We start from the raw sequence: 72,089 nt of genomic DNA on the forward strand, positions 1-72,089 counted from the left end.
ATATCCGATGGGCACGATACTTTGCACACACCTTCAACTAGGTGGAATTGACTTACATGCAAAGTGGCATTCCCATTGCATAAGTGCTTGATCAGATAACACACCTAGCAGCGTGTTTTTTTACGGATGTGCATGGCACTAAGGCAAAAATGGTATTTAATGCTCGATCGACCATGAAAAGCATATCCGATGGGCATAATACTTTTCATATACCTCAACCTAGTTGTTATTAAAATGTTGTCAAAGAGGCACATCCATCCGATAAGTACTTGGTCAGATAACATACCCAAGGGCGTGTTTTTTGCGGATGTGCATACCACTAGGGAAAAAACGGTGTATAATGCGTGATCGACCATGCAAATCATATCCGATGGTGACAATACTTTGCACGCACCTCAATGTAGTTAAAACGGACTTGCGTGCAAAGTGGAGCCCCCATCTGATAAGTACTTATTTGAATAACACACCTATGGCCGTGTTTTTATATGGTTGTGCATGACACTAAGGCAAAAACGGTGTGTTATGCTTGATCAACCATGCAAATCATATCCGAAGGTGACAATACTTTGCACACACCTCAACCTAGTTGAAACGGACTTGCGTGCAAACTATAGCCCCCATCCGATAAGTACTAGTTTGAATAACACATCTAGGACTGCGTTTTTTTACGAATGTGCATGACACTAAGATAAAAACGGTGTTTTATGCTTGATCGACAATGCAAAGCATATCCGATGGGCACAATACTTTGCACACACCTTCAACTAGGTAGAATTGACTTACATGCAAAGTGGCATGCCCATCCCATAAGTGCTTGATCCTATAACATACCTAGAAACGTGTTTTTTGACGGATGTGCATGACACTAGAGTAAAAATAGTATTTAATGCTCGATCGACCATGCAAAGGATATCCGATGGGCACAAAACTTTTCATACGCCTCAACCTAGGTGGTATTGAAATGTTCTCAATGAGGCACACCCATCCGATAAGTACTTGGTCAGATAACACACCTAATGGCGTGTTTTTTTGCGAATGTGCATGTCATTAGGAAAAAAATGATGTATAATGCGTGATCGACCATGCAAATCATATCCGATGGTGACAATACTTTGCACGCACCTCAATGTAGTTAAAATGGACTTGCGTGCAAAGTGGAGCCCCCATATGATAAATATTTATTTGAGTAACACACCTATGGCCGTGTTTTTATATGGTTGTGCATGACACTAAGGCAAAAACGGTGTGTTATGCTTGATCAACCATGCAAATCATATCCGAAGGTGACAATACTTTGCACACACCTCAAACTAGTTGAAACGGACTTGCGTGCAAACTAGAGCCCCCATCCGATAAGTACTAGTTTGAATAACACATCTAGGACTGCGTTTTTTTACGAATGTGCATGACACTAAGATAAAAACGGTGTTTTATGCTTGATCGACAATGCAAAGCATATCCGATGGGCACAATACTTTGCACACACCTTCAACTAGGTAGAATCGACTTACATGCAAAGTGGCATGCCCATCCCATAAGTGCTTGATCCTATAACATACCTAGAAACGTGTTTTTGACGGATGTGCATGACACTAGAGTAAAAATAGTATTTAATGCTCGATCGACCATGCAAAGGATATCCGATGGGCACAAAACTTTTCGTACGCCTCAACCTAGGTGGTATTGAAATGTTCTCAATGAGGCACACCCATCCGATAAGTACTTGGTCAGATAACACCTAATGGCGTGTTTTTTTGCGAATGTGCATATCATTAGGGAAAAAATGATGTATAATGCGTGATCGACCATGTAAATCATATCCGATGGTGACAATACTTTGCACGCACCTCAATGTAGTTAAAACGGACTTGCGTGCAAAGTGGAGGCCCCATCTGATAAGTATTTATTTGAATAACACACCTATGGCCGTGTTTTTATACGGTTGTGCATGACATTAAGGCAAAAACAGTGTGTTATGCTTGATCGACAATGCAAAGCATATCCGATGGGCACAATACTTTGCACACACCTTCAACTAGGTGGAATTAACTTACATGCAAAGTGGCACGCCCATCGCATAAGTGCTTGATCAGATAACACACCTAGCAGCGTGTTTTTTTACAGATGTGCATGGCACTAAGGCAAAAATGGTATTTAATGCTCGATCAACTATGTAAAGCATATCCGATGGGCACAATACTTTGCACATACCTTTAACTAGGTGGAATTGACTTACATGCAAAGTGGCACGCCCATCGCATAAGTGCTTGATCAGATAACACACCTAGCAGCGTGTTTTTTTACGGATGTGCATGGCACTAAGGCAAAAATGGAATTTAATGCTCGATCGACCATGCAAAGCATATCTGATGGGCACGATACTTTGCACACACCTTCAACTAAGTGGAATTGACTTACATGCAAAGTGGCATTCCCATCGCATAAGTGCTTGATCGGATAACACACCTAGCAGCGTGTTTTTTTACGGATGTGCATGGCACTAAGGCAAAAATTGTATTTAATGCTCGATCGACCATGCAAAGCATATCCGATGGGCATAATACTTTACCTATACCTCAACTTAGGTTGTATTAAAATGTTGTCAAAGAGGCACACCCATCCGATAAGTACCAAGTGGTCAGATAACATACCTAAGGGCATGTTTTTTTGCGAATGTGCATACCACTAGGGAAAAAACGGTGTATAATGCGTGATCGACCATGTAAATCATATCCGATGGTGACAATACTTTGTAGCAGAAGGTGAAGTATTGGGATTTGAACAAGTGGAGCAATGGTCATTTGCGCAGATGAGGATTCTAAAAGTCACTGATGATGGTATGGTTGATAACATAACATCCTTATGTGATCCCTACTATGAGGTAGGCAAGAATATGAGATGGAGCATGCAATTTTTAAACATGAGAAAGAGGCACGTGGTTTTCAATGATAAAGACAACGCATACTACAATATCAAAGGACCTAAAAAGCGTGCCCATGTGCCAGGCTCTATCACTTCAAATGTGGATGATTTCAATATACTCAATTATAGAAGTGACATCTTATCTGGAGTGGATGAGTTCATTGGTTCCAAGAAACAAAATGATTTTAGAAGCGAAGCCTGATCTGGGGTGGATGAATTCTTGCACAGTGAGAAGGGCAAAGGTTTCAATAGCGATGTCTTGTCAAGTGTGGATGAGTTCATGCATATTAACAAACCTGGTGTCAATCAAGGTTGTGGATTTGTGAAAGCCATGCAAGATGTCCCAATGAGTGATGTTCTCTCAGGAGTGGAAGAGTTTCAAGGTTCTCAATACTCTCGTAGAATATTGAATTCATTGAATGGTCCTAAGAGTATGTTAAAAATGAGGATGAGATCAACAGAGGATTATTCAGTATTTAACTTTGATTGTGATATGAACAAGGATGCAACGACCAATCATGGATGCTTGGTTACAAACAAATGTGAGGAGAAGAAGTGCATAAATACAGATAACAATGTGTACGAGGAACGAAAACGGTCATACATATGCATGAAGAGAAAGAGAATCCAGGCAGATCCACAAAAGCAACCAAAGAGGAAGAGAGTAATGAAGGAGGAGAACATGTTAAATGCATTGGGATATCTATGTTGCAAGCGAAGATGTATGCGCTTCATTGATCTTGCAGACATCAGGGAATGTAGAGGACACGTGTGGCAAAGAAGGGGAAGCGAAAGAAATGAATACCTTCTCACAAGTCTCTCTTGCTTTTTTCAGAATGGCAATAAAAGGCTAAGTTCAAGACAAAAGGTAAAACCTCTCGTAAATGGAAAAAGGATTTGCAATAAGGCATATCGCAATATTACTGGATTATCCCATGGTACATATTGGGATTTAGTCACCAAGGCAAAGGGCGGCAACAAATTTAGCATTCACGGTAATAGAGGAAGGTCCAAATCAAGAATCTCAACTGTCAGGGCAGCAGCAATTTTACAAGACTTCATACATGAAAATGCTTTGCCTCAACCCCATATATCTACCAAACTCCCTAACGGTGACGCGATCACTGAAATGCACCTTCCAATGGGCTTGACAAAGCTCGAAGTATTTGACTCTATTGCAGAAAAGCAAAGGCAAAGAGGGGATGCTGTAGCTTCTTCTCATACTTTGTATACTCTTTGGAAGAAGAACTTTGGATATGTTAAAATCCCAAGGAGGCAAAAAATGTCAAAGTGCAATGTCTGTGATGATTTAAAGCGAGCGATTGAGAGTGCAACATGTCCAAATCAAAGGGAATTATACAAAAAAAACCGAAAATCTCATCATGACCTTATTCGACATTCCAGACAAAAATATGCATTTTGGAAGGAGCAAGCTATTTCGCATCCTGATGACTACATGTGTCTTATTGTAGATGGCATGGATCAGAATACAACAACATTGCCTCGTTTTGTTGCCACTCCACCTAAATTACAAGGAAAGCACTTTCTAAAGACACATCTATGTGGAGTGTTAGTGCATGGAATTAAGTTCTTTGCAGATATATGGATTGATTCCTTGCATCTACATGATAGCAATCAAGTTGTAACATCTATTATGAAGGCAATTCGCAATGTACATGCAGAAAAAGGTCGCCTGCCACCGACTTTGAGAGTACAAGCTGATAATTGCTGGCGAGAAAATAAGAATGTACTTATGTTTGCCTTCTGCTCCATGCTAGTTGCTCATCGAATCTTCAATGAGGTCGAATGTGGATTTTTGTATGTTGGGCATACACATGAGGATATCGATCAGGTTTTTAGCACAGTCTCAAGGGAGCTTAAATGCAAGGATGTGGAGACAATAGATGACTTGGTAAGAAGATGTGGCAGGCAAGTTGGTGGTCGTAAGGAAAGTACAGTATGTGAGAGGCTCGAAAGAATGTATGATTGGAAGAGCTTCATTCTACCTTTCATACAAACGGGTGGTGATGCATTGACAGGTCATACCAATCCACACTACTTTCATTTTTTTTTTTAAGATGAAAAACCCGTAATGCAATGGCAACAGTATTCTCATGATACAAAATGGGAACCTGAAGAACCTTACAGTCTCTTAACTTCAATTCCCAGCAAGGAAAGGTATCCAACATGGGCTCCTATACAAGAATTTAATGAGAGGTCTAATTGTGAAATAGATGGATTAAAAGCATTTATTACATACAAAGAGGAAATGCTCCAGAGATATCCTGATTTGAAGCCTATTTGGAGAGAACACACTACCACTGTAATTAACAAGACACGAAATTTAATAAAGGACCTTGAGAGAATGCGAGGCTCAAAGGATGTCAAGGAAGAATGCAATATGTTTTGGCCAAATGTTCATAACGATTTGCGCCCAGCTCCAGTCTTTGAAAATGATTTTGTATCATTACTCCCACGTCCATATTGTGGACCGAAGAAGAGAGACTTTATGCCACAAGTAGATATAGAGGTTGATTGTTTTGTTGTGGTTCGGCCATCGGATGATGAATATGAGAATGTGAAGTTTTGGGTTGCAAAAGTAGTTGATGTGCAAAGAGATGACCAAGGGAGAGCTACAACATTTACAGCGGTATGGTATGAGCCAAAGGGCAGGAAGGAGAATATGGATAACAACACATTATATACTAATTGTATAATGAAGGAGTGGGTCCCAAATGATGAAGCAGTCTCTCAAGTTTCGACGGAGACAATCATAGTGTCTTGGCATTCAAGGGCAAAGAAATCAAAGAAGCACATGGGATATGAGGTAGAAGGAAAAATAAAAATACCACAGCAAACTATTTTGCATATACACGAATTTTTAAGGATGCTCGCCATGGAGGAAGTAGAAGGAGATAGCGCAAATGAAGAATGTCCATGATTAAAGCTTTGTATTGAAGTCCATTGATTCAGAAGGATTTTATTTGGGTACTAGGCAAGGAGCCAATCCAAGACAATTATAATCAGAGTCATCACCTCGTATGTCAAATGAGAGTCAAAATATGCACTGGATGTCACCCAAGGGTCAAGGCTTGCCAAGACAATAGGGAGTTAATGCAGATGGCACCTGGCAAGGGACTATCACATTGAGCAATAAGACAATGGGGAGTCAATGCACCCAAGGGGCAAGGCTTGGCAAGATAACTTGTGGGAGTTAATGCAGATGGCACCTGTATTTTGCACTGGATGTCACCCAAGGGTCAAGGCTTGGCAAGACAACAGGGAGTTAATGCAGATGGCACCTGGCAAGGGACTATCGCATTGAGCAATAAGACAATGGGGAGTCAATGCACCCAAGGGGCAAGGCTTGGCAAGACAAGCCTAGGTCAAATTATGCAGATGGCAACTGGCAAGGGACTGTCGTGACATTGAGCAATAAGACAATGGGGTGTCAAATTATGCAGATGGCACAAATTGAGGCTCTTTAAGAGCAACAATTTAAATTGTAAACATATGTTCAATCTATATCATTTTGGATATAAAGACTCTAGCTAAGAGCAACGTCTCTCAATGTAATCATATACATAAAGCTACAATTGCTATTATCCCTCTTTGGTCTTATGGCATCATGTCTTCTTTCTATTTATTAAAAGTTTTGTTAAATTTTGTGCATATTGCCGAGTGACAATGTTATTTTCATGAAATATTTAAGTCTCCTTTCATGGATTTATAAATTTATCACGTCAACGAAAAACGTCAAGGAAAAATATTTAAAATAATTAAATTAACAAATAACTTAGATATAGCTAGAATTTCTAATATAGGATTATTTCAAATTCTTGCATGTTGGTGCAAAAGTATAGATTGAAAAAACAATATTTGTATGTGAATATGATAGAGCCACAAAGTGAACTTTTGATTTGGGAAGGAAAAACGTCAAGGAAAAATATTAAAAATAATTAAATTAACAAATAACTTAGATATAGCTAGAATTTCTAATATAGGATTATTTCAAATTCTTGCATGTTGGTGCAAAAGTATAGATTGAAAAAACAATATTTTTATGTGAATATGACAGTGCCACAAAGTGAACTTTTGATTTGGGAAGAAACTTTTTAGAAAGTAAAATTTTGATTTGGAAAGGATATTTTCATAAAGTAAAGTTTTCATTTGGGAAGGATTTTTGGGCGTCGTCCAAAAACAACACAAAAAGTCCAAAATTAATGAAATAGGTGTTATTCGGCTATCTCACGGCATCGTGCACATCATTTCAGCCTTGTAAAGCCTCTTGGCTATTCTCGGCATCATTGCCACAGGCCTTGTAATACAGATCAGATTTTATATACTGTAGTTCTATCTTCACCGACGGTTCAAAGATTTCACTTGGCATATTTAGTGTATTTGCAATTGATTCATACAGAGATCTTCACGACACTTTTGAGTACATTTCTTGCACCATGTCGACTAGCAACCTCAATCTGGAGGCATCTGCTAAGTTAGACAACTCCAATTATGGTACATGGAAATACCAAATGGAGACCATTCTTGTGCTTTAGGACAAATGGGAGAATGTCGATGGGTCTACACCTAGACCATTGGTCGATCCAGCCACCAGTAGCTCTACTCCATATGTTGTCACAGCACCAGCAACAGAATCTACATCTACACAAACAGTTTCCGCGCCAGTAGTAGATCCTGCCATTGCCCGAGCTCAAGAAGAATGGGATAAGAAAGACATGTATGCCTATCACCTGATCAAGCAGAATGTGCAAGATGTCATGCTAGGACAACTCAACACAGTCAAAACATCAAAAGAAGCATGGGATATGTTTGCATCTCTCTACGAGTCCAAGAACACATCCAGGATTCTCACCCTGAGAAACCAGATCAACCAGAGTTTCCGCAACAACAGTGAAACCGGTCATGCTTATGTACTCTGCATAAAAGACTACAACAATTAACTTGCAGTAGCAAGAGAGACTATGAACCCTGAAGAAATGGTTCAAGTCATCCTGAATGGACTAGGAGAAGGATACGAGAATCTAGTCTAGAGTATTGCCATCCAATGGCAAATTCTGACACTAGAAGAACTTCAATCGGTCCTACTTGGTGAAGAACTCAGGACTCAGGCCATTCAAGCACGTAAAGGTCATTCTAATGATCAGGCATTCACAGCTTCACATAGAAGCAGAGGCAAAGGCAGAGGCAGAGGTAGATCATACCAGAAAAGTGGTCATCAGCAACAAAATCAAAATTAGAATCAGCATCAGCATCATCCTCAGCAACATCAGAATTAGCAAAGAGGAAATCATTCCAATCGAGGAAGATTCCAAGGACGAGGGAATGCATCCACCAATGTGTCAAACATTCAATGCAACTACTGTCACAAGTTTGGACACTATGAAAGAGATTGCGGCAAGAAGCAATACGACCAAGGCGGTCAATCCAACAGCAATCGAGGAAATTCCCGAGGTAGAGGAAATCATTGTGGTGGACATTCTAGTCATAGTCATTTTGCAAATGAACATGAAAATATGTTTCTTGCAAGCGAGGGATTGCATCAGACTGATACAATGCACCTAGACACTGATTTCAATCCCAAAGAGGATTTCAGCTATCAAGTCGACCAAGTGGAACAAGATCCTTGGTACATCGATAGCGGTGCATCATCTCATATGACAAATCATCAAGAATGGTTCATAGAAATGAAGCCATTAGAAGGACAGAAAAATGTCATCTACACAGCAGACAATACACTAAATCCAGTTCAAGGGACACGTGTTATCCCTATGGACAATTTCACTGGTACGAAAGGATTGGTCAAAGATGTGCTCTATGTTCTGAAGCTCAGCAAGAACCTTTTGTCAGTACGTCAAATGACAGAACACAATTACAAAGTCATCTTCGACGGTGGTGAATGCACTATCAGAGACAAATCCAAAAGATGTCAGCTAGTAGCAAAAGGTGTCAAGGAAGGATGCTTATATAGAATGCTAGCTACAGTACCAGATAAGCATGCCATGTCAGCTCAAATGCAACAGATGCCACTATCTGCAAAATGGCACAAGAGATATGGTCATGTCAACTTCAAGTACTTGTTAGATCTCAGGAATCAGAATATGGCAATTGAGATTCCGAAGCTATAGTTTCTTGGAAAGGTTTGCGAAGCATGCTGCTTCAGTAAACAAAAGCGAACCAACTTTGTCATAAGTACCTCTCGTGCATGAGGTATTCTTGATTTGATACATACAGATGTATGGGGTTATGCCCAGACCCGCAGCATCAATGGTTCACTTTATTACTTGACCTTCATCGACAACTACAGTAGATATTGTTGGGTCTATTTTTTGAAAGAGAAATCTGAAGTGTTTTCCAAATTTCAAGAATTCAAAGCCATGGTAGAAAACCAGACAGGCAGAAAGATCAAGGTCATGAGATCAGATAGAGGAGGTGAATACATGTCTTCAGCATTCATGAATTTTTGCAGAAATCACAGCATACGAAGATAATTCACATGTGCAGATACTCCTCAGCAGAATGCAAGAGCTGAAAGGAAGAATGGGACTTTAGTAGACAGTGCTAGAGCAATGCTTAGTGAAAAGCATCTTCCAAATCAGTATTGGGCAGAAGCAATAGCTACAGCTAACTACTTGCTTAATCAGCTTCCTACCGAACCTATACAAGGTATGACTCCTTATGAAGCATTCATTGGAGACAAGCCATGCATTGGGCATCTTTGGATGCGAAGTCATGCAAATGCATCATGGTTGCCTACAGTGAAGAAAGCAAAGCATACAAATTGTATGATCCCATCAATCACAAGGTCATTATCTCCAGAGATGTAATCTTTGATGAGAAATCAGAATGGAAAACCTCACCTACACAGGAGATAGAAGCATCGACTTCACAGTCATCTACAGAACAGGTTGATGAAGAAGAGCAAGAATTGCTAGCAACACCCCAAGCAGAGCCACAACAGCTCAGACGGTCTACTAGGGAAAGCAGACCACCAGCTAGATTGACATATGCTCAGAAAGGCAAAGCAATTCAGGTGGAAACCACCAACGATGCTCTTATGACTACCATCATGGCTACAGAAGAGCCAGTGTACTTCGAAGACGCAGTAGACAAGCCAGAATGGCAAACTGCTATGAATGAAGAAATGGATGCTTTGTATAAAAATAACACTTGGGAATTATGCAACCTTCCACTAGGAAAGAAGGCCATAGCCAACAAATGGGTATACAAAGTGAAGCACAATCCAGATGGCAGTATTCAGAGATATTAAGCCAGATTAGTTGCAAAAGGATTTACACAACAATATGGTCAAGACTATGATGAGACTTATGCTCTAGTAGCAAAGATGGATTCCACACAGTTCTTGATATCACTAGCAACACTCGGCAAATGGAATGTGTATTAGCTTAATGTCAAGAATGCATTTCTCAATGGTTATCTAGACGAGGAAGTCTACATGCAACAACCAGTAGGTTATGTTGAACCAGGAAAGGAGAAAAAGTTTTGCCATCTCAAGAAAAGTCTCTACAGCTTAAAACAAGCACCCAGAAGTTGGTACAACAGAATTGACAAGTATTTTGCTGATCTGGGATACATGAAGTCCAATGCAGATCATGCTCTCTACTACGAAGTTCAAGGGGAAGACATTACTATTGCATTTTTGTATGTAGATGATCTGATTGTGACAGGAAGCAAGGATAGCTTCATCAGAAAATTGAAACAAGACTTATCTACAGAGTTCGACATGAAAGATCTTGGACTTATGCACTATTGTCTTGGAATTGAGTTCTGGAGAGATTCAGATAGCACATTCATGAGTCAGCTCAAGTATGTTGATAGTCTCCTGAAGAAGTTTCATATGGTAGATTGCAAGATTGCAGCCACTCCCATGGAACAGAGTTTGAAACTTACTAAAGATTCAGAAAAGCCTACAGTCAATGACAGATACTACAGGCAACTCATCGGATCTCTTATATATCTGACAATCACATGGCCAGATATTTGTTATGCAGTAAGCTCACTAGCACAGTTTATGGCAAATCCAAAACAATCTCACTAGAATGCAGCCAAAAGAGTCTTGAGATACATCAGAGGTGTTCTCTTTCTCCTCCCTTGCCTTTCTCTGCTCTTCTTTGTTTGTTTTTGTAGGTGCCTCCTTAGTTTCCCTTGCTACATTTCTACGTGTGTGAGACGGACAATCTCTAATCAAATGACCCCTAATCCATACAAAAACATGAGTTCAAGATGTTCTTTAAGAACACCTTTTGGATGAACTCACAACCATCTCCATCTACTATTTTGATCACCGGGGGGGATCTATAGCTAAGTCCATTAGCACACACGCTTGCGGGTTGCCTAGCGGATTAATAAATTTCTCAGTTTCTATCCCCAACTGACCCAGTGGGAGCCCCCAGTGGTGTGCATAGCCTCTCCACTTGAGGAAAGAGAGACAGGGAGAGGTCAAGGAGCTCGACCCAAATGGGCGCTTTGGACGGAGGCTTCATATGGGGGGAGAAAGAGGGATTCCACATCTGCATAGATAATGGATGACTTCTAATGGTCCAAGTTCCACTTTCGACCACTGAGCTTGCCATCTCTGGCTTTTCAAATAGGAAAACTATGAATCCATTCCTCAGGAACAGTACATTGGTTACTATAGGCTCTTTCACGACCAAGATCCCTCTAGAAATGCCGCTGGTGGTCTTGGGCCATGGATGTACCTGACAACTATGCAAGAGCTAAGCCATTTTGTCATTTCATTCAGCAGACTGGTGTGGACTTTAACATAGGGGAGCTTACCTGACAAGCTTTCTCCATCTTGTGCATCATTTCCGTGGGCTCCTTGACTTTGCTGTTCGTCTTCGTTTCTTTTCGGGGGGACTTGGAAGATCTTCCTTGCGTTGCTGTCGTGTCTCGGCACTGGGGGCTTTAAAGAATCTTCAATTACTGCTCTAAACTGCTTCGACATAAGACGGTCTGCCTTGCAACTCGCACACGGTTCCCTCCCCTAGAGGTCTTTTGTTGGCATTTGCACTGTTCCATTGCTCTTCTGGGTGTTTGTGCCACTGTTATGGGCTCACGAAGGATGGTTAATTCTTTGCGCCCGGATTGTTTTTGTTGCCTTTGGTACTTTCTTCGTATGTGTGTCGTTTATCTCTGATAGGAACCGTTGTACCGCGATTGCCTCTTTCGACTCGTCCGTCAGGTCTTTTCCTTCGAGGTGTAGTCTAAAGTGGGGAAGGATATGAACTTGTCTACGATGTCTCGATCGTCATCCTCAAAGGTCATTTTAGCGTCTTTTCTGCCACTGGTAGTCCCTTGCATGATTGGGATCATTGGACCTACTGCAATATTCTCTTGCATGCTCTCCACATCTGTCATGTTGCTGTTAGGATCTAGTGGTAGGATGGATTTGGCGGCGATGACAGTGGCGGCAGCCCTAGCTTGGCCATTGCTAGAGGAGGTCATACTCTCCTGAGGACCTTGAAACTCCTTCTGAACCCCAACATTAAGAATGCCAATACTTAGAAATTCATCACATAAAATTGAAAGAATACATATAGATTCTTCCATAGTAAGTGTAAGAACTCAAATTTTACAAATTATAAGTGCAAAACATTCATTCACATGATATTGAAGGAATCAATAGTGAGTGTACAAATGCCAATTATTAAAAAATGTACTTTGAAAATTAACATAAATACATGCAAAAAATACAAATTCACAAACAGAAATTTGAAACTTCAAAAGAGAGTTTCATTAAAAATTTCAAAAATTGAAACAAAGAATTAAAGACACATATAGAGATCTTAGGGACTTAAAAATGAGATCTTAAGAACTCTAACGAATAAGAACACAAAATACAAGTCACACAAGAGAGCTCAAAAGAGAGATCCTTAGAACTCACACAATAAAAATAAATAAATCCATCTTAATTTAGAACTTCAAGATTGCTTGAGCAACCTATGAGGCCATCCTTACTTCTTCGATCTCTTCTGTTTAGCTAGAGAACCAAGCGCAAGAGCCGAGAGCGGCCAACTATGAGCCTATAGGCTATATAGCAGTGGGTATTCATACTAATATTTATATTTGTATGAATATTGTATTTTTACAAATAAGTATTCATACAAATAAGTAGGATTTGTACTCACTCTATTTCCCCAAATTTTTTGAATTAGGAATTCAGATTTTCCCACTTAGATTTCTCTAATGTAATAGATATGTGGTCTAGTGGAGCAAAGACAACTTCAAGATGATACATCTATGGAGACAGTGCAACGTACCTTTCACTATTTATTTTTAACTTTTTTTGCTTTTTCTTCTCTACCAGAAGACGTTTTAGATATATTTTGTGCATACATAAATAATCTATTTATTTTCTACATAGGCTAAATGAAAATGAAAATCTTCAAAGGCCAATCAATTAGGCTTATAAGTGATGACTTTTTCTCACCTTTTTTAAAACAGTGTGAATGCAAATGAATTAGATATATAGCATATGAATGTGTGTAGGTGCGTGTGCTTATGTGTGTGCATGTGCATGCATGTCTATGCGTGTGTGCATGTGCATGCATGCACATGTGCGGACCCTTATTTTATATTTTAACTTATTAACTAAATATAATAATCTCTTGTCTATATTTTAAAAGGCCATATGATGGCAAATTGTGAAATGATTCTTAACTCATGATGAGTTAAGATAACAAAAGGTTGTGATTGTTCTCATATTTTGTTTCTTTGGCTTTTTTTATTTGTTTTAATCATAGTTTCTTTTTACAGTCTAGGCTCTAAATTCTTCTTCTTATGACATAAAGTGTGAAATTATGGGTTGTACTCTTGATGGCTTGCATTGCTACAAATTCGAATTCTTCCAAATTTTATGTTTTTAGTCCTCTTCTATATATCTTTTCATGTGTGTTAACTTATATATTTGATTATGCTTTTAGTACAATTATATAGATGCAAATGTGTTCTTAAAGCTTTGTAAAACTTTTGTGTAGTAGCCTCCTCTCTCTCTCTCTCTCTCACATCTACTTAATTTTGACATTTTTAAAGCACTTTTAAAGACTCTAATTGTTGCCAATACAAAATTTAAATTTATGTTAGTCTTGATGGTAAATGTATTTTCTCATTGCGATAATCTACATTTATAAGTATGAATCATTATAGTTTTCCTTAGTATGAATCCTTGCAATAATCTACATTTATAAGTATGAATCGTTATAGTTTTCTTTAGTAGCTTTAGGTTTATTGAAAAATAAAATAAAAAATAAAAATTAAGAATCTTGGTGTTTTATGGAATCAGTTTATTGTTCTAAATTCAAATCTTAGTCATGTTATATTAAAAGGGAGAAGAGAATTTGCGAAATGAATTGATTCTATCTAGAAGACATATAAATGATCACCTTTGAATCTTCTACTCAAGTTGAGTAAAGTATGTAACATCTTACTTACTTTCATATTTATGCATGTGTAGTCGATGGAATGGTTCAAGAATTTTAGTAAAAGGGATTATAAAGATAAAGAATCAAGATAGAGTAGTTATTATTGGGTGGACTTTTGATTATTGATACATTTGAAAGGAAGGAGTACATAAACATTCAATACCTGAACAATTTAAACAATCTTAAAATGTATGTAATCGATGAGACCAAAAGGCTACTAAGAACTTTTGAAAGTGATACTGGGACGCACCAAAAGGCTCCTTATGGCTTTGGAACCTTGATTTTTTTCGAGCCTTTCGGGTTTAAACCCCCTTTTTTAAATTATTCTAGTATTTTTTGTGGGTCCGACCGACCCTTCATATAAGGTGGTTCGCAAAGTGTCGATTTCTTGAAGAACTCTGAACAACCCTAAAATTAAGGCAAACCTTTTGTAGTAGCCTTTTAATTTCCAATTGGAACCAGCTGAGATAAGGAAATCTTGGCTAGAATAAGAGCTTGTTCACGTGGGAAGGGTGGTTTGCAACTCAGCTTGTCCTATTGGCAATTGGTTGTTGCTGCTTGAGCCCCCTCCTCTTGAGTAGGGGCTAGCAAAAAAACCAGGTTTTTCCTCCATGTGAACCCAAATTCAAATTTTTGGTTTGCAACCTCTCCCTTCGCGTGAACAAGCGCTCTAAGAGTAGCAGCTTTAGTTATGCGAGCATTGAAGAATTTGTAATGATGTGGTTAAACTTTAATCAATGTGCATCAGGTCTTGATGTGGAGGGAAGGACATATAGGTTTCATTGAATTATCTAGCATCCTTCAATGAGGGTATTCCTTAGTGGGTTGCCACAAGCGTGTTCCACTCAAGGGCATATTAAGCGGGGCATTGGCAAAACGGAGCTAACTCGCTAAGCACTACATACATGGGATTCGACCTTCAGCTTTTTGGTTTGCCCCTCAGGGTAGCCTTAGCAACGATGAGATTTTGGCAAAGCAGAAATTAGGCATTTCTTGAATTTTTAAAAGTGCATTTTTCCTATTGGCTCTTCTTCATTGGACTTGAATGAAGACTTTAAAGTGGTTGACTTTGTCTCTCTCTCTTTCCTTCTTTATCTCCTCATGTCTTCTTAGACACGATCTCCACCTTTCTTCTTTCTCTCTCTCTCCCCTTTATCTCCTCTTCCTTCACACCATTTTAGTGGATTCCTTTTTGTTTACTTTTTATCATTCACCTTGTTTTCAAAGTGGCTGTTATGTAACTTCTGAGTGAAGGGACTCTGCTGTGACGTCATAGCACGTTGCGAACCAATGGAATGGAAAGTCCGTACCTCCAAAGTTTGGAAGACAAATTCTGCTGTCACGCCACCCCAAAATGCCTGGCCAGCAAGATCTTTTTCGGGAATCGGGGCACTCAAATGCTGGGTTTGGTCACCGTCATCTTGGGGGCATTACATGGGAATGAGGCGGGTGGTGCAGGCATTTCTGCTGGTTTGGCGACGAGCTCTGAGGATTCTATATACTCGTGTCCAATTCTTCATACAGTTAGGAGGGAGTCCTAACAAAGGCAGCACTTCACGATATGCGTATATAACGCATTACGCTCCGAGCAGCTCAATGGCATGCCGTCAATCCCACAAGTCCCTTGTCACATTTGGGCACTTACCTTGATGATGCCAAAAGGACTAGGATCAATCCATGAAAGAGGCGAGCTGCGTCAGTCAATCCTCTCCCAATTTGTCTCAAAAGAAAACGTGCTGGGCCACTGCTGGCAGTTGCGGAAGCTCCTAACGCTTTCCTCATGACCAAAGATAATTATTCATGGACGGGAAGGGTTGCGTGTTGTCTTCGTCGATAAAGTGGTGGTGCTCACTGCATTACCGTAAGTTCAACGCGGTCTGCCATTCGAGAACCAGCTTTTACAGGATACGATCTAGATAGACTTCGCTTCCACGTTGGGAAACGATGATGTTAACGGCACGGTTGCAGCAATTTGTCAAGGAGGCTTACGAAGGAGCTATGATGTATATATATTACGTCTGTAGCAGGCCTTATCCTGCCTCCTTCCCCCCACTTTTGAGACAGAATTAAGAGTTCTACCACCTAGTGCACTATTGCACATTGCGCTTTATAACGTCCTCCCTCCTGCAGCCAAGGAACTAGTGCCTTACGGCACGCCTCACGCACGCAGCCTCAGAGTTTACACCATGACGGGAAGGTTTCCGAGATTTTATGAGAGCTTTTGTCGAGAGAGATGGAAACTCTTCTTACTTGCAGCTCAGCATCTGCTCCAGTTTGGACATATATGCGGAACCGAAGATGTCTGTGTGCCCACCTCTGTCTCTCTCTTTCTCTCTCTCTCTCGCCCCATCCCTGTCAGGAACGAACGTAATCTGCACCAATAAATCGTTCTAGCAATACTCTAAATTATTTTGGCTTTATGTTCAAGAGTCTGTCAGGCAGCCATGCTAATTAACGCTAGAACGCTCCACTGTCTACTGAAGTTCGTATATCTTAGGACGGATTTGCAATAGAGTGATCCATAAATTGTTTGTTATGCCTGAACTGCTGCTTTGATCTCTTCAGTGGATAAACCATGGAGGTGGACTCCTCAACCACAGGAGTGCTGTAGGATGTGGAGAACGAATCAACGCGTCTTCAGTATCGGGGCTCGCTTTGAGATGGAACTTCTCCACTGGTTTTGATGTGTCTGCAACCCCGTCCGTCGCTGACGAGACCGTCTATTTCCCTGGATGGAATGGTAACCTTTATGCATTGCATGCCAAGAACGGAGACGTCATTTGGGAGAAGAACTTGACAGAACTCGCAGGCGTGCAGACAATTTCAAGAACTACTCCGGTTATCTACAGAGAGTTGCTGCTGGTGGGGTTATATGGTCCATCGGTTGTTCTCGCTCTTGATAGATGTACCGGGGCACTTGTATGGCAAACAGAGCCGCTCGACGACTCCCTGAGAGCAGAAATCACTATATCCGGAACCGTCTTCGAAGGGTGCGTCTACGGTGAAGTTTCTAACTTAATCTTTACGGCCTGTTGGTTGCGATCTTGTGGACTTTCGTACTTACAGAATATGGCCGTATGCAGGTTTTACTTTGTGGGAATTTCTTCTAGCCAGGAGTTCACTGCAGGAGTCTGCTGCACATTTCAAGGAAGTTTTCAAAAGATAAGGCTAAGGGATGGCGTCGTTGTGTGGCGAACTCCTATGCTTCCACCGAATTCTGGATTTTATGGGGTTGCGCTCTGGGGCAGCAGTCCGCCGATCGACACGAAGAGGCGATTAGTCTATATCGGCACAGGTTTAATCCATGATTTGTATCTTTGCATCTCCGTGACTGATTCTTCTTGTGTACTCTTACGATGCCAAAGGCGTGCAAGAGAGCTTTTAGCCCGAGTTCTTTGAACAGTATAATTAGATAGCATATTGATCAGAACCAATCCTTCGTGCAGGAAACAATTACCAAGTGCCTGAATCTGTGTATCAGTGTGAACTTCACCGCCCCAATAACACCCAGCAAAACCTTCCAGATCCGTGCCAAGGACCCGAAGATCATCAGGATTCCTTAATGGCTCTCGACATCGACAATGGATCTATCATCTGGAGCAGACAGTTACAAGGTTATGACGTCTGGACGTTACCCTGTGCTTCACCCGGTGCTACAAACTGCCCTGCAATTCTGGGTCCGGACTACGATTTCGGAGAAGCGCCTATGTTGCTGCATTTCGAGGACGAGGCCGAAGGTGGTCATCGTCATTCGCGTCGCTTAGCATGGGAAAACAATGAGTCGACTATCGGGTGCCTTGTGGTGGCTGGGCAGAAGAGTGGCGTGGTGTGGGCATTGGAATGCGACACTGGAGCTGTTGTGTGGTCTAAGGTAAAGCAAAAAAACGCTCCCTTGTCGTCTAAACGTAATTATGTATTGTTTAGCTTTTGAATTAGTAGCTGCAAATGCTATCTTTTACTGCCACGACTCGACTGTTGAACAAAAATGCGAGACGATAACGTCTATATCATCCTGCTTTTGAATTAATGCAATCCTGTAGTACAAATGAATTAGTAGCTGCAAATGCAATCCTTCAATGCAAAGATTTTTTATTTTTTTTTTGAACACACCCACACCACACTCACGCACCCGTGGTCCTATCGAGGGGCACCTCGCCTTGGACCGGTGGGCAATGGGTCGATAGCTGTGGCACTCACACACACCACACACACGCACCCAACCACAAGCTAGGACTCCATGCCCCAGCCTCCAAGACTTGAACCCATGACCTGAGGGTTGGTAGCCCAACACTCAAACCACTAGGCCAAAGCCTTGGAGTTCAATGCAAAGATTACTACAACTGTTGAACAAGAATGGGAGACAATGTTTGTATATCTTACATTAGTAACGGCTTGTTGATTCGGAATGGTGCTCGCCCATTTTAGCTCAAACTTCCGTAAATCCTTCACTTGGAGCTTGCTTTATGGATTTCATTTTCATTCAACCATCTGCAAGCCTCACATATAAAACTTGATCCGTTCTTTGTGTCACCGCGTCGATCCGTCTTGCAATATACTGAGCCTTAACTGTTCATGTGTACTTGAATGCTGCTGCAATATTTGCAGTTGTTCACCTCTAGATTGACTTTGCCCATCCAAGTTTCAGTTATAGAAGACTCCTTTTATCTCGTGATTGTATTTTTACTCACTTTTAATTCCATACAAATCATCCCAACTTGTGCAATGACCAAAAGAGAAAAAATTACATAAAACTGGTGAACCCCCTCGCCTTACCCCCGGCTTTAACGTAAGTGCCTTTGCATTTTTGTTTAAATTTTTTTGTTTTCTTTTAAGTGGAGGGTGAGTTCCTTGAAGGCTATATAACATTAGATATCTCTTGTGCATCATGGCAGGTAGTAGGGCCAGGAGGTGGTTTAGGAGGGGCATCATGGGGATCATGTACAGATGGGGAGCGGGTGTACACGAACATAGCCAATGACGGGCGACAAAACTTCACACTAGCACCAGGCAAGGGGGTTACAAAAGGAGGGGGTTGGGTGGGAATGGATGCAAGGACAGGAGAAGTGCTATGGACAACAGCGAACCCAAGAGGAGCATGGGCATTTGGGCCAGTGAGTGTGGCAAAAGGGGTGGTATTTGCAGGCTCATTTGCAGAAACAGGGGAGGTGTATGCATTGGATGCTCTCACAGGGGCCATATTATGGAAAAATTCCACTGGGGCAAGTATGTATGGGGGTGTGGCAATAGCAGGGGGTTGCATCTATGGTGGCAATGGCTACACTCACATCCCCTTATTGGGAGGCACACATGGAGTTGCCTTCTTTGCCTTCTGCTTGCCTGACTCAAGTGTGAACAGGATCTAAACATGCACAAACCACTTAACAATCAACATTTGTAGACTCATAAATTTTAATAAACATTAGTCTTTATCATGGATAGTTCTTGTCTATTTTTCCCATTTGAAGGTTTATGATGATTTTATGAGCACAAGATTTAGGAGTTAATATACAAAGATTCAATCTACACAATGCATTCAAGAAATAGTTTAAGGCCCCCACCAAATGATGAAATTTCTACCCCAAGTATTTGAAAGTCTTTCGTCTCTTTAGGAGGTCTTTGATTGAACGAAACTATTGTTCGCTATTTATACATTGTGGTTCCATACTTGTAGGTTGCCATGACCATAGATCAATTTTGGTTAATGCTCACACAATTCAACCCATCCATTTTGATTTTCACCAATCTACTAATGATATTCAAGATACATATGCCTTTTAACCACAATTAAAAAGGTGTGAAGGGACACTAGATCAACATCACACCTTTATGAACATGATGATTGATTGGTATACAACTAACATGTTGTACTAAATGCTATGTTGGGTTCACCTAGAAATATGTAAGTATACCACATGGGTCCAAATCAAAGGGTTTCTTAATTCAAAAGACTTAAGTAATTTATAGAAATCTATATACATTTGAGGCTTTTGATTGAATTTTGAAAAAGCCCCATAAGTTTATATAAAAAAAGGGTCTTTTTATCCATGAAAATTTTATGATACAGGGTTTTTAAGAGCCCCTTGAACATAGTAGCATCTAGGGTTTCGTAATCGTGCAACCCTTGGGTGATAGGTGCTACCAAAGACCTACCATTTTTTTCTTTCTATTAGCTCCTCAATGCAAATATGTCTTGTTTTTAAAAAATCCAACCTATTTGAATTTGGGCTTCTTGTTCTCACATCAAGCCATGTAGAGGCTTGTAAAATGTTTCTAAAAAAAGGGGAAAAAAGAGATATGTGATGATAATGATTGTGGGTTGCTTTTTATAATTGCCCATTCTCTTTAATTTAAAACATTGACATCGCTATAGAAAAGCTTGAGGGCTTTTATAATCAAAAGACTTGCCAAGGGGCTTCCATATTTGGAGTCATATGTCCCATAAGGAAACTTAGCATTAAAACCCTCTAATGGGGTTCCTCTTTGCACCCCTTTCTCAAATGCCTAGGCCTAGAAACCATCCTAGTTCCAAACCCTCAAAGTCCCTACTAATTGCAAGTGTTGTCGAGCCCATTGGCTTCCCACCTCGCTATAACCAAGCCGCAACTTCCATGATTATGGTTGATGTAATATTCCCCTTCCCTTAAGAATGGTTCATTAGGGAAAAAGGGAACTCATTTTGGGGCCCTGTAAGAAATTCACTATTTTTTGATTTATTTCTCTCCTAAAAGACCTCAAAAATAGTAAAATTTGGAAACGTGGCTCAGAACTGTCAGTAAGGACTACAGAACTGTCAATTCAAAAAGGAATAAGATAATCTTTTGTCTGACTAACACGATTTTGCATTAAATATCTCCTTAGATTTTTTTTTGTTTACCAAAGATTCCGCATCTCTTTTGCCGACGTGTGCAGGCCTTTCATAAAGAATCCATCACTGAACTTGGTGATTGCAAGTTTTCAAAATATTCACATGGATACCGCCACACTTCCATGATTCATGTTACAAAATGACTATGAGATTGAAAAACAAACTTCCCAACCTCAGAAGCACAAAAAATGGCCGATACTAGTGAGTCACTATCTCAGAAGAAGCGATTACAACATCTTCACATCGACTTAGAAGAACAATATGCTCCAGCACAAAAAAGACGAAAGGATACGGTGCTGAATGCTCAACAGCGGGAAAATATGAGAAGAGAAGGGCTTCAACATATTGACTTATGGTGCGATGGAAGATATATCCAAAATGTCAAGTAAAAAACTCTACACCTCCATTTGTCAATCCCACCACATTACTGAGGTTTGCCGGCAATGGACAAAATGGACTTCTTGGTTATATTTCAGCGCAGTCTGCATTTGCGGAAACGTATAAAATGATGTACCTACAAGAAAAGGGGGCCAAGATGCAGGAGATAGCCATTCGTGCAAAATTGGAGCAGCAGTTGCAGAATGAAATTGAAGAGCATTCAAAGAGTAAAAAAAAGTTGACAAGAGCAAGAAAGAAGAGAGCCGTGCTTGGAGACAGACTACGTAGCAGGAAGATTAAAAACATTGCAAATTTGAAGGCTGGGACTGGTGGATGCAAGCGACGAATTCAGGAAGCAAGGTTAGATTGAAATTTATCATTTTGTATACTCAAAAAGGCTCTCAAATGACTATATCTATTTCGTCGATTATCGCAAAACAAGAATGGAGGTGCTGAATGATATAGGCATATTGTGTTGTTACTACAGGAAATTATTGGAGCCTACAAAAGAAAATATGGACCCGAACCTTCTTCCTGTTAAACAAATGAAAGGATTGCTTTCTTGCGGTGTAGCAAAAGGTTTGATTGAGGAAAAAAAATACAAAACAGTCAAACGCAATGTTGTAGAGGACTTTGTATCCAATAATCAAGTTGATGGCACTATAATCCAAGAGGCTCTTGATGTTAGTGGAGTTAGCAGGTTCGATTTTCCATGCGATATCCTCAACTTTGAAAGATCAAAGGATTAAACAAGTTTTACTACCAAATCCAGCAACCGCGTGGAGGATAAGAGGTCATTTGAATGAAAGTATAGATGAATTTATTGGGCAATATATCCATATTGAAGAAATATTTCATGGTGGTAAAGGAACCACTGTGTATGATCCTTGGAACAATATATTTGTAGATCTACAACAACTTCAAAGAAGAATGGTTGAGTTTTATGGAATAACATTTGAGGAGTGCAAAGGCATTTTGAAATTTGTTATCAAACTGGATGAGTGTGAGGTTGTAAAGGAAAAGAAAATGGAAAGAGTTACTATTACATTGATGAATGGAGCAATTGATACATCATTGACTGAAGCGAGTTCGAAGTATTTTAGTGTGCAGTCAGAGAAACACATATGGTGGTTAGGCTCGTTCCAGGTATGATCATTTTTTGTTTTATACTTGATTTTGGTCATTGTTTTCAAATCTGTTATAGTAAGACTTTTGTTTTCTATAATCTGGCAGGTGAAGATCGAAGACCATGAAACACTAGATTGGGTGTTTCACCACACGGAAATACCAAGAATAATCAAAAGACAAGTGCAAGGCGAGAATCTCCATGTTGCAGGAAAAGGTGATTTTCAAGTAGAGTAGCACATGGCCGGGGATCTTAAAACACTTAAGTGCATGTATAACATTAGCAAAGGAGGCAACTCAAAGTCTCCTTGTCTTTACCGCAAAGAATCAGCTCAAGTAATGGATTCAAAATGGTGGAAGAGAGCACCTAATAGAGATAAAGTTGACCCTGACTTCAAGGCCATTCTGGACATTCCACTATGTAATGTTCACATCTGCACATTGCATGGTCTATGTCGAATTATTGAGAAGAAGGATTTTAAAAAGTCTACCAATGGCAAGGAGGTGCCAATCAAGCCCTCTATTGGTGGTGTTAAGGCAAGAAGATTCTTGTCTCGACCCAAACACAGTAAGCAAGTAAGGCAAGGTAGAACGGTTTCAAAGATTAATTATGGATTGTGGAAGCAAGTCCATAATGCTGTGAAAGATCATGAGGCAGATGGGGAAGCGCGAAATAGGAAGGCAGAGGTGTGGAGGTCTCTTGATCAACTCTTCATGTTCTGTGACAAAGCTCAGGGGGGTCACTATGTATAAACCCTCTATACCACGTGCGTTCAAGGCATATTTCTAAAATCCCTTATCTGTATAAATTTTTCATTAACAAAATGTACCCCTTTTCTATACAAATCTGTAAATTTTTTCCAAAACTATTTTAAATAGTCCCTTATGTATATTTATTTCTGTAAATTTTAGAAATAAAAAATATCCTTTTGTTGAACTCACGTGATAGGGTTACATATGATGAGTGACCCCCCCGAGTGACAAAGTAACATGGACAAAGAGTGATTACAAGAACTTTGAGGAGGCAATTAAACATTTTGGGAAGTCAATGAAAGACGCGTGGACAGCCTACAATATAACTCACTACATGGTAAGGTTCTGTCTTTTTCTTTTACTTAAGTGTGATCCTCTTTTTTTTATTACTTACTATGCATTCTTATGTCTTACAGCATATCATATACAACCACCTTCCCTATTTTGTCAAAAAGTATGGATGCCCAGCAATTTGGTCTACCCAAGGCATGGAGAAGTCTCACTACATGGCACGTAATGCATTTTTCAAACACACACAACACTATGGAGGGAGTCAGAAGGCAAATAGTCTAAAGGAAGTCTTCCAATGGTTTTACCGAGGCATACTATAGAGGCTGCATGCTAAAAGAAAAGTTGCTAGCTCCAAAATCAAGCTTGCTTTTCTTCTAGCCCAAAAGCAAAGACGAAGACAAGCTCTAGACAATTCAATTGCAGCAGAGAGACATAGACAATGGAGGGAATCGAAGATATTTAGAAACCATAAATGGACAAGTAAGCATGAATAGGACTCATTTGTAACTTATTGGTGTTATTTCCACATGTTTTCAAACTCATTCAATAGAATTTTTTTTGGTGGAACAAGTGACTCTTGGTGTTATGCATCAAAAGTATTTCTTTTGTGAAACATATGATCTAAACGTAATACAATTTGTTCACAATTTCAATATATTGTTTGTTTAATATTTAACGACACCACTCTATCTAAATGTACAAATCATTTCATCTTCAACTTATTGTTCATTTATACAAGATCCACCAGATATCAAAGACTTTGTACAAATCAGTTCAACTTTAATATAATGTTTGTGCTATATTTGATGACTAAATCCTATTTCTCCCAGGGCCTGCCGATCGGAACCCTCTTTTTTATCTTGATTGGAGTCTTTTTCTTCTTTATTGGCTTGATGTCGACTGTCTGTTTATCAATGCTTGCCTCTGTTGCTTGTCTGGGAGGGGTATCCTTTTCTTCACAACTGTCTCCACCTATTCCTCTTCTTGGACTGTGTGGCCTGATGCAATCATGGGTGGCTCTCGAAACCTTATGAGCTGGTGTTTTCCATAGCCCTCCAGACATTTGGGCTCCTTAACACCACATGCTAATGCATAAGAAGTGTAAGACAAAAAGTAAGCGGCCCTAGAGGCCTGCTTATTCACATAATCTCCAAATATATCTATGGCAGACAACCTCTCTATCAAAATGATCTTTTCCTTTTGCCATGAAAGAACATGTCCACCTAAAGCCCTGGACAAACATTTTAAGAAGTAAACAATGGCTTCTCCATTGTTGCTCAACTGCCTATGGTAAATCAAGATCTTGGCACTGCCTAGATCATGAATATAATGAGCTAGGCCTAACATTTTGTGAAACCCAACCAGCCTGCTTCCACTTGATCTCTGGAGGAATGTGTCATCCTCAATTTGTAGCTGCCACATATCAAAAGATTGGAGTGAGACAATACACAACCTACAAAAACAAAGTTAAGTAGAAGTCAAAGTATTTGATTTGAAGTACCTTCTCATTTTCATCAGCAACAAGCAGTTCATCATTCCAAAGATTTATCCCTCTCCCCTCTTGTCCAACCTCTTCTTTAGGCTTTTCTGTGTATAGTGCTGAGAGATTCATAGCTTCCTGTGTGAGCTGGAAGGTAGCTTCATCTGGCTCTTGGAACTTTTCAGCCTCTTTGAAACAAAATGTAAGGGCCTCTACAGGATCAAAAATTGTTTCCAAAGCCAGATGCCAATCTCCTTGTCAAGCCTTGAAGCCTGGGCAATAAGGGAAATGGCATAGTCCTCCCTCAAATTCAACATACACTCTATATCATGGAGGAAAACATAATCTTTTCCACCAATCAAGAAACCTGGAAGCATGGGCACTGCATAGTTGCTGCTCTGAACATCAAAATCTTCAACTGGCTCTGCTCCCCTCAGAGTTTTTGTCCTTAGTTGAACAAGGTCAAGAGCAGCCACTTGCAGCCCCTCATCCTGAAGGTTGATATCTTCTTCTTACTCTGCCATTTCTGTGACCAAAGAAACATCCTCCTTTTCCTCTACTTCAGATGTGTCTTCTTCTTCAATCTCCTGCCCTTGTTCATCCAAAGACTCTTGACTGAAGACAATGTACATAAGGAATGCCATGGTTGCCTCAAGCACTCTGCACTTTCTGGTGTGCAAGTTACAGTTGAATTTATATTGATCAGGCAAGCTATCAAATCTTCTGTTCACATGGTACCTCAACCTATCAATGGAGACAATATGATTTATATGCACAAAAACCTTTTCTCCTTCCACAATTCTTCCTGCCTCTGTCAGTTCTTTGAAGGTATCCCAATAGTCTGAAAGAAAATCTTTGTGATGCTCCAATACAGAGCTCATTGTGAACTCCATGTTGAAAATACTGTGGTATATATGGAAGTTACTCTGAGCCTTGCATTTGTGAAGAAACTCAAATAGGAGCAAATCTGGAGACTTGTCCTCTTCTGGTTCCATTTGTTTTGTGATGGAAGAATCAGCACTCTGCTCCAGTCTCTTCTTTTTGCCTGTTCAAAAACTTATATACTATGAATTCTATATGCTGACATATGCAATCAGTGAATGCATTGGATATCACCAGATAATTCCTTCATGACCTCTCATGACTCACCTGGTGATTGTTGTGGTCTAATAATAGCAGCAGAAAAGTCCAGCTTCCTCTTGAAAGGTGGGGCCTGGGAGCCAGCTGTTCCAAAGCAAAAACATTTCTCATCATCAAGGAAGAATTCCACAGGGCTAAAGATAGCAAAACAATGAGGTAGAAGTGAGAACCAAATCAGACACAGGAATTTGCAGCAAAACGCGATGGGAGACCATTTGGAAAATATAAAGCACTCTCCTCACATTTTGTTGCAAATTCTCCAGTTCTGTTCATATGCATGTCAAATCAAACACTAAGTTCATCTCAGTGATTCCTGGACAGTATGATCTCATATGCAAGAGAAATGCTGGAGCTGAGTGAAACTTTTCATGAGGAATGTGTCAACAACAGGAATTTGCAGCAAAATGCGATATGGGCTATTTAGAATTTTATAAACCACTCTCCTCGCATTTTGTTGCAAATTTCTAGTTTCTATTCATATCCATCTCCAATCAAATTCCTGGGTGATTTACCACATTCTTGGACACTACAAATTGAAAATGTAACAAGAAGGGTGGAGCTGAGTGAAGACATTTGGACATAAAAAATCCTATGGATGGAAGAAATATATGTCAAAAAACATTGAAACCAATCTAGAATTCTGACCTTTTTTTTCCTTTTCCATGCTGTTGGAGTTGCACTGGTAAATCTCCTGCTCTTTCACTAGCTTGAACTCTGCACTCTAGGTAACCTGGAGATCTGGCAGTGGTAGTAGTCTTCAGGCAGGTTGCAGTCTAGATGGAGTGTGCTGGGTAGGAAAGGATCAGAGAGAAGGAAATGGAAGATGCGAGGGTCGTGGCAGGGATGAAAGATTGGGAGGCAAGGGAGGGAAGAGTGGTTGTGGAATTGATTATGAAATCATGAATGGCACAAGTTCCAAGGCATAAAGTGTACCTTTCACAAGTGCCAAATTTCAAACTCCAAGAGATCTGGGTCCCATCCACACGTGTGAAAAACGACTACATTCCACACGTGTGGGATTTAGAAGATTTGTATTTGCACTTATTTGTGGTATCCTGTTTCAGACCTCTTGCCCTCCAGTCTCTGCTCTCTTACCTCCCTACCTCCATACTCAGCAACATCAGCATCCTGTCCAGCAGCACAGGTTCATCCTCAGCACAGGTTACTCATCAGCAGCACAACACATCCACAGATAGATTTCAGGTCAATAACAATGGCTTCTCCCCTTAGTCTCTGCAATCTTCTTGCCTACAATAGAAACAATCCATCCTGCATGGAAATGCATAGACTCAGTCCATATTTTATTTAGTTGTCAAGACAGAGAAATCACTGTAGGAATGCAAATCTTCAAGTGTGATATTTGCATGTGAGGGTAAAACTGTACTTATGGGTTCTTCCTTCAGTCTGTGCACACTTCTTGCCTTCCATAGACTCAATCCATCTTGCATGGTTATGCAAACACCTTCAAATGACTGAAGGCATATTCCAGCATGCTGCCTCATGAATTTGCAGGAAAACACGAGGAGAAGGCCTTAGGAATTTCAAACAGCTGAAATCGCATTTTGTTGCAAATATTGAAATATTGCTTCATCCACCCCTGTCATTCTGGTTTTGTGACTTCCATAGCTATCCATGGCTGTACTCTTCTTGCATAAACTCCATTCACACTGTATTTAGTTGTAGAGATAGAGAAATCACTGTAGGAATGCACCAGCATGTCATTTCAGGAATTTGCAGGAAAACGCGATTTGGACCTGTTAGGAATTTCAAACTCCTCGTATCGTGTTTTATTGCAAATTTCTCTATGTTGCTTCATCCACCCCTGTGATTGCCTTTTTTTGTCAAAACATGTTCTCCATGTCTGTAATCTCTTTCCAATCCTTTGTATGTAGTTTTTCAGAGTGATGGCAAGAACCAAGTCAACTGCAAGGAAAGTTGGCAAAGGGCCAGGGCTTGCAGCAACACAGCAGCTGGGGCAGGTACCAAGAAATTTAGTGTGCCTCCAAAGGGAAGAGCTGCACATGGTAGGAAGGGTAAGCCAATGAGCCTGCTCAAGCAAAAGGCCAAGAGATTGAATCATGGTGCAGGTGTGCTAAGGGAGATCAGGAAGCAACAGAAAGCTATAGGCTTTGCAATACCCAAGGCACCTTTTCAAAGACTAGTGAGAGAAATATGTGATAGTTGGCACCTTGGGTTCAGGTGGAATAGAACTGCCATTCTTTCCTTACAGGAAATGGCAGAGGATTACTTGGAAAAATATTTTGAAGATGCAATGATGGTAGCAGCCCATGCTCACAGGGTGACTTTGATGGCCAAAGACTTCAACACTTTGTCCAGAGTGAGATGGAGGTATGACAAGCTTGTTCATCCTGTGGAATGGCAGGACATAAAGATGAGAGACATATTGCTAATTCCACCTACAAGGAAGTTGAAGGTAGATGAGGTTAAGGTTGTTGAGGTAACGCACTCAAAGAACACCAGAGGGGAGGCTGCTTATGAGGAGTCACTGAAGCAGCAAATAAAAGAAACAAAATCTGTTATAGATATGGAGACTGGAAAGAAGGAGCTGCAGATACATAGAAGGTTGCAGGAGCTGGGCCCTAATGTAGTTGTCCATATTGAGGATGAAGTTTCAGTGAATGATTTTGACTTGACAAAACCATGCTTGGCAGCATTGGCTCATAAGAATGAGTATTGCTCAGATACTATCATTCTTGCAATGCTCTAGTAAGTGTCTATTATTTTACATTTTTTGCAAAACAATCCTCCTTGTACCTCCTTTATAACCTACCCTAATTATTTTTTGGTCCTATGCAGCATGATGAGAAGCTGGCTTCACCCCTCTGTACAACATACAGTCCATATTATTGATCCTGCCATTTCTTCTAAATTAAGAGATGCAAAGGAGACTCCCATTAGTATTTCCAGCTGGTTCAAACATTGCAATTTTGAAGTAATTGATGTTTTGCTACTTCCATACCATAACAGGTATGTGGGTGACTACTTCTTTTAAGATTCTTCTTTAAGATTGGGAACTCTTGTAGCCTTTGATTTCCTTATGCTTTTTTCCTTATGCAGTGACCACTGGAGTTTTGTTTCTATTGACATCCAGCAAAAGCAATGCTTTCTATTCAACTCTCTTAAAAACACACACAGAGAGCTAAAATTGTAAGTGCTGTGTGTGCTTTTTGAACTTAAAACTTCATTATTTTGATATCATACTAACTAAATTATACATATTGCAGTTGTATTAGAAGGCTTTTAGATGCATTGGATCACTGTCCTCCCAATGTCTCTCTTTTGGATTCAATAGAGCCAATAAGTCTAGAGGTAAAAAGTCATTCCCTCTACTGATGTCTATTTCATGCTATGTCTTTGAACTTATTGAATAATTTTGTTTTGTGCAGATGCTAACAGTTTCTAACGTATCTTTCTGGACAACTATACAGACACCACAACAAGATGATTCAAGTAGCTGTGGATGGAGAGTGCTGATCAGTGCAAAATATCTACTTTCAAGCTATTTTGAGAAAGAACAGCCAGACCTTGTAAGAAAAAATAATTTTCATTTAGCTTGAAGATAATTCATAATGATACAAAGTGTTCTAAATTATCGTCTGCCATTGCAGATGAAAGAGGATAGCTTCAGCTCAAACTATGTACATAATTTTAGAGCTCATACAATTTGGAGGTTTTTGAGCTATGCCTCCCCCAAACTTATTGTACCAGCTACTGTGGAGTTGGGTGAGAGATCTAAAGTACAAGAAGGTGTCATACACCTTGATGCCACAGATGAAGCACCTAATGCTGAGGACGAGAAGCCACAGGAGCAATCACCTAGTGCTGAGGAGGAGAAGCCATAGGAGCAAGGACCTGCTGCTGATGTTGTTGAGGAGAAAATGGAGCAGCAGCAAAGAGATGCTCCTGGGGCAGTGGAGGAGACAATGGAGCAACACCAACATACTGTACAGGACAGGATGGAGCAGCAGAAAAAAGATCCTCCAAAAAATGTAGAGCAACCTCTGGATCAAGCTGTACATAAATAGAAAATGGATGTCAGAAATATGTTCTACATGTTTAACTAGATAGTTGTGTACAAAATCTTACTTGATTGAATACAAAACCTTTGTTTATGGAGTCTATGTTATCTCAATTTTTAAATTTTCAATGTCTTTGAATTTTATTGAGCTCTCTCTTCTTTTGAGCAACTGCAAAAAAGCAATATGAATCAGAGCGGTAAAGTAAACTAATAGCAATGCTTAATGAGACTAGGATAAATCAGATGGTGTACCTTTTTGTTGTTGTAGATAAATAAAAAGTCGTTTGAAATAGAACCTTCTATCTCAAACAGAATGTCACTGCGCAATTGAGCTAGGGAGCAACATTCTCTTAATGAGATATTGACTAGCACATCACCATTCTCAACAACATCAATATCAAGAAGTTTATTTTCTGCACCAAAAGAATCTTCATCTTGATCCATTGGGACTAGTTTTGTGCCTAGCATTCAACTGCGCTTGTAATAAAAAGAGAAAATAAAATTTTGTGATGCAACCATGTACTTCATTTGCATAGAAGGTTGGACAACCTCACAAAACACTGAACTACATGTCTTCTTATCCCAACCTTTATCCAAAAATTGTGGCATGCATGCCGAATTTGTTGCTTTAACTATGAACATTGTTTTTTAAACCTTCACTGGGAAAGGTATTAAGCAAGTCCACAAAAACTGTGAGAGGCATGCATAAAGAAATTTTTACTATCCTAGTGGCAATATTGGGCCTCAGAGCTTTCTGTACTTCTGTAAAAAGCTTCGCCCTATATGCCTCTGTAACACTAGAATGTGGGTGAGGCCAATCCACTGAATTCCATGCCGGAAGGTCTTGTTTTATTAACACACCATGTGTGTTAGCTTTGTCCAGAAACTGATAAAAATGATCAGTAAAAAATATACCCGATTGAGCTAGCTCTGTTGCACATCGACCTTGGTATTGTTGTTCTCCTATCGATCCATGCAGAACATCTATAAATCCCATCTGGAATACAATCGATGTTTTGCCATGTCTCATACGATGAAGGATATAAATCTGAAATAAAACAACACAAGAATGTCAATAAGCTAAGAGAGAAAGCTTCATCTTAAAAATCCATACACCTCGTAAAGAAAAAAACCACAATAGAAAAATATACAATTAGGCCTGTGTTGCGGAAGATTTTTTGGATAGTCTCGCAAGACAAGTTCTTTATGCATGTACACGTGCTAAATCAAAACTTCTTTCACGGATATCTTCCCTCTGGTGATTTTAAAATCTCGTACTCTTCCCTTCCATGATGCCAAGAAAATGTTTTTTGTATTGGGTCTTTTTCTTTTGCTAGGTTGCATGAGCACCCATGCTCCTTTCGAAACACTAAACCTTTCCCAAGTTCCTTCCGTTTTGACTGTACTTGAATTCTCTACTGACGAAATAGAAGAAGCAGGTCGACGGGGTAAGGATGTTTGGTATAATTCTGCCTTCATAGCATTATCATCCACAGAGCGTCTTCCACAAGAACGGCCATGGTTTTGATTCACCATGGAGATTTTCTAAATCTGTAACAATAGCAAAGTAATGTAACTAAGATAACAATTTGAAGTTTCAAGAAAGAGAAAGTGGGCAGACAGAAAGTTGACGAGAAACATCTTACTCTACGCCAAACAAGAACAAGGGAGCAGTTTTGGAAAAGAAAGGCTGCTGCACAATGAGGCAATGGTGTAGAATGGTAGACCTTTCAAAGGAAAGGCGGCACAACATTTCAAAGTTCAAAGGAAGGTGGAAGCGGGAAGGCCCTTGTCAGATAAAATGTCAGTTTAGATTCTATCTTCTTGTCCAAAGATCTTGTGAGAATAAAAAACCAATCTCCACATTAATGTAGCACGCTTGTACCTACATAAAGTATTGTTTCCTTTTTCTATTTTCTCTTATTTTTGTGAATTTTCAACGTTACGTTGGCCCTCTATTGATTGGTTGAGAGCTTATTTTTCCAAACCGTAAAAGGCCCCAAAATGAGCTCCCTTTTTTCCTAATGTATGTCCTCAAAAACAAAATTGGGAAACCTCATCTAGAGATTGCTTACCGTTTCCCATGTTGAACTCTCTTCATGTCTATCTTTCCACTATGAACTCTCTTCATGTTTATCTTTCCACTTAATCAGACATTCTTGCCATAATTTATGTTGCGTTCTTTTTTCTTTTGTCTATCTAATATTCTTTTTGATTCATGTGGTAAAGGAACAGGCTCAATGAGTTCAACTAGGACTTCATTTCCAATGAGATTATCATCATCTCTTAACTTCCTTTTTAGCATAATCACATGAAAAACTGGGTGTACTCTACATCCCTCTAGTAAGGCTAATTTGTAGGCAAGTTCTCCAATTCTCTTAAGTATTATGAATAGTCCACAATACCTAAGAGACAAAGTTGAAAATTTACCAGACTTTACGGATTCTGAAGATTCAGGTACCCCGACATAGACTTTCTTATTTTCTTCAAACTCCAACCTTTGGTAGGGGTTTTGCATAGCTTCTAGCTCTATCTTGAGCCCTTTTGATGCTATCTTTAGCTAATTTAAGGATTTAATTCATATCCTTAAGAAAGTCTTTGGCCGCTTGAACCTTCTCTTTTTTAGTGCCACTACAACTGGGGTTTCAGATAAAATCCATACATCATTATGAATTGACGAAAACCTGTAGTTGAATGTTTGACACTATTATATGCAAATTCTAATATGGGCAAGTATTGTTCCCAATTAGTTTACAGTTTACTTATGCTCAAAGCATATCTTGAATGACTTGATTAACCCTTTCAATTTGACCATCACTCTGTGGATGATCTGTAGTGCTCATATTCAAAGAAGTTTCCAACCTCATAAACACAACCTCCAAAAATGGCTGTTGAATTTGTTATTCTGATCACTAACAATACGGACTGGTAGCCCATAAAATTAATAAATATTCTCCATAAATAGCCTTAGTAGCTAATTCTAGAGTTTTAACCTCTCCGTTGGTTGGAATAAAGTGATCCATCTTGGTCAATCGATCTGTATTTACCCACATAGAGTCGTGCCACCTCTATGTTGTAATTAATCCAATAATAAAATCCATGGAGATGCTTTTCCATTTTCCAGATGGAATCTCCAATGGGTGTAGGAGACCTCCAGGACCTATCTTAAGTCATTCAGCCTTATTGACTTAGCATTTTTGGGCCTTCAATGCATAATCTTGGATGTCCTTATCTATTCCAGGACAAAGAATTGTCTCTTCGACAGAAGCACATACATCTTTTGAATTCCCGGGTGTCCAGCACTTGAACTATCATGACACTTGAAAAGAATTTGGTGCCTAATGTCATTATTATTCGAGACACATACTCTACCCTTGTAGAGTAGATAGCCGTCCTCAATTATTGTATATTTTTTCCATTTGAGTAGCATGTGGTGTGTCACCATTTCCATGTGACTCCTCAGAGAAATCTCCTTGATTAGTTAATTTCCTTTTCATAATTTCTTTGCATATGATCTCAGAAAGTGAGGATCAAACTCACATTTTCCTTTTAAGGACTCTAGGAAATCATTTTGGAATTGAGTAAAATTGAATTCATCAACAATTGGCATTCGGCTTAGGGAATTTGCTACCACATTAAACTTTGCCTTCTGATATGTCAATTGGATACAAACTCTTGCATTGTTTCAACCCACCTAGCTTCTCTTCCTTTAAGCTCTAGTTGATTGCAAATTCACTTAATGGTTTCTTGATAAAAAATGATCTCAAATTTGGCACCATACAAATAGTGCCTCCATTTGTTCAAAGCATGGACTATAGCATACACTTCCTTCTCATATGCCAAATAATTCCGTTGGGCATGGTCTAACTTTTTGCTTTCGAAAGCCACTGATCAAACCTTTTGTAAAAGTACTACCCCAACAACAAAATCATTTTCAACCATGAATGGTTCATTGGGATCCACTACTTTTAAGACATGCGCAGATGCTATAGCTACTTTTAACTTCTCAAAGCTATTCTTTTGTAGTTCATCCCATATGAAGGTGCTTCCTTTGCCCTTTAGATGATCTGTCATTGGAACAGCAGTCTTACCATAATCTTGAATGAATCTCCTTCAAAATCTACACAAACATAAGAATATTTACAATTCTTGTAGGTTTTGTTGGATGTGGCCATGACCTTGTTAGTTATTTGAAACATGATTTTGATTGATCAAACCATGTTCAACTTTTGGAATCTCTTTCTAGATAATCTTGTCCTATGCTTTGAACCAACTCAGAGACTTGCATAGGATCAAATTTTATCTTCATCTTTTTCATGATCATTGCCATCGTGGGGACATGATGATGTGTCTTTATGCACTGATGCCATCAAGGGTTATGCACAAAATCTCTTTTGATTTATTGGATATAGTCTTTACTACCTATAGAGCAAAATTTGTAGAAAAGTAAATGCACCCTATAGATAATTCTCATACGAGACCATACTACATAATTGCTATAGGTAGGAAAGGATGCATAGTATATGCACATGATTCAGATGCATCTTTTGATGCTTTGAGCTTTGAGTTTTGGTGATATTTCACTCTATTGTGGCATACACATTTGGGTGCACCTGGTATTTGGTGTGATTCTCTCTTGCAGGCACTAGCATTTGGGATTTTGCTTTATTTGCATCATGGCATCCTCTTCCATGTCTGAAAAGGAGTTTTTCAGCATTAAAAAGTTTGATGGGACAAACTTTTCTTTGTGGAAAGAACAAATAAGGGATGTGCTTATTCAAAAGAAGCAAATTAAACCCTTGGCAGGGATTGAAGCTAAGCCTGCAAATATGTCTGAGGATGATTGGAATGAGTTGGATGCATTAGCAAAGTCTACTATTAGACTTCATCTTGCAGAGTCAGTTTATTTCACAGTAGTAAATGAGCAGACTACGGAAGATTTGTGGAAGAAACTGTGTGCCACTTATGAGAAGGAAACTGTCTCTAATAAAGTTTACCTCATGAAGAGGTTGTTTGAGCTGCAGATGAAGGAAGGGGTCTCCATTGCTTCTCACTTGAATGAATTCAATATTATTTTCAGCCAGCTTCAGGCTCAGAAGATGAATTTTGATGCGGAGACTAAGGCAATATTTCTCTTATGTTCATTGCCATCCTCATGGGATACCTTCCGTACAGCTGTCAGTAACTCAGCACCTGGTGTAGTACTGAAATTCGATGATTTTGTGGGTAGCTTCTTGGCCGAGGAGATTAGACGAAAGTCTATGGACGGCAACAAGCAGGATGCAGCCTTAAATGTGCAAAGGGACAGATCACAGTTCAGGGGGAAGTCCCAAGAAAGAGGGAAGTCTCGTAGCAAATCCAAGGCACAGAACATTGAGTGTTACCACTGTGGCAAGAAGGGCCATATGAAAAAGGATTGCTACAAGCTGAAAAGAGAGCAAAAGGATAAGAAAAAGAATGCAAATTGGGGTGCAAATCAAAAGAAAGAGAGTCCAAGGGAGGACAAAGGAAAAGTGAAGATCGAGGAGATCAATGCAGTCACACATGATAGTGACAATGATGTTCTTTTCATGTCTAGTTTATCTACAGAGTTGCTTACCACTTCAGATGATGCATATTCCCAGGATTCGATTTTGGATTCTGGTGCTTCATTCCATGTTACTCCCCATAGGGAATGGTTCTCCACTTATGACAGTGGAAAGACAGGTTGTGTGCATCTTGGAAATGACTATGCATGTGACATAGTGGGAGCAGGTGACATAAAGTTTTCTTTTGCAAATGGGTCTGCATTTGTTTTGAAACATGTAAGACATGTGCCTAAGCTGACCAAGAGTCTTATTTCAGTGGGTCAGCTAGATGATGCTGGTTTTCACACCACTTTTGGCTTTCAGAGTTGGAAAATTCAGAAGGGCTCTATGCTTTTGGCCAGGAGTGCCAAGTGTGGGACTTTGTATCCCTTACATGTATCAGGGGTATTTGATCATGTTGTTGCAATAACCAAGCAGCCAAGCACTTCTTTGTGGCATTGCAGGTTGGGGCACATGAGTCAGAATGGAATGAAACTCTTATGCCGTTTGGGTTATGTACCGCATTTGAGTTTCTCTGATTTTGAATTTTGTGAGCATTGTCTCTATGGGAAGCAGACTAAATCAGCCCATAAAAGAAGGGGAAAGAAAGAGTTTGAAATGCTTGATTTGGTGCATTCAGACGTATGTGGTCCCATGCCTACACGGTCATTAGGCGGGGTTGAATACTATGTGACATTCATTGATGATGCAACTAGGAAAGTGTGGGCTTATGCTATAGCTTGGGAGAGTGATGTGTTCCAGGTATTTCAGAAATGGCTGGCCTTGGTTGAGAATCAATCAGGTAGAACGCTTAAATGCCTACGGACTGACAATGGTGGAGAGTATCTCTCTCATGACTTTCAGCATTTCTATGATACACGTGGGATTAAGAGGGAGCTCACATCCCCTCGTACTCCAAAGCAAAATTCAGTTGCAGAAAAGATGAACCGTACCATTCAAGAAAGGTTGCAATGCATGCTTTCCAATGCAAGTCTTTTTGGTGGTTTTTGGGCTGAGGCAATGAAGACTGCAGTGCATGTGATCAATAGATCACCTAGTAAGAGTTTGGATGGTGGTATTCCTGAAGAGGCATGGAGTGGCAAGAAGCCCTCTTACTCTCATTTGCGTATATTTGGGTGTGAGGCATATGCACATGTGCCAAAAGAGCTTCAAAAGAAGCTAGATCCTAAGTCTAGGAAATGCATCTTTCTGGGTTATGGTGAAAGTGGAGAGATGGGCTATCGTCTCTGGGATCCAGAAGCAAAGAAGATCATACGCAGCCATGATGTGGTCTTCAATGAAAAGAAGATGCATAAGGCACCCATGAGGGATGTGGAAATGAGGAGAATCACTTTCCAGGATGTGAATCCACCTGCATATGTTGATAGACAGTAAGTTGTCCATGCACCAAATGTGCAAGAAATGGTATCACCAAGTACTCCCACAGGTATACAATCAAGGGTAGATGATGGATCATCTATTGGTGGAAATGATGAGCCAAATGTGGCTGATATGCAGGTGGGACAGCAAGCTAAAATGCCCTTGAGAAGATCTACTAGAGTGTCTAGACCGCCTGATAAGTTTGTTCCAGGGGTAGACTATGTGATGCTTACTGATTGCGGGGAGCCTTCTTGCTACAAAGAGGCTATGATGCGCGAGGATCGACGCAAGTGGGAGTATGCTATGCAATCATAGATGAGTTCACTTATGAATAAGACTTGGGACTTGGTTTCTTTACCACATGGAAAGAAAGCATTGCATGTAAATGGGTCTACAAAATGAAGGTCACAGGTGATGATGTGCCGGATAATAGCCTGATAATCTTGGCACTATATGTGAATGATATGCTATTGGCTAGCAAGAATACTTATGAGCTAGATGCATTAAAGGCCAAGTTGCATGAGGCCTTTGATATGAAGGATTTGGGACTTGCAGGTCATATTCTTGGTATGCGCATCACGCGTGATCGGAGTAGGAAACTCCTTTGGCTTTCACAGAAGGAGTATGTTACAAAAGTATTGCAGCGTTTCAATATGGAGAGAGGGAAGGCAGTGAGTACTCCATTGCCTCCATATGTGAAACTGAGTCATACAGATAGTCCCAAATCAGAAGAGGAGAGGGCCATGATGGCCAATGTTCCTTATGCATCAGCAGTTGGGAGTCTTATGTATGCTATGATAGCTACTAGACCAGACATTGCATTTGTAGTGGGAGTTGTTAGCCGGTATATGGCTAATCCAGGAAAGAGGCATTGGGAGGCAGTTAAGTGCATCATGAGGTACATGAAGGGTACCAAGGAGATGTGCATCTGCTTTGGTAAAGGAGACATGCGTGTACTTGGGTACACAGATTCAGACTATGCAGGGCATGTGGATAGTAGGAGATCCACTTTTGGTTATGTGTTCACCTTTGCAGGTGGTGCAGTGTCGTGGATGTCTCGTGCACAGAAGTGCGTGGCTTTGTCTACCACAGAGGCTGAGTATGTTGCAGCCACAGAGGGTTGCAAGGAGGCTATATGGCTTGATCGGCTAGCGGGAGATTTGGGGATTCATACAGGTGTACCGACATTGCATAGTGATTCCATGAGTGCTATTCAGCTAGCACGGAATCCGGTCTTTCATGCAAAGACCAAACACATTGAGGTCAGGTACCATTTCATCAGGGAGGTACTTGAGGACAAGCGCATAGAGCTTGTCAAGGTTCATACAGATGATAACCCTGCAGATATGCTGACGAAGAGTCTACCTAGTCAGCGGTTTGAGTATTGTCGTGTATTGATGGGCATTGGATAGTATGCTCACTGGTTGTTCTCCCTTAAAGGCACATTGTCCTTTAAGTGGGAGGTTATGGGGGTTAAAGGTCACTGTGCCTTTACCCCGGTTATGTACAATACTCAAACACATATATAAATGAATGAAAAAGAAGATTAGGCTGGTTCTACACCCACCAAAACTTGTGTGGCTCTCTGTCTCTCTGTCTCTCTCGAGTCTCTCTCTCTCTGTCCTTCTTCCGTTCTTGCTTCTGTTGAGAGCACTCTCATGATTCACTTCCAAGGTAACATTTTTAAGCAAGAAAAGAGGTTCAACCCTGTAATGCCCGGGTGGAGAGGAAGAATTTCCATCTTCAAAGGAGCACCTGCAATGCCCAAAGGTTGAGCTAAAACACCGAAAATGCGGCAAATCCCAGCAAATCTTGGCATATTTGCCATCACGGGAAAGCCCTCTTATGCTCCTAATGCCTCTTCTGAACGAATGGGCTGTTGGAAGTTCCTAGATGCCGAGCTTTGGGATCAGCCCTAGATCTTAGCGGGAGACTGGAATTTTACTGAGCTAGCCTCAGATAGATCGCATTTCATTGCTTCTCAGTTAGTGGATGAAAGAAATGCGTGGGATGCTTTAGTAGTCAACAAGGACCTTGTGGATTGCACTGAGTTCGATAGGGAGGGGTTGGCTAGGTTTACTTGGTGTAACCCATGCAGGCGGGGGGAAGATTTTCGTGCGACAAGATTATCTGTCTGATGGTGGTTGGTGGACAAGAGGACCCCTCAAAGGTGAACGGATAGTCTCCTCTAGCATCTCGGATCACAACTTGGTGTTGTGGAGCTTTGGAATGATGATGGTGTGTCTTAGATTCGCAGACGTCCCTTACAAATTTGGCAAGTGGATGCTTAATTCCAAGAGCATATGTGCTGAAATCCGGGAGTTATGGAGGATGGCGGGAGCAGGCATAGTGGATCCATGCCTTAAATGGGATGTGGCAGCCGAATCTATTTACTCCAGACTGAAGAAGCTTGACCATGAGTATAGAGCAGATAAGAAGGCGGCTGTGATGGCATTGGCTCATATCAAAAGCTCTGTCATGGAGGCCATCAAGATTACTCATCAAGATCCGAGTCTTACGACTTTAATGGTTGAGGTGAATAAGGCCTTGTAGAAATTTGAATTGGAAAAAGTGAAACTGGCCAAGGTTAAGTAAAGGCAACTATGGTTAAAGGTGGGCGATTGTCCTTCGCATGTATTTTTCCAATCCCTTAAGAAGAAACATGACAGGGAATAATTTATTGCTCGCGTCATGGATTCTGATGGTAATATGATCCATGATTATTGGCATGTGGAAAATGTGTTCTTGAAAGAGCTTAGTGCTATTGTAGGAGAAGGGGGTGTCCAAGACGAGGAGTGGAGAGGTAGTTTACAGTGCCTCCTAGCTGGGTTGGACGTCAGAATCTCTGATTACATGATGGTAATATGATCCACGTTTATTGGCATGTGGCAAATGTGTTCTTGAAAGAGCTGCTTAGTGCTGTTTTAGGAGAAGGGGGTGTCCAAGATGAGGAGTGGAGAGGCAGTTTACAATGCCTCCTAGCTGGGTTGGACGTCAGAATCTCAGATTACAATAGAAGGTAGTTGAGCAGACCGTTCACTCATAAGGAATTGGAGGTCCAAGCTCTACTCACCCTAGAGGAGGACAGGGCCCTTGGTCCAGATGGGCTAACTGCTGAAATTTTTAGAATGTATGGAATAAAGCTCTTTCAAAAAAGACAATGTAGAGTTATCTAGTGGGGGACTGGAGGCCGATATCCATGCTTAATACTTCTTACAAATTAATAGCCAAAGCTCTTTCCATGCGGATTAGTGACCTTTGCTCCGAGATAGTGGACAGAACAGTGTGGATTTGTCAAGGGGCTGGATATTTTAAATAATTTCCTTAATGTAACAATAGCTCTAGACTATGCCATATGCACAAAGCAGCAGAATATTCTCATGATGGGGGTAGATCTTCATAAGGGGTATGATCGCATTCGCTGGAATTACTTGATGGCGGTGCTTGAAAAATTAGGCTTCGATGATGAGTTCATTAGAATGGTTTCCACTCTCTTCGGTCAGCCATTCTTTGTCTGAATGGGGGGGTTGTGGGAGACTTTGACTTAAAGAGATCCACTCGCCAAGGTTGCCCCCTGGCTCCTCTTCTATTCGCTTTCGGTTCTATCCGGCTTATTCATGCAATGAAGAAAGGGGTGGTATCAGGCATTATCAAGGGCATCACCTTGCCTAATCAAGGGCAACTCAACCTGCAGTTGTTTGTGGATGATAGCATTTCTTTCACCACAGAGGATAAAGACAACATAGACAACTTAATGAACGAGTTCTCCCTCTTTTGCAGAGCCTTGAGGTCTCAGTATAGCTGGCTCAAGACCTTCGTTATATGTACCAATGTAGCCCCCCCTCCGCGATGGTTGGTCGACAATCGAATGCAAATAGTGCAGAGGGGTGAAGTAATAAGGTACCTTGGTGTTCCTCTAGGCATTGGAATCACTAAAAGGATTATATTTGACTGGTTCAAGCAAAAAATTAAGGCCAAACTAAAAGGTTGGACTAGAATAACCTTGGGGTGGAATGAGAGAGTGTTGGTGGTTTAGCATGTGCTGACGGCGACTTCTACATATGTGTCGTTCAGTTGGGGGTTCTCAAAAACACATTGGGAGGAGATTGAAAGGCTCTTCTAGTCATTCTTATGGGCGGAGGAAGGGGGCAAGAGACGGATGCATGTGATTCCTTGGGAGCTTTTAAAAGCCCCTATGCTACTTGGTGGGATCAATCTATCGGATATAAGATTATGGAATACTGCTCTGTTGAGCAAATGGCTACCGTGCATGTTCGATTCCAGGTCTCCTTGGGTGGAGGTCGTGAAATTCTTTATAGAGCAAGGGAGAAGCAGAGGGGCTAGCACTTGGAGGGGGTTGACATAGTATGACCTACGGTGCTTGGGCTTTCCTTTAAAGATATTTGCTTCAAAAATTATAGTAAGTCTTCGGCCTGGAAGACCTGTATTGGGAGACTGAGTTGGAGGGGATGGATGGCCTAAGAGGAGATTCTAGTCTCAAGGAATGCTTATGGTGGAGTCTAGCTTTTCGCAAGGAACCTTTTGCGATGCATGATCTAGTGAGGGCGAGAAGCGCGTTCAAGAAAGGGGTGAAGAGGTGGGAAGGTCTGTGGAATGCAAGGGAAGCGGATTGGTTTAGTATGGATAGTCTAAGGGCTAGGTTTTGGTTAAGTCAAGGGGAAACGGATCTGGTCCGAGCTGTAATGGAAGGGATACCTAATCACCAGCCAACAAATTGTGTAGCCTCGGAGTATTGGAAGGCTAGGCAATGGAAGCTAGGGAGAATGAGCCTCAACAAGCTCACGGCTAAAGCGACTTACTCCTCATTAGTCAGTGACTATGCACTGTTCACATATTTGAATAGGAAGTGGGTGGTCAGTAGAGGGATAGGCCGGTGGATGATAACTTTGCAGGGGATATGGAAAGTGAAGCTGTTGAGCAAGGCATCGTTTCTTCTTTGGAAGATACTTGTACACTGGCTGCCTGTGAGGGCTAAAATTTCTCATCACATTCAAGTTTCCCCAGTCTGCCCACTGTGTGGGATGGCATTGGAGACTTTGAGACACCTAATGTGGAATTGTTTGGTCTCCTGTGCGGCCTAGAGAAAAGTGGAGAGGGTGGTTCGAATATCTGGATTCATGACCCAGTTCAAGCTCATGAGGAATTGGTGCATTGCTCTTTTGGGGGCAGTGAGTGGACTGCCATCCACTCTTGCTGGTGCCTGGCCTCACATAAGAGCGGCTAAAAATGTAATCTTCAAGCCTTCAATAGCTACATGTGGGTTTTCTTTTCAGAGGAAGCAATTATCTCGCGAAAGGTAAATCCTACCTTTCGCCATGCTTCTAGATTCGAAGGAGCCGATTACCAGTCATTGTTTAGTTGTAGTACTGGTAGTCTGGAGTTGCTTCAAGCACAAGCCAGGGGCATACACCCATAATTCGGCTTCTTTTTTGTAAACCTTTTTGTATTAGGGTCTTTTATTTTTGGGGCTTGACCCACCCTGTTTAATATGAGACGGCTTTTTTTTTTCCTTTCAAATTTTTGGAATTGTGCCAGATCTTTTAATAAAGAGACTAGATTCTAATTTCCTTCTCCCTCAAAGAAATCCCTTTACTTTAGTGAATTTTTAGAGAGGATCAAAACCTAAGATAAGGGTCAGATTTTATGGAAACATTGATTTTAAAGATATTTGCAAGATTTGCCTTGAAATTTTAAAATCTTTATTTAAAATAAGGGTGTGAATTAGTGATATGTGCGTGTGTGTGCATGTATTTATATTTATATTTATATATACATATATAAATATATATATGTATATACATATATATACACATATATATATATATATATGTATATATACACATATTTATACATATATATATATGTATATACATATCTATATATATATATGTGTACATATATAGATATGTATGTATATGTATGTATATACACATATATATATATATGAGAGAGAGAGAGAGAGAGAACTAAGATTACCGTTGAAAATAATTTTACTCCTTTGCACTTATTTACTATGCTTTGCATTGTTACCTTTGTTGTCTTAAACCTCTTGCTTTGCTTCCTTATATTGTTGCTCTCTTTGTTTCATCTACTTCATGCTTTGCTGGCTTTGGCTCTCTTCTTCTCACTTTAGCATCACTCTTACGCTTAGATATACTCACTACAAGGCACATGCTATTTTTCGAGGGAAATACCGACCTTTTTTACACTAAAAAGGTTTTTTTTGACGGGCGCAAAGGTCGCTATTAATGTTGGAAAATAAATGTTGCTATAAAAGCGTTGTTATATAGTGACTTTGAAACGTGGCTATATAGCGACACTGGTAAAGCGTCGCTATATAAGGACCCTTAACAGAACTTCAAAAAAAATTAGTGGGGCTAAACAGGGCTACAACAAGCCCTGTTTTGCTACACTAGTTCTGGCCCCTCCTTAGGTTGACACTAGATTTGGATACCACGGAGTGTAATGGTTCTGGCCCCTCCTTAGGTTGACATAGTTACAAAAGAATGTTTACAAGCACATAGGCAAGATAAAACTCTCAAACCTTGTTTGTTACAAAATTTCGCTTGTGAAAGGGGTGATACGAAATTGCTCAAACGAGCCAAAAGACAGAAGCATATACATGCCAAAGTATATACAACCTTGTTTGTTACAAAATTTCCCTTTCGAAAAGGGTGATACAAAATTGCTCAAACGAGCTGACATACAAAAGCATATACATGCCGAAGTATATACAAACTGTACTACTACTACTACTGCTCATCCGAATCGTCGTCATCGTGATGGCCTAATCCCAGGCCCTCATGAGCTATGTCTGATCCACATCCCTCGTCGAAGGTATGTAAGCCAAATCCCTCGAGAGTTGCCTCATCATCACTGCTCACCTTCGCTGATGGGACGTTCGAGCTTGCACCCAAAGAGTGAAACCATATTAATTGGAAATTAGATTGGAACTTAAAGAATAAAACAATTTAAAAAGTGAGATTACAAGTAGGAGTAGACTTTTACCGTGTGAGCAACTACCTCAGCCCAATCAAGTATCGCTCCCAGCGCCTCCATCTCAATAAACCATGGCTTTGCTCCAATGCGAAATGCGCATCTCACCTCTTTGTTTTGTGGGAAGGTGACCCATCACAGCTTACTGTGGGCCCAATTTATGAGAGTTAATATGTAATAAAACAAATAGAATAATAAATTAAATGAGAAGAAGTAGACTTAGGTCACCCATGCCTTGAACACCAACTGTCTGCCTGCACCAAAGTGCAAAGCACCTATCGTGTCCAATCGTCTCCTCGCAGCCCTCCTCTAAATGTCGAAATTTTGGGGATGGTCAGTGTACTCCTTCTTCAAAAATTTCCAGTCAGCTTTGTCTGCCCAACTGGGTTTAGCCCTCCCCTTTGTGATGGAAGTTTGCAAGGTTGACCTATGATGCTTCAAGATAGCACACGTGCTCTCGCATGTAAACCTTGTTGAACTCCCAATTCGGGGGGTTAGGGTATTGTCTTTTCAATTTCTCGATGACTTCCTTCTTCTTTTTGTCATCCTGGTACCACCAGTTAGTAGCTATGTTGCTCTTGAAGTGGTGGCTCATCAATCGCCTCATGGTGGCCAGCACTTCTGAGCCCTTTTTATTTTCTATTATTTCTCCACCCCTAGTGATCTCATAGTACAGGTCCTCGAGCAGGAAAGGAGGAGTGATAGGAGTGGCAGAGCTAGAGCAAGGGTTGGTACTACGAGCGCTTATGGAGCGAGGAGTAGTAGAGGGAGTGGGAGAGGGCAAGGGATCTAATTGGTACTAGGTCTCATGACCAAGTGGACTGACCTATAGGGATGTGAGTGTGCTGACTTGTCTACATCTCCCGAGTCACAACAATGGCCTTGACCCTTCCTACTCTTCCTTCCCTTACGATGGGTATGCCCACGTGATGACCCCTCGGTTGAAGGGGCTAGAGGGAACGGCTGTCGAGTAGGTCCAGCCATCGATGTAGGAGAGGGAATAGTTGAGGTCCTATGGCATAGTAGAGAGAACAATATCGTTGCCTCAACATCGCTCATCTATGCCACAAACTTGTCGGGATTCTCGACGAAGCCATGGACTGCTAACAAAGGAGTTCCCCGAGGGGTAGTCGCAGTGCTAGGCCCGAGAGGAATCGGGCCAGGTTAGTCATAGGGGTAGGCCCTTGAGGAGTTGGCTGAGTGGAATCAAAGTCCTCTGGAGAGTACAGATCATGATGTCTCCTGTTACCAGGGTTTCCATACTAATTGGACGTGCAACATGATCCCATGTCTAATTTGGGGGGATTGGACAAACGCAGACACAAACACAAAAACAAATACAAATACAAGAGCGGGTAAGAAGTGAAAAGACAATTAATTACTTAAGACAATTGTGAAATTAAAACTCAAGGAATTATGAAAAGACAATTAGTTACTTGAGAAAATTATGAAAGGAAATCAATGCAGAAAGGACAATTATTTACTTAAGACAATTATGAAAAGCCAGTTTTGAAAGAACAAATATTTATGAAAGAGAAGTGGAATTCAAGAAGGTTTTCGTATATAAAAAATATCGCAAAAAATACTATTGTTAAACAAAAGTTCTCATATACAAAAAGAGAGCGCAAAATCTGTCTCCAAAAGTATGCTTAAGAAAAATCTGTCTTCAAAAGAGACATTCTCCAAAAATTCCAAAATAGTGGAGGAGGTCTATTGCTCTGCATAACTATCTGAGGTACTTTCCTCCTCGGAGCTACTAGGTGGGTCACACGGGACCTCATCTTCCACTTCTTCTAATATGACATCATACTCTTCAGGGATTATGTACTGGCTCTCCATGAAGGCCTCTACATAACCCATTATGTCCTTTATACATTCATCTTTGGTGCTCCAGCGATCATGGCGGTCTCTCCAGAACCTACAGAGATCCCGTAGGTTGTCTTGCGTTCCTCAGTCACCCCTGCTCCACGCGCCTGTGGTGAGGACCCCACCCAAGCACACGCACTTGGACGTTGTACTTCACCCAGTTTGTATCATGCACAATCTTCTCTACAACATGTAATAGCAGAGAAGAGATGTCCCGAATCACTCCAACGTGGGGAGCCAGGTTGGGGTTTTGGGAGAACAGCTGTGGGTGAGGTGGTTGTTCCATTTAGAATCTGTTTGAAAAAAAAAGAACCAAATACGGCTAAGGAGCAAAAGAAAAAATAGTAAAAGGTTCTTGAGAAAAGAGAGGGGAAAAAGAGAAAAGGAGAGAAAGCATATGCTTTTGCTTAGGCATGAGCATAGGAGCATATGCTCATGCATAAGCATAAGCATCTACTTTAGCATATGCTTATGAAAAGAGAGAAAAGAGGATGAAAGAGAGGGAAAAAGAAGACAAGGAAGAGGGGAAAAGAGAAGGAAAAAAGAGAGGGGAAAAGAAGAAAAGAGTGGAAAAAAGAGGGGAAAAGAAGAAAAGAGAGGAAAAAAGAGGGGAAAAAGAGAAAAGGAGAGAAAGCATATGCTTATGCTTATGCGTGAGCATATGTATCTACTTTAGCATATGCTTATGAAAAGAGAGAAAAGAGAATGAAAGAGAGGGACACGGTATTCAAAAAATTTGGACTTGTGTAAAGTCCAATTCCAAAATTGGACTAAATACAAGTCCAAAATTTTTTCATATCATAGTCCTATGGTTTTTCTCCCATATGCTTCAAAACAAATATTGCAATATTGGTTGAAACTTTACACACCCACTTATATAGGGTAACCATTGGCAGTTTTTCTAGCAAACTTTGAAAACCCAAATTTAGTCAAATTACCAAATACTAGATAAGCTTACAAAAATACCTTCTATGATTAACCAGATAATTACACTTTGGTTGACACCACATAAGTTTTGAACCAAAGTCCTAAGTATATCAAGATAACTTGTTCTCTTGGAGAGATGGTGTACATATACACCTTCTTGGTGTAAAAATACGTTGTTTAAGTGTAGGCCATTTTCAATTACAATTGGATGCCTGCTTGTTTCAACAAACTTTATGATGAAGGGTGGGGCTTGTCCCCCTATATTGTCATTGGGGAATCCAAGTGGAAGTAAAAAATTAAAATTTGAAAAAATCCCCAAAATTTTGATTCTTTAATAAAAAAATCTCAAAAACATTTTCCTAAAATAGTTTTTTAAAATAATGATTTTTAAAAATCAACATAAGTTTAATTTATATTCAATTGACTTATATATCTTATATAAATTTAAATCAAAACATACAAGCTAGTAATCTAAAATTAATCTAGCTAGTTAATTAAACTAAATCAAACCAATCAACCTTATATTAGTTAGTATATATTCAACTGACCTCTAGATATCTTATATAAATTTAATTCAATAGCATACCATATATTAATAATTTTAAATAGATTAATAGATTAATTAATCTTAATTTAAATATATTAATTTAAGTAGATTAATTTCAAAATAGTAATTAATTAAATTAAATAGATTAATTTAATTATTTAAAATAGATTTACTTAGAATAATTAATAATCAATTTCATTAATTTAATAGATTAATTCAAATATATTAATTCAAAAAATAATAATTAATTAATTTAACTAGAGTAACTTAAATTTAATAAAATAAATTTAAATTAATTATATATTAATTTAAATAGATTTATTTAATTTCAATAGATTAATTTAAATAAATTAAGTAGATTAACTTAAATAGATTCATTTCATTGATTTACTATTTTTAATTTCAATAATTTTAATAGATTGATTTAAGTAGATTAACTTAAATAGATTAATTTCATTAATTTAAATAGATTAATTTATAAATATTACATAATTAATTTAAATAGATTAAAATGGTTTAAATGAAATAGATTAAGTTAATTTCAATAGATTAGATTAATTAAAATACTTTAAATTTACTCATCTTAATTTAATATGAAAGTAATCTTTTTTTAAACTAATAATTTATTAATTGCCTTTAAATAACTAATTAAATTGATTATAGAATTAATTTGTTAATTAACTTAAATAGATTAACTTAAATTAGTTAATCTAATTGATTAATTAGATTAAACTAAATTAATGTAGTTTATCTAATTAAACTTACCTAAATCGAACTAAATTAATCTAACTAAACTAAACAAAATCTAACTAAATGAATTAGATTAATTAATCTAATTAAGCTAAATTAATTTAAATTAAACTAAATAAACTAAACTAAATCTAACTAATCTAACTAAACTCAATTAAACTAAATCTAACGTACTTAATCTAATTAAGTAATTTAAACTAACGTAGCCTAAGTGGACCACTAACCTAACTTAAGCACTAACCTAACTGAACACTAACCTAATGTAAGCACTAACTTAACCTAACCACTAAGCTAACCTAACCTAGCATGTGACCTAACCCCTAACCTAATCGGGTGCCCAAGATGTGGCGTGCGCCACATCTTAGTCCATGCATAGATATGTGATTATCTCTGAGGAAAGCCTTTGCTCTCCTCGGCCACCCTCCCTCTCCTGCTCCTCCTCACTACATCCACCCAATACCCATTCAAATTGTAGCTCCTCTCCAATAGTATCTTCTCCCCCCATACCCCCCTCTCCCTCACCATAAAACATATCAGCGCCACTTGATCATCCCTTGTATACTCCCCTGGCCTATCCCACATCAGCTCCGACTGTACCCTCCCTGCTTTATCCCCTCAGGGGGGTCACTATGTATAGATCCTCTATATCACGTGCGTTCAAGGCCTATATTTAAAATCCCTTATCTGTAAATTTTTTCATTAATAAAATGTACCCCTTTTCTATACAAATCTGTAAATTTTTTCCAAAACTATTTTAAATAGTCCCTTATGTATATTTATTTCTGTAAATTTTAGAAATAAAAAATATCCTTCTGTTGAACTCACGTGATAGGGTTACATATGATGAGTGACCCCCCCGAGTTTATCCCTCACCCTCCCTTTCGGCCCCATCGACGCCCACCTATCCAAAAACCTCATCGTCCACCCACAGTTCCTCACCAGAAAGCTCCCCGCATTCAACCCCATCACACTGTGGTTGCCGTATACCTCGCTTTCCCACCCTGCACCACCAGATTATAGTTCCCGTCTCTAGTGGTACCTCGAACTCCATGTCTATGATCACCAGATCTGAGTCCACCCCATACACCTTATTCTTATGAAAATGGGGAGTAGAAGGGAAGGAAGACAATGGGAGGATGAAGAAAAGGGGAAAAAATGAAGCAGCAGTAGAAGAGATGAAGACCTTCGAAATGACGGAATGACGAAAGTGCTGAGGCAATTGCAACACAAAAGAGTCGTAATTAAGTGGAACGGACTCAACGGAGATGAAGATCAAGCCCTTCACGTGCATGCCTTTCACATCTACCATCAAAAGTGAAAAGTTTCCTTTCGAAATTGGATTAAAAAGCGATGGTCAATCCCACTGTCCAATCACGTCCAATCATCGATGTCGATCTCATGCTCTAATGGTCTGACAATTTTCTCCGTCAATCCAAGAAAAATTTCTCCGTCAATCCAAGAAAATTTACTTCGTCAATCCAAGGAGTTCCTCTGTCAAATCAAAATCCCTGTTTCCCGGTTGCTTCATTCACCACCACAACAACAAAATTGGAGGAATCATTGGTTGCTTGATTGTTGTTACTCACAAATCGATTATCTAATATTAGCACATTTTGGGGAGCTTGTCGAGCTTGTGATCTCCGAATATCACCGAAAATTTCAATGTTGTAGCAAGAATGTTCCAACTTCTGCTCAAAGTCAAATTAAGTCCATACCTTTTCAATTGGTTGCCATTATTACGCTACCCGCCTCTATATTATCGACAAAAATTGTCACCATGGAAAACAGACTGGTTGTTGGAATGGAACTGCATTTAAATAAAACTTTATCATACGCCCATGCCTTACACCTTATTCTTCGCATTTCTTTTCTGTGGCAAGGTTTTTCTATTTTGAATCCAAAGGCAGCCGCAACACATCTTTCGTTTTGCGGTAGCTCCAAGACGTTTGGGGCAAGTGGCTTCCTTCACGCAGAATCACAAGTTCGCAACAATCTCTCTTGCCCTTTCCTCATCACAATTTCATCCCAATTAGGTTTTCCTCCATCGCTCCCTTCCCCCTTCCCCCCCTCCCTCTGCCCCTGCCGCATTCAATCCTACCTCGCTCCTTTTTTTTCTCGAAATCAAGGCTAGACAGAAGATGGATTGCAAAAATTTGAGGCCAGGGACGCAAAATAGCGATGCCACCTTTTCTTCCCTCCCAAGATCTTGCACGATCTGTTGATCATCGTCGATCCTTGACACACTTGCAATGCCCGTTTGTTCTCCCTTTTACCGTCACCGATTCTCGTGACGCACTTCTGTCGTCCTGTTTCTAGATCTTAAATTTAGGCCAATTTAATATCATATCAAGTTTACTACATACGCATCTCTCTCTCTGTGGAATTCGTCCTGTCGCAGCAGTGTAGCCCTCCTCCACACAGTTTTTTGGTAGATCATGTAACCACATGTTTCTAAATTGTTGGTAAGGTATCCTTGATTAAATTGAAATTGTTGGTTACGCAAGTTCTGGAGGGTGCTCTGGACGTGTGCTCACTCAGCGGGAGTACATCCTTAAGCAATTACATTTTCGATTTTGGTATTAGTCGATACACCTGGGACTGGACGATCCTACGTGGCATCTGCACTATTTGTCGCATATGAAGAGCATGATAATCAGCGCACTCTCGGCCGTTACAATGTCATGAAGAGAAACCAGGTTTCCTCAAAAAGCTACTCTTTTTTCGAACTCCCTAGAGGAAGCCATTTGATCCACTTCGCAAACAATCTCCTTTAGTCTTTTCTTCAAACCTGCTTTGAGGATCTTGACTTTTGTGTCTTCACCTTGTATAACAAGTTGGTGCTTGCTATCCCAACTTTGTGGTACCTCTTCGTATTCTAGCCTTGTAATGAGTTTAATCTCAATGCAAGAGTGTGATAAATTTGTTTCAAAAAGATTAATTCATTGATCCATTGAAAAGATTTGTTTTTCTACACGATTTTGTAAGCCCTCATATCTATGATCCAAGAAAGTGCTCAGATCTTAGATCCATTCAATGCTTATGAGCCCATTTGAAAAGAAAAAATTTTTAATTTTAAAAATTGTGTAAAAGAGGGAAAGATGGGCAGGAAGAATTTTTTTGAAAGGGCTAGGAATATATAAAAGGAGAGTGTCAGTCATTTCACAAGTACGAGCTAGTGGGAAGGCCACATCTCCTCTTTCTTTTGAACATGTAGCTCATTCAGAGAAAATAGACAAAACTGAGCAAAATGATTAATTCACATATGATGTACGCCATATGTGATACAAGGAAATACGTATGTCCAATCATGCAAATGATGGTCCAAGGGTATGATACTTTGCAAGGACTTACATTAAGGCCTATGTGAAGTATCATGCCCATCCAAAACACAAGAAGTATGTTTTATGCTTTTAATACTCATGCAGGATCCATAGTTCAAGTAAGTGAACAAGGAAATATGCATGTCCAACTGTGTAAATGATATTCCAAGTGTTTGATCCTTTGCACAGTTGTCTGATACTTTGCACATGCCTTAATCTTACTAAAGTTAGGCTTGTGCAAAGCATCATGTCCATCAAAGATACATACATAGGTTAGAAATACACCCTTGCATGATTCATGGAAAGAAAGACGAGTACTAGGACCTGTCTACGATGAGTTAGAGACGTGCTCCACTGGGTCTCTCTCTCTCTCTCTCTCACACACACACACACACACACACACTCTCTCTCTCTCTCTCTCTCTCTTGTCTCCCCCTGCCTCCCTCTCTCTCTAGTCTCTCTCTCTCTCTCATAGTGTGCCAAGCCACATTTACTAACTCTCCTCACACACACACACATGTGCGCGCATGCACACACATACACACATGCACACAGACACGCACACACACATACGCACACGCGTGCATACAAAAAAAAACAAAAAAAAACAAAATGAAGTAGTTGCATTTGGGCAAATACAAAGTCTTGATCCCATGAGCTTGTGTCACTTTCAACGTTGCATTTGCTAGAGAGTCCACTATAGCTGAAGATATGGAAGAAGCTGAGCAATGCCTTTTGCCTTGTAAATTTTGTGGTAGAGAGGGTGATAAGCTGTTGCCAGAGTTTGTACCATCCGATGAAATCCAAGAGGGACTTTTTGTTGCCGTTTGTGCAGCAGATCCAGAATCAGAGTTGGATGGCCAAGGGGAACCTATTTGGGTCACAAAGGTTGCTCGGATAGCACATTCACAGAATTATGGTATGAACCCAAACCATAAAGAAATCTCCCAAAGAGGTATACAATGAAACAACTTTATGAGGGTTGTTTGGAAAAGAAATGGGAATGGGCTCCAAATAAAGAGGGCTCGGTTAAAGTGTAGGTGAGTAGCATCATCCATTGTTGGAAATCAAGGACTCGAAATCTTAAAAAGAAGCATGGGTATGATGTGGAAAAATATATCACGATCCCCGACAGCAGCCTCGCACATATCAAACATTGTTTGGGTAGACTTGATCTGACTAAAGATGTAGTATCAAAGTCTGATGACTTAGAAAGAGATTCCGAAGCATAAGAGAAGATATGTCCCTATGTGGCGATCCCCTCTCAATGATCTTATACATCATTTTCCAAAATGGTATATCTTTACACCACCTCTATGTTGATATGAACAACTCTTGAATTCTATCTATTAATAATTAAGTTTAAATTAAGAAAATAATTATTAGTTAAGCAAAAAACAAAAGTAATTAATAATTAAAGAATTAACAAGAAGTAATAAAATTAATCAAAAAACTATTTAGTAATAGAAAAGGATTGGTAATAAAAAATAATTAATAAAAAAGAATACAAATTAATAATTAAAGAATTAATTATAAAATTTAAAAAATAATTAAAAATTAGCTAGTAATAGAAGGCTCAAGCATTAGGTGGGCATGTGAGGATCAAGCCCTATGTGGCCACATATTAAGGGGTGTGTCACATGTCTCCCATGACATTCTCTTTCCCACTCACTATACGTACATCTTTGCTTCTAAAGATCATAATTTGCAAAGATAGATATATATAGTGTTGCAAAAACACCCTTTTTTGAGTCTACTAGGTCAATATCAAGTGGAGGTGATTGGTTTGGAAAAAAAGTCCAAAACAAGAGAAAAAGTCCAAAAATTTTGAATACAATGTTGAGGGAAAAAGAAGAGAAGGAAGCGGCGAAAAGAGAAGGAAAAAAGAGAGGGGAAAAGAAGAAAAGAGTGGAGAAAAGAGGGGGGAAAACAAGAAAAGGGAGGGAAAAAGAGAGGGGAAAAAGAGAAAAGGAGAGAAAGCATATGCTTATGCTTATGCATGAGCATATGAGCATATGCTCATGCATAAGCATAAGCATCTACTTTAGCATATGCTTATGAAAAGAGAGAAAAGATGATGAAAGAGAGGGAAAGAAGAGAAGGAAGACGGGAAAAGAGAAGGAAAAGAGAGAGGGGAAAAGAGAGAAAGCATATAGGCTTATGCTCATGCATAAGCATAAGCATATAAGCTTATGAGCGTATGCTCATGCATAAGCATAAGCTTATAAGCTTATGATGAGCATATGCTCATGCATTAAGCATAAGCATAAGCATCTACTTTAGCATATGCTTATGAAAAGATAAAAGAGGATGAAAGAGAGGGGAAAAGAGAGGGAAAAAGAAAAGGAAGAGGGAAAAAGAGAAGGAAAAGAGAGAGGAAAAGAAGAAAAGAGAGGAAAAAAGAGAGGGGAAAAGAAGAAACAGAGAGAAAGCATACACTTATGCTTACACATGAGCATATGCTCATATGCTTATGCTTATGCATGAGCATATGAGCATATGCTCATGCATAAGCATAAGCATATGAGCATATGCTCATGCATAAGCATAAACGTATGAGCATATGCTCATGTGTAAGCATTAGCTTATGAGCATAAGCATATGCAAATGCAAATTCTTATGAAAAGAGAGAAAAGAAGATGAAAGATAGGAGAAAAGAGAGGGAAAAAGAAGAGAAGGAAGTGATTGAAAGAGAGGAAGAGAGAAGAAAAAAGAGAGAGGAAAAGAAGAGAAGGAAGAGGATGAGAGAGAAAAAGCATATGACCATAAGCATACGCAAATGCATATGCTTATGAAAAGAGAGAAAAGAGGATGAAAGAGAGGGAAAAAGAAGAGGAAGGAAGAGGGGAAAAGAGAAGGAAAAAAGAGAGGGGAAAAGAAGAAAAGAGAGGAAAAGAGAGAGGGGAAAAGAAGAAAAAAAGAGAAAACATATGCTTATGCTTATGCATGAGCATAAGAATATGAGCATCTGCTCGTGCATAAGCATAAGCATATGAGCGTAAGCATACACAAATGCATATGCTTATGACAAGAGAGAAAAGAGGATGAAATAGAGCAAAAAAGACAAGGAAAAAGAAGAGAAGGAAGCGATTGAAAGAGAGGAAGAGCGAAGAAAAAGGAGAGGGGAAAATAAGAGAAGCAAGAGGATGAAAGAGAGGAAGAGAGAGGAAAAAAGAGAGGGGAAAATAGAAAAGAGAGGAGAAAAGAGAGAAGAGAGGATGAAAGAGTAGAAGGAAAAGAGAGGAAGAGGCCAATGCAAATCACGAAAATAAAAATAGGAAAAGAGAGGAATTACTTTCTTACCTGGAAAAATCCCGCTCGGTGTTTCGTGGACTGGCCCTACAGATAACTAATTAGAGAAAGGAGGAGTTTGGAGAAGAAACTTTCCAAAGGAATTGGATTCAGGAAACAACCACAAGCCTACAAACAAGGAGAAAGAACGAAAGGAAGGGAAAGAGAAGGAAGAGAAATACAAAAAAAAGAAGAGGTGAGTCGTCTTTCTTTCACTAAATCTCATTTTCTGTCCAACTCTGAAAATCAAGCATGAAAATTAGCACATGGGCTTAGCAATGCAAGGAGAAAAATGCTTCAACACTCACAAAATGAAATCTCACAAAAAATGAACCTTCATTGCTTAAAGAGACACACCTTCTTGAAAAACGCCCTTTCACATGAGTAGAGAGAGAGGAGGGTGGAGAGGCAGCACAAGTGTTGGGAGAGGGACTGGGTAGGGGTGAGGAGTGTGGGAAAGAGGTTGCAGGAAAGTAAGATCGCCGAATATAAGGTTGGAGGAGAGATTTTTGCTTTTCCCGCAATAGAGTTGTCAAAGACGGCGTCGCACGAGGTTTTGGGTTTTAGCCCCCAGCGACACTGGTCAGTCGATATATAGCGACTCTGTATATCCTGAAAGCATCACTATATAGTGATGAAATAGGACATAACATCGCTATATAGCGATGGTTCAGGGTACTTAATATAAGGAGAGAAGAAGGGAGCTCATGGGTGGCTATTTTTTGGATCTTAATGGACTTCCTTGCATTTTGTGTTGTGGTTTTGGAGGTGTGCAGATGGAAGGGACGAGTGGAAGCTCATAAGATGATGAACCAATGCCCGGGAGCACAGAGTTGCTTACAGAGAGGTTGTATTGTCATTGCACTCATTGCAAGCGAGAAGTACGACATCAACGCCGTATTGTCATTCCACTGGCGGATGTATGGGGAGGAGCCTGCATCAGTACCCACCATTGGTGGTGTGCGTGGTGATGGATCATCGATAAGTCAATGCTATTTGAGTTCGTGATTAATATTGCATATGTACGCGACACAAAACCTTGAGACAAGATCTTATATTTACACAAAACCTTGAGATAGGATGAGGAGGGTGATAAGGGAGCGCATATACCTTCACACTTTAAGCAGGAGGATGGTCTCTTGGATGTGCCAGATGATGAACGAAGGTATGGTGGACATGATGGATTCGATTTTTAGGGGCACTACATCACATGTACACGTGATGTCCGAGTTTGAGAGTGTTTGCAAAATGTTGTCGAAATCTGGCAAATCTATGCAACCCTCTTGCATGAGGTGGGTTCTGCATTTGTAATTTTCTTTGCAGGCAATAAGTGGGCCAAGATACTTGAAAGGAAGTAGAATTTTTGTTTCCCTCATAGGCTCTAATGTGAACTTAGAAATGTCTATTGTTATGTATTTGTCAATGAAGCTTCTATTTCTTCGTTGGCCATGTTACCATATGCTGGCACTGAGTCAACCCATAATAGTCCATGATCATGTTGGCTTCCTCTAATTTGGAACTCTGTAACAAAGAAGTAGTCTTGATCACTTTGTGTTGGTTGTAGGGTCTTGTCTAAGAACACTTTATAGCTTGAAATCTGTGGACCTAGTATCTTGCTATCAACATGGGGTCAAGACGCATGACATCTATAATTTCTTTCTCGACATGTGAAATTGCACCGAGGCCTGAGTAGTCATTCAATTTGTGCAAACATGCAACAAGTGTTTTCCATGTTTCTTTTGATGTTGAAAGTCACAAAGAAAGATGGGTGGCATAGTTGTCATAACATGGCAAAATGTTATTTTTTCACGTGTGCTTGTAATCAGATGAAGTTTGCATGCACACAAAGTCACGATATGCAATGTGTGATTGCAAGAGATGCTCTATGTTTGTGTCTTTGACAGCATCCTTTGCAAGAATGGTTTTGCCACACAACTATCCTTTACGCATATGCACCCACGTTGACAACAACACTTAGGATACCAATATTTTCATTGTCTTAAAAATGGTGTTAGTGAAGCATCAATATTTGTTTGTTAACTCCCAATGCGGTATTTCTTGTTCTTTTGGGCAAGGTGTATGTTCTTGGATGCCCATATAAAGTGCAAGGAATTCAACCTCCTCGCACTGCTTGTCCTTCAATATGCTCAAAGTCGTGAGTCCTTCAGACGGGGCTATAGACAAAGTCTTGTCCTCAAAGTTGACTACTTGCTCACCACCATAAATTCCATGCACTAGTGTGTCACTAGCAAGCTCTTCTTCATTTAGACTTGGATTTATGCAAACAACATTTTCTTATGATTTCAATGTGTTTGACGACGTAAAGGGGGTTAAGTAATACATTGGATTCTTGATACATGGAGTTTTGAGGAGTTTGTGCAAGGCTTTAAGTGTGAGTGTTGGGTGTACAAGCTTGCCACTCATGTAGTTGTGCATGTACATAAGTTTGTGTTTTATCACAACCATGATAGTTGCACTGTTAGTCAAGAAACAAGGTAGAACACGTTGCGCCCTATCAATGTTAGTGAAAACATTAACAACGGCACCATGAAGACCGTACTGACCATTGTATGAGAGTTCTTGGATTCATGCAAATGGAATACGGACTACAATTCAACAAGCCTCTATTGGATTAAGGATGCTTGCAAATTGAGTCTTTTTTTGTAAAACCATGTTTTGCTTAGAGAGTTTTGGCAAAACACCCTTTCATATTTGGTTGCAGCACAAAGTGCAAACGAGATCATCATCAATAGTATTGCCCATAGTTTGTCTTGCAACATGAAACTCATGAGCCTGCAAGAAATGGTTTTCATGTGTTGTTATAACCTACACATTTTGTTTTGAAAGTCTAGGCAACCACAACACATTCATTCGAACAATGGATTGTCTTCAATGCTTCATAGATACCTTACTCTCAATCACCTTGTATGCCTTTGCTGCTTGCATTTGTTTGGTATGCACTGTTTGTGCCCTTGGCCATCACCATCACCTAGGGGAACCACTCAGCGCTCTTCCTTTGAATGAGGCTTGTTCACTGTGGAAACAAGTGAAGGTTGTGGGGTCAGTGCAAAGTTTTTTCTAGCATGGTAACTTTGTAATGAGTACTTCTGGATAGGGTGCAAAGCCAAGTATTGTGTAGCAATCACTTTTGCACTTGCATTTATCATGTTGCTAATCAAGGTTAATAAATCTTTCTCATGCTCTTGTGCCCACATGATATAACAACATTTTATTTGTTTCAAGAACATGTGCAACATGGCAACATGAGTTACTAATTCATCCACCATAATAGTGTTGGGTGAAATGCCAACAATGAATATCATGTGTAAAATTTAAGGAAAAACTCACTCTTCAAAACACATATAAAAACATTAAAACAAGTAATTTTTTACAGTGTTTTGAAGGAAATAAAATCAAAATTATAAAAACGTAACACAGATAAGCTACACCAAAAGATAAGAAACAGTAGCAAATAAAACTAAAATTATGAAAATTAATGTAACTTCTTACATAGATTGGTGCATGGTCCCGATTCATTTTTATACTTAAATTTCTATTGAAAAAATCTACTTTATGAAAATATCCTTCCAAAACCAAAAGATGACACTATACTTTTGAAATAAAGAGTTTATTTACTTACATTATCATTTTAAACTAAGAATTATAATTCTTACATTACTCTATATTGCAAAAATCCTAGTATAACTTTCTATTTTTAAGAATCCTCATTTAAAAGTTTAACTTTTCCTTAACTTATAACTTCAATAAATAAAAATCATTTAAATCCAAGGATAAACTACATGTGTGTGTGTGTGTGTGTGTGTGTGTGTGTGTACGTACATACGTACATGTATGCATGTATATATATATATATAGTTAAGGTCCATGCATGAGATTAATTTACCATGAGAGTCCTCTAAAATCTCCAAGACTTAAAAACAGTGTTAATAAACACCTTTCAGAGTTACAGAACTCTAAAATCTGCAAGACTTAATAATGGTGCCAATAAACACCTTTCATAGTTTCAAAAAGCAAAAATGGTATAATCTCAAAGAACTTTATAATGGTGGCAATTAACACCTTTCAATAGTTACAAAGGTTTTTTAAGCACACACCTTCAAATGACGTATCTTGATGGAGGGGGAAAGAGACGGAAAGAAGTAAAAGGGAGAGGAAGGGGGAGAGAAATAGAATGGAGGGGGAAAGGAGAGGGAAATAGGGATAGAGAGAGGGGGGGGGTAAGGAAGCTCTCAGGCTGCCATGGCAGTTTTTTTTTTTTTTGGTGCAATCCCTTGCATTGCCGCGGGGAGGGAGGGAGAGAGATAGAGAGATAGGCAAGGGGGAAGGGGAGAGAGAGGGAGAGGGAAGGGACACACTATCATAGAAGTAAGAAATTTAAAAAAAGGAAGGGAGAGGGACAGGGGGGGGAGGGGAGGGAGAGAAAGAGAGAGAGAGAGTAAGAGAGAGAAAGAGAGAGAGAGAGAGAGAGAGAGAGAGGAGAGAGAGAGAGAGAGAGAGAGAAAGACAGAGAGGGGAGATGAAGAGAGAGAGAGAGGAGGGGAGACAAAAGGGGAGAGAGAGAGAGAGAGAGAGAGAGAGGGGGGGGGAGGGAAGGGGAAGAGAGAAGAGAGAGGAGAGGGAAGGGAAAATGGGAGAGGAAAGGGGAAGAGAGAAGGGAGGAGATGTTTCTTGCAAGCGTTGCCACGACAGCAATAATTTTAACACAAAAAAGGAGAAAGGGGGATGGGAGAGGGAAAAGGAGGGGAGAAATAAAAATTTTAAACTAAATTTAATTAGATAAGAGGGGAGAGGTCGGTGACGAGGAGGAGGGGAAGAGATCGTACACAAAAATTCCCAAAGAAAAAGTTTTTTTTTGTGTCGTCGCTGCACTATTGCGGCAGCACAATCCCTTGGGCACACTATACAATTGATTGAATTTGAGGTCAAGAGGACACTTGAAAGGGCGGGGAAGAAAGAGAGGGAGAGAGGAGATGCGAAGGAGGAGAGAGAGAGAGAAAGAGAGAGAGAGAGAGAGAGAGAGAGAGAGAGGGAGGGAGGGAGGGAGGGAGAGACGGGGGGAGAAAGATAAAGAGAAGTAAGGAGAGGGGGAGGGGGAGGGAGAGGGAGAGGGGGAGGGGAAGGGGAAGAGGAGCGCAACACGAGGGATGGGGAGAGGGAGAGGGAGGGGAAAGGGAGCGCAATGCAATGGAGACAGAGAGGGAGATGGAGAGGAAGAGGGAGAGGGAGAGGGAGAGGGAGAGGGGAAAGGGAGTACAATGCAAGAGAGAGGGAGAGGGAGAGAGGAAGGGAGGGGAACACGACCAAAGGGAGGGTGTGATTGAAAATGAGTTACGAGAGAGATGAGAGTCAATATAATTCCTGCTCTAGAATTCAAACTTCCTGCTCCTTCTCTCCGCCCCCAACTCTCTCTCTCTCTCTCTCTCCCCCCCCCCTTCCCATTCCCCTCCCCCATTCTCCCTTTTCCCTTTCTCCTCTTTCCCTCTCCCTCTCCCTCCTTCCCCCCCCTTTCCCCTCTCCCCCTTCCCCCCTTCCCCCCATTCCCCCATGCCCCCCTTCCCCCATTTCTCCCCTTCCCCCATTCCCCCTTCCCCTCCCCCCATTCACCCTTTCTCCCCTTTCCCCCTTCCCCTCCCCCCCATTCCCCATTCCCCCCTTTTGTCCATTCGCCCTTTCCTCCATTCCCCCATTCCCCCGTTCCCCCTTCCTCTCCCGGCCATTCCCCCATTGCCCTCCCCCCTTCCCCCTTTCCACCCTTTCCCCTCCCCCCCTTCCCTTCCCACCTTTCTCCTTTCCCCCCTCTCCTCGATTTATACCCTCCCCCCCCCCCCCCCTTTCCCCTTCTAGTTTAGCTAATATTTCAAACTTGAAATTTGATAAATTCGCCCTAAAATTAACATAACTTCCTCGTATGAGACCCAAATTTAGCCCTCCAAGTACTCAAATCGATCAGCATAAGCCATCTAGAGTCATATATATGTTAGAGTTTTTGAATTCCAACTTATTAAAAGCATGTGTAAAGTATTGTGCACATCAAGTATGAGCACATTTGAATGACACACCTCAAATTCTCATAACACTTGGTGAAAAACAGTGTTTATGGCAAGTTTGACCATCCAAAGCATATGCAATGGGCATGATAACTTACAGTGCCTCAACGTAGGTTGGATTTACATGTGTAAAGTATCATGTCCATCAAGTATGAGCGCATTCTTATGACACACCTCAGATAGTTTCTTTTGGCGGTTGTGCATATTACTTGGTGAAAAACGCGGTTTGTGGCAACATTGACCATCCAAAGCATATCCGATGGGCATAATAATTTTTACATGCATCAAAATATGCATGATTGATGCCTACACATAGTATCATTTCCATCGGGTATGTGCGCACTCGAGTAACACACCTCAGATAGTGTTTTTTGGCGGCAGTTGTCCATGACACTTAGTGAAAAATAGGGTTTGTGGCTAGTTTGACCATCCAAAGCATATCCGATGGGAACGATACTTGGCACAGAACTCAAAAAAGGTGAAATTGACACGAGTGCAAGGTATCATGCCCATCCAGTATGTGTGCACTTGAATAACACACCTCAAATACTATTCTTTGACAGTTGTGCATAATACTTGATGAAAAACTGGGTTTGTGCCGCCGACCATCCAAAGCATATCCGATGGGCACGATACTTTGCACACACCTCAACAATGGTTGGATTGACGTGTGTACAAAGTATCATGCCCATCGAGTATGAGTGTATTTGAATACACCCCTCAAATACTATTCTTTGGCAATTGTACATAACACTTGATAAAAAATGGGGTTTGTGGCATGTTTGACCATCCAAAGCATATCCGATGGACATGATATTTTTCATGCATCTCTAATTATATTATATTAACATGCATGCAAAGTATCGTGCCCAACGGGCTCCTTACCATTCTTACCTTTCTCCTTCTACTCAAGATGTAATGGCTTCCTATTCAGTAGTGGCCAAGCATTAATCATTACCTAGTTTGCTGACACTTGGTGATTTTTACCGTTGAAACAATAGTCCAAACATCATGTCCAAGCTTGGTACAGGTATTGTAATACTTATTTTTGCATTCTTCTTCTAATTGTCCACCCCTATAATACTTATTACACCATTTCTCATTGTTGCCTAATTTCCCTCAAATGCTTGATTCTTTTAAGGCCTCAATTTTGAGCTTATCTTTTTTTGTTGGCATCTTCTTGGTATCGTTGTTAGCATCTTTCTTCTTTACCTTTCTCTTTAAGTCGTTACTCTTCTCCTAGAACAATAGCTCAGTCTAGCAACCCTTCATAAGTCCTAGTCAAATTGGCATCTCTAGCTTGCATAAATCTACCTTAGTGCATCTTGTGATTAGCCAGACTCGCTCATTTGGTACAATACTCAACTGATTGATAAGATAATGCATCCTAAGTACAAAGTCCTGGTAGGAATTTCCTTCATTTTGCTTCAGCTCACTTAGCTTTGCATGGACATTTTCTCTAGTGATTCCTTGCCTAAATCTTCACAGGAATGCTTCCAACATTGTATATCAATTAGGAAAATATACACTTGGAAAATAGTTGAACCATCTCTCAGCATTTGTTATTAAGGTACATGGGAAATAATCCATGTCACCTCAACCCAATCGACCATCGCTCCCAGCACTTCCTACTCATTCAATAAACCACGGCTTTGTCCCTACATGAAACATGCATCTCGTCTTTGTGTCTGTAGGAAGGCGACCCATCACAGCTTGGTGTGGTCCCAATTTACAAGAGTTAGATAAAGTGCATGCATTATGTAGTAAAACAAATAGAACAATACATTAAATGAGAAGAAGTAGACTTACCACAGTTGCCCCGAATGCCAACCGTCCGCCTGCACTAAAGTGCGAAGTACCTATGGAGTCTAGCCATCTCCTCGCAGCCCTCCTCTGACCCTTGAACAATTTGGGATGCTCCCTGTACTACTTCTTGAAAAACTTCTAGTCAGCTTTGTCAGCCCAGCTAGCCTGCCCCTTTGCGATGGAAGTACGCAAGGTTGACCTACGATGCTTTAAGAGGACCCCCATGAGCTCTTTCATGTAATACGAATTAAAATCCCAATTTGGAGGGTTAGGATATTGTCTTTTCAATTCATCGATGACTGCCTGCTTCTTTCCCTCATCTTAGTACCGCCAGTCAGTAGTGGCTATGCCGCTCCTGAAGTGGTGGCTCACTAACCGCCTCATGGTGGACATCACTACTGAGCCCTTTTTATTTTCTATTGTCTCTCTAGCAACCGTGATTTCATAGGACAGGTCCTCGATCGAGTAAGGAGGACTCATGGTAGTGGCAAAGTCAGAGTGAGTGGTGTTATCTATGAGCGCTTACAGAGCAAGGAGTAGCAGTGGGAGTAGGAGAGGGCAAGGGACCTGGTTGGTACTGGGTCTTGGGACCAAGTGGAGACTTGTAGGGATGTGAGTGTGTTGACTCATCTACATCTCCCGAGTCAACATAACATAAGCGACCCTTCCTATTCCTTCCCTTATGATGGGCACGCCCAGGTGATGACCCCTCAGTTGAAGGGACTAGAGGGGTACACACTTGGTAATTGCAATTAGAACCATGCCCATGTTAGCCTAACCCAATAGCTAACACACACAAACACACACAATTATCTCTCTCACTCAACCCTTCTACCCTCTCCCTCTCTCTCTACATATGACACACATGCACATACACACACACACACACAACACCGTACTCTCTATTAGGAACAATGTGATAATGGAGCAACAATGTGAGAAGTGGAATGCATAGAATACACTATACAGAAGTGCATAGAATGGAAGAGAAAGAGAGACACTAATATATGTGGTTCACCTAGTGGGGGCTACATCCATGGAGAAAGAGCCAGTCCTATGTTTTCCTTATCCAACAAGTGAGAAGACACAAGATACAAGTAGTACATCTAGTGCTCTCCTGCTATGTAAGCCACACCCTTGTCTTACAATTTTGACCACACAACTCATGCACCAATTTTCATGTACTTTTGGCTTCAGGGGTGCTGCCCTAAAACTCCCACTAAGGGGGGAATAATTCATGTCATTGGCCCCCCTTAGAAACCCCCAATGATAGTCCTAAGGGGGGGCATTGCCCCCCTTTCACAAAATGGGTATTAAAATGCTTGGGCCCAAAGCATGACCAAAAATCAACATCCAAAAGAAAACATCAGGCTCCTAAGGCATACACCCCCCCCCCCCCCTCTCTCTCTCTCTCTCTCTCTCTTCCCCCCCCCATAACACACCCCTTCTACCCCCCCCAACTCTCTCCCTCCCTCCCTCCTCCCCCTCTCTCTCTCTTTCTCTCTCTTAGTAAGGCCACCCCTCTCAACACACAAACATACACAACACAATGGAGAGATGTTCTCATAATGCAAATATGACAATGTAAATGGTACATACAATTTTAAGGAAAGGAAGCTCGGTTTGTAGGATCCAAGTTTATATCTCAAGCCATGTACATGTGCTGAACCTTCACCTTGAGTCCCTTTTTGATATTACAGGACCAAATAATACAACCCTTCCATTCTCTTTATTTGCTTTGTATTTTCTTGAAACCTTGAATGGACCTATTCTAGAAGGTTGCATTGTAACTCAGGACCTTAGTCTAAACTCTTGAGCAATTACAACATCAGTGCCATCCTTCAAAGTGTGCCCTACACAAGATTGAAGAGATAGCTTTGGTCCAGGGGAAGGGGAGCGCTTCACCATTGTAGGCAGAATGGAAGCAAAGAGGAAGATATTGAGAGGATGAGTCAGAGAGGAGGAGGATCTGAGAGGAGAAGGAGGATAAGAAGAGGTTGAGAGGAGCCTAGAGGGTGAGACGAAGGTGGTGAGTGAATGGGGATATTTTGGGGAGACTCCTCGGAGGTGTTTTGGGGGGTGGGGACATTTTTCCAATTTTCATTTTTCTAAAGAGAAAAAAACCCATGCAAATTTGGACCCACCATAGGAGATGGAGGAGGGTAAAGAGGACCATCCAAGAGTCAAGGTGGTGAGTAAATGTAAGTGGCAAGTAGTGGGGCCTAAGGATGGTCTCTCCACCAATGAGAGGCCAATATGGAATCCTTGAATTCCTTTAATGCCCAAGCCTTCCCATTGGCTAGTTTGCTAATCTTGAGGTTAGAGAAATCATAAGGACCTAATACTAGAGGCCATTTTTGAGTCCAAAATTCCCATAATGCATTCTTCCTTCCACTATTTGATCAATTGGACCACATTTGGGTCCGTAATGCCCATGCATGCAAATTTATACTTACCCTAATTTTTAAACCAACTGTGGCTCAAACAAAATTGTAATGGGGACCGAATTACTTGCATAAAATGTTGCCATAGCCTAGTATCCTCTCTTGCAACTATTTCTAATAATTTTGACAATAGATGAAGTAGGTAGATAAAACACTATGGTAGAGTTCTAGTCGATCATTGTAATTCTCATATGCTTTGCATAATAGCTCAATGCTCGGCTTTATATGTGGCCCATTGATTGGCTACCTTGGTCTTCACCTAGTTGTTGAATTCATGTGTAGCCCAATTGCATAGAGAAATTTCTACCACCATTAAATACTCCAAAAGAATGAATCGGGTTAGTAGTGGCGGTTGTTGATACAAAATGGGTGCCAAAAGGGAGTCTCAATAGCCATGTCTAGGGTCTAATAAGTGACCTAGAAGTCCTCTTTGCCTGGAATAGCCTACAAAATATCTGACAACATGTCTAGCAATGTGGAAAAAACTTACAAGGGAGGTGACAATGGTTTTGCAAAAGGAAGAGGAGGCTCCAAGGTGGTACCTGCAAATGAAACATTGATTGGGTATTGGGTCTCCTCCTTATGTCACGTATCTGCTTAGCTTCTCCTAGCTCATCCAACATCAAAAGGGCATGGTCAAACAAAGCTTTACAAGTGTGCTGATTGCAAGGTGCCCATGTAGCACCTGGAGTTGTGGAGCTCAGTGAGAACCCATTATCTTTGTCCTGAAGGTGTGAGCAGTCCTCCTCAGGTTTGTACTACTAAGACAGTTTCTTGAGTAGATTACAAACCAATGGACTGTGGGAGAGGAGAGCACACACAAAGGGATAAGGAGACACCAAAAGTGGTGGAGCAAAAGATACTCCAGCTTATTCCTCTATCATATATATATGAGTATACATGGGCACTATACAAGTGGGTGGACACACTACCCTTTACCCCAACAACCTCCCACTTAAAGGCAGTGTGCCTTTAAGGGAGTATAGTACACATATAATACAATCAGCCATAGGTTGAAAAACAAGATGACCAGACCATCATCCTATGCCCATCGGCACTTACAATGTGCAAAGTGCATAGAGGATAAGTTGCTAGCAGACATCAGGTTTGTAGGATAGAAAATGACAAGCTGTAGATGCTTGTCAACCAAGATCTCATGCCAGATCTCACTGGGAGAGTGAACTCTCACCGTATGTGCTCCTATGCTCAGTCCATAGCACCCGAACTATCATTGTGCAAAGAAAATGTCTCTGTACCACCTGTGACCATAAGCACATGACCTACAATAGACCTCTGCTGGTCTACCCAACCTGCATCACCTGCATGCTGCTCCTGGAAGCATAAGGACCTGATGTCCACAACCGCTTCCCTACTGCCAAAATTTGCCATAATTATGCTACCAACTCCCACTGCAACGGAAGCAAGAACCGGAAGTGTAGCCCCAATGGCAAACATGTGAGAACCAAGTCTCAACACAGTCATGGATGCATGAAGTACTATGGCTGCCATATCAACCATAACTTGCTGTTCAACTGATCTGTGATCATCAAACCTACTATGTTTCAAGTATGGAGCCAATACAAGCAATGGAGTACTTAGTAACTTCCCCCTCTCCATACTGAAACAACCAAGTATCTGACAAACATCATCAAGACCATGTACCTCCCACTTCAAAGCATCCCTGTCCATAAGGAACCATATGGCAAGTAACCTCAAAAGGATAGAACACTATATTAGAGAATTTGGGAAAATCCTAATTCCCACGAAATAAAATATAGTCACTTCAAAAGTAAAATTTGATGTTTTTTATTGAAACATTAGCTCCATTGAGGACCATGCACAATACTTTCCCAATTCCTAGAAACCCAAGCAAAAATCTTCTGTATGTTGCTATGGCAAAAGGCCTTAATAGATGTGAACATGGCTCCATGGCCAAAAAATTTGTTGATTTGCTAGTGAAAGAAAGATGTTTGTTGTTTTGTATGCATCAAAACCACAAACAAAAGCCAATTTATAGATGTTGCGTTAGGAAGATTCATTGGAGTAAATTAAATTGCAGTATTGATATATGCAATAGGATTGTTATAGATCTTTGACATCCATCATATAACTGTGGTCTTCAAAAACAAAATTAAACTTGCAACAACTGTTAATTTTTATTTGGTATATAAGATGTATCAAATTAATGTCAAATGCATATGTTTCTATGTTGATAAATTGCAGTATTGACATATGCAATAGGATTATGGTAGAGCTTTGACATCCATCATATAAATGTGGTGTTCAAAAACACCGTTCCATCACAATAGAGCTCATGAAACTCTCCATCACAATAGAGCTATAATCAAAACCATTGACATAGCCAATTTTGCACCACATCGTTTAACATAATCATTAACAATTCCATACTAGTATTCATACTCACAAAGTAGCTCATCTCCGAAGGAGATATCCTTTATGGTTTGCACAGTAATGTAGCCATGGGCACTCAAATTTCCTTGTGACTTTTGAGCCCAAGGTGGTAGTTTAGGGATGTATACAAATATAACATTTGTTCTTTCTTTATAATACATTGAGCTATTTATATATCCAGCAATGTTTCCATACAATACATCTCCCACAATACATTTCACATCTGTCAATGGCTCAAGGAATGGATCTTCAAACATTTCATAAGTCTTCATCCTTGGGAAAAACTTGAGGAGAGATCTCCAAGTATCATAATCATACTTTGGACCATTATATACCATCAAATCTTGTTTTTTCTTGATGCTCGTATGTACAAAAAGACCATATCCTACCCCAGGTATTGTTGATTTCTTTACTTCATAATGGATGCCATCCATTTCGAACACGTGCTCAATGGGTATGGGCAATTTATGTTTCCATAAGCCATTGGATGCAGGATCAAAATTTTTCAGGACAATCTGCAACACCTATCATATGTTTAAAATCAAAGAATCATTCTTTTAGTGGAGGAATACAAACTCACATCACAAAGCACATAGCATTTTTTGGACAAGGTACTAACTCAATGTCTATTAATTCTTTCACAAAACAAATTGAAACATAATGTTTTGCTAGTTGAATCTAACCAAATAGTGTCCAAATATAAATCAGAATGTAGGTACAAATGTTTTAGTTGAGCATTTGTGTCTACAACTCTAATTAACAAGATCACTCACATTCCCTAATGGTTGTCTATGCAATAAAATTGAATCAAGTTGGCTAAGAATGCCCTTGCAACATCGGCAGTGATTCCCCTTTCCTTGCATCCAAGAACCATAGCAAAGCGTTTTGCCTCACTATCTTTCAATGGCCCCATTTTGGCAATTTTTCCTAGCATGCATTCTTCCTCTTCATTCAATGTAACATGTTGAGCATGCACCATACTTCTTGTAGTAGGACAAGTCCCTCTCACTCTAGTTTTGGTTATAGGTGAAGTAATACCTTTCTCTGTGTCTTTTTTTGAACTACGAGTAGACATATGAGATTCGACATTCATCCTTTCGAGAACTTCTTTGTTTTTTTCTTTGAATTCAAGGATCATTGGTTGAAAATAATAGAACATATCATGCCCTTCGACAATCGGAGCTTGACCAAATCTGTTAGAAGAGATGGCACTGCGCACATCTACTGCATGCATCTGTAGGTACGGTAATAACTCATGAAGCAAAATAGAATCACCACAATCTATATCAAATTTTGTAGGGAAAATGCAATTTTTTGCTGGATTAACACAACCCGTGTGAGGCGAAACATCAATGAACACTGTTCTTGCTAGTTTGCATTCCTCTTTAAAACAACACCACACTCTCATCAATGGTTTAAACTATGCTTCCACATTCATCCTATCTGGTCGAATGATTCTACTCTTTGTATGCTTGTGGCATGCCATCGCACCCCAAACCATGAAGAAATGTAACTTTCTGTTAACATGATGCTTCAAAGTGTCCAGCATGTGTTGCACCATGCCCTTTTCTCCTGCAGTGGACCAAATGCCAACATGGTAGTGATCGAGCAACCATTGTAGAAACTCTAAACACCCAGGACGGCGGAGAACAAGCCAATGCTTCCCATTGTGCAAGCTCATATGTTTATTTGACTTCAAAAAACAACGCTCGAGCAATAACCCTTTCAAATCTATTATCACCGCTAGTCTTATTTTTGTTATCACCTCTTTTGACATTATTTCTGAGGGTGACATTATGTCTTCTCCTTTACCTTCTAAGATTTCTTCCTGCACCTTGGCTTCATACAATGACATTGCATCTTCTCCTTTACCTTCTAAGCTTGCATTCACATTTGTCAATGGAACATTAACTGCAGACATTGCATCCTCAACATTTTCAATCAACCATGTTGAGCTTGGAACTTGCATGCTAATGTTCATATTAGGCACATAATGAATCATTGGATCAGGTGTCACATGTACAGGCAATGCTTCTAGCGATGTGAAATTGAGATGGCCAATATCTGTTGATAAACAAGGAAATGAAATTCATAAGTAGAAACAAACTGAATATTGAGATGGAAAACCAAATTGTCAAACTTTAGGTTGTGTGCTCTCAATGCAATTTGTTTGTGTGAAAGCATTCATGTTTTTCTTTTTCAAAACAAAATTGGAATACTAAAAAAAAGAAAGCATTCATGTTCATATGCTTAGTATACCCCCTAAAGTTGTTGAATCTATACCCTTTTAAGTTATTTTAATCCCCAAAACTACATATCCTTACAATGCCAAAAACCTTTGCATAATAGATAGAGTGGAGTCCAACATTATCTAGCATTGCCCGAGTGTTCCCACTAAGAAAAGATTTGGCCAAGCGGGAAAAGATTTGGCCAAGCGGCCAAAACATATTTGAGCATTCATATGAAGTGAATAAGGATAGAAACAATAATTTACACTAATTCATTCATCACGATCAAGACTCAACACACTTTTTAACATTTATGAACTCATAAATAAATTTGGATGTGTATCACACTCTAAAGGTATTACAACATGCAAACACATCTTTTCATGAAATATAGAAAATTAAACATATTCAAGAATACATATGAATGTTTGAATTATGGCAATGAGATAGAATGAATTTCCAAGTAATATTAAAAGATCTTTGGAACAAAATTAATACATCATATGGAGAATATAGCAAGATAACATATGGAAAACACGAACACCATATAAAAGGACAATTTCAAGGACCTGTTGCTTCCTCTTTTGTTTCCCAAAACTTTGAAGCGTGTTTTTGTAAATGCTCACGCTGCTCTTCATTGAGGGTTGAAGCTCTTTTTGTCCTGGTATGGTATCAATTTCTTTATCCCCTCCACCTTCAATTGTATCATCTTCTTTTGATACCCCCTCTATTGCCAATATTGGTTCTTGCAAGCCAGCCCATTGTCGAATTTCATGATTACTGTAAGCATACGTGCAACATATACTTTCAACCTTTGCCAACTCCTCATAAGTCTCAACAACTGAAACAACACGCCTCTTACAAGAAAGAGACTCTATTGCAGCAAGCCCCTCAGAGAACAAGTCCAATACATACTCATCTTCTCGACAGAAACCCATGATCATGTCTTTCATGATACTTGAACGTTTTCTTTTCAAGGATAATTCAATGTCAAATTCATCATCATCCTCCTCGTCATCATCATCCTCATCACCTGATTCTTCTGCACCACTTGATTTTTCATATTTTTCATCTGCAACATATATTGATGGCTTACATTGTGCATTGGTATAGCGCTCAATATCGTTGAAATGCTTTTCCTTGCTTACCAGTACACAGGCAATTAAGCCATCCATAGATCCAGTGACAAATATATCTGTAGTTTCAAAATTAAGGCAACCGAAGTGTATTTTATATTGTCCGCATGCCTTATTTAATGCATTCTTCAAACATGATACATGATCCATGGTCAAGAACACCACAAGAAGGAATTGCACTAGGGGAGAAGCGATTGTCATCAAGCTTTTCAACAAACACTCAAAGCGATCCTCATTCCAATTTCTACTTCTGCTTGGTCCATACATTACATCCAAAAAGGCAACCCCTATTGCCATTGGCTCTTGGTACACATTATGTATAAATTCCATTCCCTCCATGTTTGAACCGACTGTGTAGAACCTCCAAGGCTGGGTGGAATTCGGTCCATGACTTGCACCTTCACTTTGTCCCATAATCCACCTCAGATACCCCTTTGCAGCATCAGGCAATGGTGGAGTTTCCTTGCCCTGTTGAAGCTTCACTTTTAACCATGAGTCAGAGCAACCACGAATCCGATGATACAATTCTGGAGTAATTTTAAAATGTGATCTACACTCATCCCAATTTTTTAACATTAAAGAAGGCCGTTCTGCCGATATAAACATATAAAGTTCTTCTTGTAGTGCAGCATCTCTCTTGATCTGCATAGCTCGTCCTTCAATATCAAGAATCATGGCATCAGTCTTTGTTTTAGCTATGACTACTCTACCTTCCTTAATGTCATTTTGAATTTGACCAATTTGATCATCACTCAATCCACGCAAGCATCTAAACATTGATACTGTGGGTTGCCTACGGCATTTTCCATCTTGTGAATATTTGCCTGCAATGTAATCCTCAAGGATGGAGATCCAACCATCATAAATGGCATCGC

The 72,089-nt window shown here is 40.1% G+C and overlaps 1 protein-coding gene across 1 annotated transcript; it reads left to right on the forward strand.

Annotated features, from left to right (window-relative positions):
- The first annotated feature begins 16,439 nt into the window (after positions 1-16,439).
- LOC147896038 (uncharacterized) lies at positions 16,440-19,773 on the forward strand. Its single transcript, XM_087383155.1, has 5 exons — positions 16,440-16,684; positions 16,950-17,374; positions 17,468-17,679; positions 17,831-18,255; positions 19,277-19,773. Exons 1-5 carry the CDS (start codon positions 16,571-16,573, stop codon positions 19,745-19,747), a joined length of 1,647 nt encoding a protein of 548 aa, XP_087239281.1. The 5' UTR covers positions 16,440-16,570; the 3' UTR covers positions 19,748-19,773.
- The last annotated feature ends 52,316 nt before the right edge of the window (positions 19,774-72,089 follow it).

Source organism: Dipteris shenzhenensis, chromosome 12 (genome assembly GCF_047967505.1).
Source record: "Dipteris shenzhenensis isolate YYH24624 ecotype China chromosome 12, Dip_SZ_1.0, whole genome shotgun sequence".
NCBI classification, from domain to species: Eukaryota; Viridiplantae; Streptophyta; class Polypodiopsida; order Gleicheniales; family Dipteridaceae; genus Dipteris; species Dipteris shenzhenensis.

Excerpts from the sequence above, each read along its gene's own strand:
- LOC147896038 (XM_087383155.1), top strand. The coding sequence starts at position 16,571 with ATGACGGGAAGGTTTCCGAGATTTTATGAGAGCTTTTGTCGAGAGAGA. Across the intron at positions 16,685-16,949 it reads ATATATGCGGAACCGAAGAT|TGGATAAACCATGGAGGTGG; the intron begins GTCTGTGTGCCC and ends TGATCTCTTCAG. Across the intron at positions 17,680-17,830 it reads ATTAGTCTATATCGGCACAG|GAAACAATTACCAAGTGCCT; the intron begins GTTTAATCCATG and ends TCCTTCGTGCAG.